Raw genomic sequence first — 72,089 nt, forward strand, 5'->3', positions numbered from 1 at the left:
ACCCAGTAGAAGGGTAATTCTTTCTAATAATTACTAATCCATTCCCTTGGCTTTTGGCTTTCTTAGCAAGGCCATTTCCATCCCAGATTCACCATGAAGTGAGAACCCTGAGCTTGTGGAACTGCCTGAGAGATGCCCTGTTCCTCTGCAGGGACACTCAGGCTGAAACAGGAGCCTGAGGCCTGTGTGGGGAAGCCTCCTCGGGGCTGGAATTTGTGCCGTGCTGGGAGAGGAGGAGCAGGGGGAGAAGGCTGGGCGCTGTGTGGCAGGAGCAGGAGGTTTGGGCTCAGGACATTCCGCCTGCGCCGCTGCCCCGCAATGGGCGGCCGTGCCCGGGGCTCTGGGCCTGGCCCCGCGTGCGCTGAGCTCCCGACACTGCGGGAGCTGCCCGGGCTGGGCTCAGGATCCCGCTGGGGCTGGGCAGCAGGCTGGGCTCCCACTGGCATCAGCAGCAGCTGGAAATACCTCTGGGCATCTCCATTTTCTGCTGCTGCTCAGAAGGAATAATGAAGCGAGTTGAGGAGTTCTGGTTTCTCTTTGTCTTGGTGGATTTCTCATTTTATTTGACAGTCCAGAGGCAATTTCTGTGATGGCCTCTGTCAGCTGATTCTATTTCAGCAGCAACAGCAACAGGGCTGTGTTTGAGTGCTGCCAAAGTGTCCTGTGTGGCTTTAATTCTCCTTGACTTTGTGCTCAGGGATTTGTGAACATTTCAAGATCTGCTACTCATGATGACTGCAACAAACGGCCTGAGTTCCCCATCACCAAAGCACTCTGGGTAGTACTGACTGAAAAGGCAATTGCAGTTTTACAGATAAAATTCAAGTGGCAAACAGAAGAGGGGCAAGAGCAGCCATGATCTACAATTCCCAAGGCAAAGGCAACAACAGCCTCCTGCTGTCAGCTCAGGGTGAGTTAAACAGGTCTGAAAGCAGCGCTGGAACCCGATCCTTTCTGTCTCTGCAGGCTGGGTCAGGGCAGCACAGGCGGGCCCTGAGGAATCAGGGCTGGGTGTGGGTGATTGTTGCTGTACTCCAGAATTGCCCTGGACAAAGGCCTTGGAAGCCGAGGCAGGAGCAGGTGGGAAGGGGCCGGCGCTGCTGCTGCTCCTGCCCGGGAGCCCCGGCTGGGCCGGGCCGGCGCCCACTGCGCTGCGGCTGCTGCTGCTGCCAGAGCCGGGCGGGACTCGGGGACAGGGAATGGACACGGGGGGACAGCAAAGGCCCTGGGGGCTGCAGGGATGTTGGTGCTGGGGCAGCGCCAGCACAGAGCTTCAGCCTGCAATGAACCCCGAGGGAAACGCTGGGGAAAGGCTCCATTTCAGCCTTTCTTTACTCATTGCTGTGAAGGGACCAAAATAAAAGGGGAACAAGCAGGGCCCGACCCCTTCTCCTTTGGGAGGGGCCCCATGCCTGGGGCTGTGAGGGCCCACAAGGGACCATGGGGAACTGTGAGGAGCAATGAGGGCCATAAGGGTCTGTGAGGGGCTGTGTGTTGCATTCCTCGGGGATTCTCCCCTTTGAGACAACATTACCAGCTTAAATAAATGATAGCATGGCTGTAAAATAATAAAGGGAGGGGTTCAGTGGTCTGCCAGGATATCCTTTAATCCACGTGGTCCATGAAGCAGTTTCCAAAAGTGATGTTATCTAAGGATAAGCAGGAACCAAAGACAAGGGTCAGGGGATTGGGTTCACAATACACAGGGAATACCTGAGGGCAGAGGTCCAATCCCGAAGGACTTGGCTTTTTATGGCAAAGGTCTCAGACCAACCGAGAATCAGGGCTACAAATTAAATTTACTTTGGAATGTGCTAATTAACATCTCACAGTGCCCGGTTTGCCAGGGTCTCAGGTTTATGTCTCCTATTTCAATTGATTCAATTATTACAGCTATGAGAGGCCAGGCACCTCATGGAACCAAGGGGCCATTGTGGCACAGCAAGGCCTTGTGGAACCAAAGAGACCATGGTGACACTATGGAACCTCATGGTACCACAGATCCATTGTTACACGGCAGCCACAGCAGGGTTGCAGAACCGAGGAGATCATTGTGATGCTACACAACCTCATGGAATCAAGGCATCCATGCTACACTACTGAACCTCATGGAACCAAAAGTCCATTGTGACATTGTGGGACCTCGTGGAACCATGGAGATCATTATGACACTTCAGGATCCACTGGAACCAAGGGGCCGTTGGGACAATGGAGGGCCTTGTATAACCGAGGGGTACAACCACTGTTGCACGGTAGGGCCTCATGGAATCAAGGGGATCATAGTGACACTGTGGGGCACCATAAGGGGCCGTGGGGCACCATAAGGGGACTGTGGGGCTCTGTAAGACTCGGTCCCAAGTTCCCCTCGATTTTGCCTCCCGACCATCACAAGGAGACCTCGAGGACCCCCACCCAGACTGACTCCGAACAATGGTTTCCTGGCCTGGCCAAGGTGGATGCTCGTGACTGTGTGCTGGTGTATTGTGTTCACTGGACTGTGCTGTCATGGCACCAACCAGAGACTGTGTTGTACCAACTGAGGACTGCTTGTCCGTACCTGTCTCCTGCAGCACCACACAATGGTCCATAAATCTTCCCACCTCTTGGCCAGAGGCCACTCGCTTTGGAGAAGGACTATAAAAGAGCGACCCTCTGGGAAAGACCCTTTGAGATCTCTCCACTGATGAAGACCCGTCTACCCCCTGGAGAAGACCCCTGAGATATCCCCACGGACGGAGACTCGTCTATTGGATGACCCGTGAAGACGCCTGTCTCGTCTGTTGGTAGCTATTTTCCCATCCCTTTCTTTCCTTCCCCTCTCCCTATACTTTGTTTCCTATACCTCTCCCCTTTACCGTAACTGAGTTGTTGGCATTTGATGAAATGCATTGCTGTTGTTGAATAAACTGATTTTCTGCTGTTAATAAACTGATTTTGTCCCCTGCACTTTGCCTGTTTGCACCTTTAAGATCAAAAGAACCATCACGACCCCCTCTCTGTATTCATAGTGGATCGTGACAGGCTCCATGAGACCACAGGACCATTCTGACTCTGTGGAACCAAGGATACCATTGTTACACTGTGAGGCATCATGGAACAAAGGAGGCCATTGTGAACCAGCAGGGGAACCCGCTGACACTATTTTTATACTTCAAGGGCCATTGTGGAACTGCTGAGCCTCGTGCAACCAATGAAACCATTGTGACATCACAGAGCCTCATGGAATCATGGGGCTGTTGTGACACTGTGTGGCACCATGGAACCAAGGAGACCATTGTGAAACTACAGGGCTCCATAGAACTAAGAACTCATGTAACAGAGGGGCCCAATGGAATCAAGGGGCCATTCTGTACTTCTGGGCCTCTCCACCCTGTGGGGCATGCTCCTGCAAGCCCAGGAAAAGATACTCCACTCATTTTGTCAGATAAGGAATGGCCCCAGAATGATCTTCTTTTCCTGTACCCTCATTGGTTTAAATTTGACTGTAGTGTTCCCGCCTTAGTTCTTCCCATTAATTGTCCTCCTTGACCCACCCCTTTACAGTCCCCTGCTTTTCTCATAATTTAACCTAAACTCCACCTGTACCCTGGCATATAAAACCCATGACTCTACCCTCATTCTTGTCTTGGTCCCTGGTTCAATAAAGGATCCCGGGTTTTGCTAAACCAAGACCCATCCTGTTTACGTCTTTTCCTGTTGGTCATTAATGGCTGCCTGAGGTCCAAGACTCCAGGGCCCAGGGAAGCTGTTGTGCTCCTCACTGCAGCAGAACACAACACCAAGGGGCAGTTGTGATGTCAGGGCCCCAAGGGTAAAAGAACATGGAACAGGTCTGGTTGGCTGGGCCTCCTGAGGGCTGCCTGACTGGTCCAGCTGACTTGCCATGTTGGGGGCTATTTCTCATCAGCCCCTGAAACACTAGAGTTCAGTGCTTTCCTTCCTGTGGGAAAGAGCTGTCCTTCTCCTCCAGGGGTTCATGGCCAAAATTGGGATACCTCCTCCAAATTTGATTTTATCCAAGGATTATTCCCATATGAAACCTGCCAGGACAGACAGCTCTGGCTGGCCTTGGCCTCTTGGGGGCCACCTCTTATCTGCCTTCAAAACACTGGGGACCTGTGCTTTTCTTCCCATGGAAAAAAACATCTTTCAAGTACAGGCATCCATGGCCAAAATTGGGAATCCACCTCCAAAATTCCAAGGATAGGTCCCAGACAAAAGCTGCCAGGACTGTCTAGGTTCCCTTGGCTTCCTGTGGGCCAGCTCTTGTCTGCCTTTGAAACACCAGGGCTCCCTACAATCCTTCCTAGGGAAAAGAATTGTCCTTCTCATCCAGATGTCCACAGACAAAAGTGGGATTTGGCCTCCCAAATTCTGTCTGTTCAAGGATTCCTCCCTGACAAAAGGTCTGGCTGGCCTTGGCCTCCTTGGGGCTGCGTCTAATCAGTCTTTGAAACACTGGGACTCTACCCTTTCCTTCCTATGGAGAACTGTCTTTCTAGTCCAGGAACCCATGGCTGAAATGGAATCTACCTCCAAAACTCCCCATATATCCAAAGGTTGCTTTCAGACAGAAGCTGTAAGGACAGACAGGTCTGGCTTGCCTTGGCCTCTGGTGAGTGCTTCTCATCTGCCTTCAAAACCCTGGGGTTCTGTGGTTTCCTTCCTATGGAAAAGAGCAATCCCTCTTGTCCAAGGGCTCTTGGGCTCAAGCAATTGACCACTATCTAGGGACAAAGAAGCTCTGTGCTCAGTGGAGTGGAAACTGAGGACAGCAGAAGAGTGCCCTGGGAGGGATTGAACAGTGTTTTCAGAGATGGTGGATCCTTTTGACATAGTGGAAAACAGGCAGAGAAAGAAAGAATTAATGCCAAAGGCAGCTGAGGAGGCCCAGACTGAACACCAGGAGAAATTTCCCTCCTATGTAAGGGCTGTGGTGCAGCACATCCCCCAGAAGGAGTCTGGAGCAGCCCAAGGCTCTGTGTGTCCAGGCAGAGGCAGGCAGGAGGCAGAGCTGTCAGCAAAGGAAGGGGCCAGCGAGGTGGGGCAGCCGGGGGATGACGACAGCCTGCAGGGACAGAGGCGCAGGGCATGGACACCGTAGGACAGCCTGGGCTGCAGAGGCCACAGGGATGGGCAGCAGCTGAAAGGCCCTGACACAGCCAACTCCTGCAGCACTTGGGCCATGCAGGCTGGCCCTGGGCCTGAGGCCAGCAGGGGACAAGTGAGCCTTGCTGTGCTGGGGCCTCATTGCCTCCTTGTCCCTGCTCAGCAGCCTGGCAGGGGCCGCCCCATGGTGCTGCCCTTGGCATTGCACATGCCCAGAGCCCAGTGGCCCGGGAAGAGCCCTGAGCAATGAGGGAGGGACAGGATCTGCCTTGCCAGGGGCTGGGGCTCAGTCCTTGGCCCTTGGCATTCCAGAAACACATCCAGGTTTGCTCAGCATCAGAGACACCTTTCCCTTGTTTGTCACCACCTGTCATCACTGCCTCCAGTGTTCTGCTCTAACTGGAACTTGGGGACATTTTCTGAGTCATATCCCTCTATTAAAACTTCTATAAACTTTGGAGTTTCAATTTAATTTTGAGTTCTTGAGAAGTTTTCCTTCAGCTTCCTCTCAGGGACTGATGTCCAGGGGCTCAGCACTGTTGGAAATTCCCAGCTCTACAGAGATGGGGCAACTAAGAGGGGTTTTAAAAATATTTTATTCCATTATCAGTCTCATTGAAGGGTGAAACATAAGAGAAGTAAAACTCCATGCCATTCTATCCAAAGCCAACTTGTTTCCTGGTTACTATACTTTATAAATATATTTCAGCCTATTAGCTTTTGCCACACAATGGTACTAATAATTCTAACACCAATCACCTTGTATTTTGCTCCATGTAGTCTTGCCACAATGCATCTTTCACAGTTCTAATTCTCCAAAATATCTGATCTTTTAGCAAGGCCATAGTTTGAAACTTGTTTCTAGTTCAATCTCTCTCTCAACAATGCCTTCTCTATTCCATGGCCTTTCTGAGTCAGCACACCTTATCTCAGAGTTTGCATCCAGATGACAAGAATGTGTGAGCTTTCAGTCAGGCTTTGAGAATCCTTTACAAATCCATTTCTCACAAATATCAGTCACAGAATGCTGCAATCACCTCTGCTCTAAAGAAAACAGTAATAAAATACCACCTTGAAAATAGGAATGGATATTTTTAAGAAGCTCTTAGTCATATTTCTCCATAACTGGAGTTGAAAGACTTCCAAATGAACTGGACCAGACCAGAGGGAAATCAAGGCAGAACCGTTGTTTTCTAGGAAACCTCTCAAGAATTCAGTCATATTCGAACTCCAATATTTCTGATGCCGTTCATGGGTCCCACTGAGGGACACGACTGAGAAAGTGTCCCCAGGTTCCAGTGTGAGCAGGAAATTGGAGGCAGAGATGACAGGTGGTGTGGGAAATGCAGGCACAGAGAGCTCTCAGGGCCTTGTGCATACAGGCTCAGAGATTGAGATGGATCCAAGGTTTGACCTAAGACCTTGGAGAAATCTTGGACAATCCGAGCATTAAAAGTAAAATAGATATAAAACAAGAATGTAAGTTTGTACTTGAAGTAGAAATATGTTTTAAGCAAACAGAAATATGTATTATGTAAGAAAAGTAGTATGATAAGTTATATAGCAAAAATCTTAAAGTTTAGCAGTAGAACCTGTTATAAAATTAACTACAATTTTAAGATGCATCAATGTAAGTTTGTGAAGTGTTTTATGATTGGTTGTAAAAATGACACATTGTGACAAAGCCATGAGAAGCAAACGAAGTAATGATTGGTGTAAAAGGATGCTGGCAAACTTCACAGAAGTATTTGATTGGCTAAAAACGAACATAAAGCATTGTAACTAAGAATGAGGCAGGTTCTGGTATTATGGTGTTGGATGTAACACTTTTAATGTCTCACCCTTCTATGAGACTGACACCATGAGGCCATAAACCATCTTTTACAACATCTCTCAGTTGCCTCATCTCTTGTAATGTCAATCTCCCAATGCACATTTTTTTGACATCAGAAATGACTAATGAAATCAATAGGGCCTTATGGACACCAGGTGTATCCCATTAAAGTCAATATGGACGTAGGGACACCTGGTTTATCCATTAAAGTCAATGGGGTTTGAGGAAATTTGGCCTTAATATAGGGAAATTTGAGTAAATTTGGAGGAAATTTTGGGCTGAATTCTGGGAATTTCCACTCCAGGATTGCAGTGCCAATGCTCTGGACGTCCTGGATGAATTCCTGGAGGCCAGTCCTGAATTCCTGATTCTTCACCTGCTGTCCATGCTGGAGCTGAGACATCAGCTCTGCCCACTGAAGTCAAAGGGGATTGAAGGACACCAGGTCTACCCCTGTGAAGTCAATAGGGATTTAGGGACACCAGGTCTACCCATTGAGAGGGCTTGATTGGGAAGAGTTAATGTTTAAACTGGGAGCACTGGGAAGGGCTGAGAGGGGACACTGGGGTTACTAAGACCACTGAAAAAAAGTGGGACAACTGGGAGGGATTTGTAGAGATAAATGGAGATAAAGAGGACTCCAGAGCTAACCCATTGAATTTAGGGCCACCAGGTCTACCCTGTCAAAGCAATGAGGATGTTTGAGACACTAGTTTTCGGGGGGGCTGCAAGGGGTTTTGGTGATCCAGGTGTGCAAGGGGTACCCAGGTGTATCCAGGTGATTTCTGGGGGTACCCAGGTGATTTTTGGGGCACCCAAGTGCCCTGACTCACCATGACAGACCAGGAGAAGATGATGGCCACTGTCCTTCCAGTCGACGTGGACACAGGTGACCCCTGGCAGCTTTGGGGCTGTCAGGGGGCACCCCAACATTCAGGGGTACCCCAAAAGTCCAGGTGAGGACATCGGGGTGGGAGGGAACCCTGAGTTACCTCGGGAGAGGATGCAGCACAGGTACAGCCAGGTGCTTTGTTGCATGGGGTTGGTGAAGATGGTATTCTGCAACAGCTCCAGCTCTGGGGTGGGCAAAGGAGGCACCCCAAAATCTCAGGGGGACGCTGGGGGAAATCCCAATATCTCACTGGGGGCCCCTAGGTATCCAGGAGTTGAGGTCTACCCATTAAATTCAGTGGGGATTTAGGGAAACCAGATCTACTCATTAAAGTCAAAGGGGATTTAGGGAAGCCAGTTCTACCCATTCAACCCAACAGAACCCACCAGCTCCCACTTTAGGCGAGGGAGGGGCTGGAAAATTGTGGGGATCCCAAAAAATTGTGTGAGTTTTTCTGGGGAATCCTTCACCTTCCTTCAGCCTTCCAGGAGCAGTGCCCTTGCCGTAGTTCCTGGTGGGCATCAGCAGCCACAGGCAGTGTTGCCAGGCCGAGAAGTTGGAGAAGCTCTGGCTCAGCAAGACCCTGGTGAAGGCCAGCTCGGCCTTGAGGTCCTGCCTGGCTGCAAGTGCCTACCAGTGTTCCCAGGTGTGGACTGGGAAGGCACCAGTATAAACCAGTAAACACTGGGAGCCACCCCTGAGCCCCTGAGCCCGTAGCGGCAGCTCCCAGTATAAATCAGTAAGGCCAGCATCCCCAGAAGTTGCTTCCAGTGGAGTGCCAAGCATCCCTAAACCCTCTCCCAGGATAACCAAGTACAGTCCAGTTTAACCCAGTAAAATCCAGAATATCCCTGTATAACCCAATATAAACCATTACAACCAGTCACCCCCAGAACCACCTCCCAGTATAAACCAGTATAACCCAGTATAACTCACAGTCGGCCACCAGGTCCTCCCAGCCATCAGGGAGCACTCACACACCCCTGCTCCCTTTCCCAGTATAACCCAGTACAAACCAGTAACACCCCAGCACCCCATCTCAGTACAAACCAGTATAAACCAGTATAAACCAGTACAACTAGTACACACAGTGTTAGGTCCTCCTGGACACTCACACACACTCTCTCAGTATAATCCAGTATAATCCAGTGACCTAAGCCTTGTCCCAGCACCTCCTGAACCCCATCCCTGCACAAACCAGTACAAACCAATACAAACCAGTACAACTCACTCACAGTTGCAGGGGTCGGCCACCAGGAGGTGCTCGCACAGTGCCAGGTCCTCCCGGCCAGCAGGGGGCGCTGCAGCGTGGCCCAGCACCCAGCACTGGTGGTGCCACACCCCATAGGATTTGGGGTTCACCCCCAGGTACTGTCCCATGAATGACAGCTTCGACAGCACCCTGAAACCTGTATAAACCAGTCTGGACCAGTCTGGACCAGTATGGACCAGTATGGACCAGTATAAGTTGTAAAAACCAGTAAAAAACTGCAACCAACTGTGTAATGCAAAACAGTAGTAAGCTGTACAAACCAGTGTGGACCAGAAAACACCAGTATGGATCACTACAAACCAGGAAAACAGGTAAAAACCAGTACAAACCAGTGAAAACCCTTGTCTGTGTCAGGAGCCAAGCTGGCTGGGCCCGGTAACAAACCTGCTGCCCAAAGTCAGTAGAAATGTTACGACCCCTTTCAAACACCTGAACACCCATCCCTTCACCCACCAAATGATTTGTAAAGACATGAACACACATCTTTCCTCTCACATTGATGGTTCCTGTGCTGGTGACAGTCTGTTAAACCCAGCCTTCAGCCTGAGCTCTCTGCTGTTGTAGTTCCATGCACAGAGGTTGTTGTCTCTCAGCCCTTCCATGGGCAGGCCAGTGTTCAGCCATCTCCAGGACAGCAGGGCCCCAGCCCACGTCACTGTGCCCTGGGAAGACAAAAACCATCACTCCAAATGTCCCCTTCTCCTTCTTCCCAGGCATTTAGCCCTGCCAGTGGGGTTTGCTGCTGGGTGCCACAGGAAAAAGGAGACCCCTGTGACACTGTGGGGTTCCATGGAACCAAACATCCACTGTGACACCACAGAACCTCACAGAACCAAGGAAACCCCGGTGACACTGCGGGGCCGCATGGAACCAAGAGTCCATTGTGACACACGGGGCCAGGTGAAACCAAGGAACCATTGTGACACTGGGGAAACTCATGGAACCCAGTCCATGGAACTCATGGACTGTGACATTGTGGCACCCCATGGAACCTGTGAGCCATTGTGACACTGCACAGCCTTGTGGAACCAAGGAGACCATGGTGACACTGTGGGGCCCCGTGGAATCAAGAATTCCATTTTGACACTGAAGAACCTCATGGAACCAAGGGTCCATTGTGACACCCTGGAAATACAGAGATCATTGCTGAGAGTATGGAACCTCGAGGAGCCAAAAGTCCATTGTGACAGATCAAGGCCCATGGAACCCAAAAGAGCATTGTGACACTGTGGGGCCCCATGGACCCAAATCTCCATTGTGACAGTGCAGAACGTCATGGAGCCAAGAGTGCATGGTGACCCAGCAAGGCCTTGTGGAACCAAGGAGTCCAAAGGTCTCAAACATTCCTTGCAGGCTTCTGACTTGGGGAAGGGGAAGATGCTTGGTTCTACCTTGCACTGGCACACACTAAGAGATAGTGTCTGTTTTCAATGAGGAAATTCAGGAGTTTTCAATTGCTTCAAAATAAAAAAAAAAGAGGGGAAAAAAATCTCCTTTTCACCTGAGTGGAGTCAGCTCTCCAAGCAAAGCAGGTCCCAGGTGAGTGAGGACAGACAGGATGGGGTGGGGGAATGTGGAGCAAAGTTGTCCACACTGGGTCAAATCTCAAGGCACAGCTTCTCTGAGCAGGTCAGACCTCCTGAGGAGAGAACCTGGATCAATATCAATCAGGGAATGCTGTAATCACCTCTGCTCTAAAGAGAACATTAATAAAAAACACACTTCAAAATAATAATAAATATCTCTAAGAAGCCGTTTGAATTATTTCTCCATAAGTGTAGTAGGAAAACTTCCTAAAGAATTGCCCCAGACAAGAGGGAAATCAAGGCAGAGCCATGTTTTGTCAGGACTTGCTTGATCCCAATGAGCACCGTGGTGCATTTGGTGCTGAGCCCTTGAACCTCAGGACCTGAGAGGAGATTGCACAAACCTTTCCAGGAGTCCAAGTCAGAAGAAAAACCCAAAGTGTCTCAAAGCATTAATGAGTCCCACTGAGGTCCATCCCCAACACAGGCTCCTCATGGACTCCTTGGAGGAAAGAACTGGATGCCAGGATCGCCCAAAACCCTCTCAGAGACTCAGAGAGGAAAGAAAACCACAAAGTACATTTAAAACCTTGAGTATCTCAAAGTATTAATGAGCCCCACTGAGTGTCAATACAAAGCTCTCAAGGGACTCATAATAGTAGATAATTGGGGCCATGATTGCATAAAGTACTAAAAGAGTTGCTGTCAAAAGAGAAACTCAGAGTACCTTAAAAAAACGGAGTACCTTGAAGCATTAATGAGCCCCACTGAGTGTTGTTACTGACAAAGGCTCTCAAGAGATTAATTAAAGCAGATAATTGGAGGCCATGATTGCACAAAGCTCTCAGAGACTCCAAGGCAAAAGCAAAACCCAAAGTGCTCTGAAAAACCTGCAGTCCCTGGGAGCATGAAGGAGCCCCCAGGGCCATTCCTGACCAAGGCTCCCCAGGGACTCGTCCCAGCACATCCCTGAGGCCACTGGGATGTGGGGGGATGCTGAGGGCAGGACAAGGGGTGACAGTGGCCAGCCTTGCTGGGGCTGTGCCAGGAGGCCCCAGTGGCTCAGGACAAGGTGTCTCCTCCCAGCCCTTGGTGGCACAGACCCTGCTGTGCCCCAGGGCACCGAGACTTGCCTTCTCTTTGTCTTCACTTGTCATCACTGCCTCCAATTTCCTGCTCTGACTGGAACCTGGGGACACTTTCTCAGTTGTGTCCCTCAGAGGGAACCATTAAAACTTTAGGAAACTTTGAAGTTTGATTGTGACTTGGAGTTCTTGAGAGGTTTCTTCAGCTCCCACTCAGGGACTGATGCTCAGAGACTCAGCCCCAATCCCCAAGAGGGTCATTAAAGTCCTTGTGCTGTGTCTGTGCTGATGAGCTGGGCCAGGCTCCTAGATCAGAAGGCAATCCTGGCAACCAAGAAGAGCTTCAAAAACACATTTCTCTTGATGAGCAGCTCCTGTGCACAGCTCAGCAGGGCTGGGGCACTGCCTGCAGCCACCCCGGGCACAGCACAGAGGCACAGAGAGCTTCAATCAGTCAGGGCTGGGAAGATGCTGAGAAGTGCCTGGGGCAGAATCACTCCCAGCCCTTGACACAGGAAGCCTCTGGCTGCAGGACAATGCAGCTGCAGCTCCTGCAGTGATCTCCTAAAGCTGGAACATCCCAATGCCTGCAGACTGTGTGAGTACATTCTCTGATGATCTCTTGTGTAGAGCAGCCAGGGGTGCCCGGGGCTGTGGTGCAGAGCAGGGTCCTGCAGCCCAGGGCGCTGTGCTGGGGCAGGGACTCTGCTGCCTGCCAGGGACAGCTCTCAGCCAGCCCTGGGAGCTGCTCCCAGCACTGGGGGACAAGGTCTGGGTGGAAGGAGACAGCTGGTAAAGCTTGGAAGTGTTCTTGTGTTGTGAGGATGCTGTATTATTCAGGGCTGCTCCCAGCATAACATTTAACTCCAGACCACTTCCAAGGAGATTATATAGGGAGCACTGCAATTCAGGGGCTACATAAAAAGGAAAATGCTGTTTTTTTTTAGTTTACTGCTCTGGGTTGCCTAGATGGGAAATTGCATACAGATATTTATCTCTCAGTTCATGTACGGAGAAATAAGAAATTTATTTCTGAGATCCTAATAAAGCAGTCAGTCACAGAAATCAGCACAAGGTCCCTCACAGGGAGCATCAGTGTTGCTTTTCCAGCCTCCTCAGGCTGCTGTAACGATGCCAACACAGACTGCAGAGGCAGAGCTGGTCCTGGGCAGTGCCCTGTGCTGGGAGGGGTCTGCAGGGCAGAGCTGAGCCCCCAGGGCTGGGCTGGGCTCTGGCAGCACTGGCAGGGCCCAGCCCTGGGCACAGGGAAGCAGCTGCTGGCAGGGACAGCTCCAGGCAGCAGAGCCCTGGGCAGGCAGTGGGGGGAAAGTGCCACCAAGCTGGGCTGGGATATTTAAAATCCTCTCCAAATTGAACTATTACATCTTTATTTTTCTTACAGATCCCCATGCCAAGACATGGCAAATGTCCAACAGCAGCTCCATCAGCCACTTCCTCCTGCTGCCATTGGCAGACACGCGGCAGCTGCAGCTCCTGCACTTCTGCCTCTTCCTGGCCATCTCCCTGGCTGCCCTCCTGGCCAACGGCCTCATCATCAGCGCCGTAGCCTGCGGCCACCACCTGCACACCCCCATGTTCTTCTTCCTGCTCAACCTGGCCCTCACTGACCTGGGCTCCATCTGCGCCACTGTCCCCAAAGCCATGCACAATTCCCTCTGGGACACCAGACACATCTCCTACTCAGGATGTGCTGCACAAGTTTTTCTGATTTTCCTCTTTTTCGGAACAGAGATTTCCCTGCTGACCATCATGTGCTACGACCGCTACGTGTCCATCTGCAAACCCCTGCACTACGGGACCCTCCTGGGCAGCAGAGCTTGTGCCCACATGGCAGCAGCTGCCTGGGCCAGTGCCTTTCTCAATGCTCTGCTGCACACGGCCAATACATTTTCCCTGCCCCTGTGCCATGGCAATGCCCTGGGCCAGTTCTTCTGTGAAATCCCACACATTCTCATGCTCTCCTGCTCCAAATCCTACCTCAGGGAACTTGGGATCATTGCTGTTAGTGTCTGTATAGTACTCGGGTGTTTTGTGTTCATTGTTTTCTCCTATGTGCAGATCTTCAGGGCTGTGCTGAGGATCCCCTCTGAGCAGGGACGGCACAAAGCCTTTTCCACCTGCCTCCCTCACCTGGCTGTGGTCTCTCTGTTCCTCAGCACTGCAGTGTTTGCCTACCTAAAGCCCCCCTCCATCTCCTCCCCATCTCTGGATCTGGCACTGTCTGTTCTGTACTCAGTGGTGCCTCCAACCCTGAACCCTCTCATTTACAGCCTGAGGAATCAGGAGCTCAAGGCTGCAGTGTGGAGACTGAACACTAGATGGTTTCAGAAACAATAAACTGCTGGCCAATTTCTGAAAAACACTTGTAATAAAAGTCACATTTGATTCTTCTTGTTGGTTTGCTTGTTGGTTTGTTCTTTCCTTTCCTTTGTTTTAGCTTTTCAATATTGTCCACAAAGAAATGTCATTATTTGTGCTGTATTTCCTTTTGATTTTCTCCATGTTTTCTGTGACCCAGAGACTGTGTCAATGAGGAGCTGCGCTCTTGGTAACTTTAAATAAAATAAAATAAAGATTCTCCCAGCAAAGATTTCTCCAGAGATGCCCCTTCTGTTCCCTTCTCCGGAGCTGCAGCAGCAATGTCTGTGTGCAGAGCTGGGGCAGATCAGTGCTGGCACAGCAGCTGTGCCCAGCAGCAGCAGCAGCACTTGGTGTTGCCAGTGCTGCTCCCGTGCCACTGCCCCGCTGCCCTCCTGGCCCTCGTGTTGCTGCAGGGCCTGAGTGCTCTCGGGGCCGGGCACAGCCCTGGGGGTGGCAGTGCCGGGGCTGCAGCAGGGACAGGCCATGGGCACTGCTGGGGCAGCGCTGACGCCTCAGGCCAGGGCCTGGGGGCTCCAGGCTCCTTGGCCACGCTCTCTCCACAACACTTGGCCAGCCCAATGCTGAGCACAGAAAAGCCCCGGGAGCAGCCCCAGGCTGGCTGTGGGCAGGCTGGGGGCAAACAGCATGGCTGGTGCTCTGCATGCTCCCTGCAAGGGGGACACCCTGGCAAGGAGCAGCAGAGCAGGGGCTGATCCATCCCCACTGCGCTGGACACCCCAGGGCAGCGTCCCAGAGCGTCCTCATGCACCTGCCAACAACATCCCCCCTCTGCAGCCCTGGCCTCTCCCCCAGCTCACACAGGAGCCGCATCCTTGCAGGCACACACACGGCAGCACTGGCTCAGGAGCCCCTGTTTGCATTGCACACAGCAGGCTCAGCACCCCCATGGTGCTGCTGTGGGGACATGGAGCTGAGTGAGCACAAATGCCATCAGCCCCTGGGGCCAGCAAGGGCTGGGGGATGGCAGGGAAACCGCTCAGCTTTGTCGTGGCCTCTGAAGTCAGCCAGAAAGTTTGTTCCCATGAGCTGTGAGTTTCCTGTCCCACTGCAGATGTTGTTGCTCAGAGCCAGGGCTGCCTGGCAGCCACCCCCAAACTGCCCTGAGCATTTCCTTGGTTTCACCTTTCTTTACTCTTTCCTGATCCAGATTTCTTCCTCTTGCCCAGTTCTCTCCCCTCTCCTGCAAACAGCCCATCCCTGTTTGCGACTTCCTCTCTGGCCCCACTCCCCATTTTTGTTCCCAAATTGCAACCATGGGAACGTCCCTTGGGGAGCAGGATCATCCTCCAAGTGCTTCAAGAATTGTCTGCAGGGTCCTGCAGTGCCTCGTGCTGTTCCCTTGCCAGAGGCACCATAGGCCAGGGGGGCACATCTGGGCTGCTGTGTCTGGGTGTGGGGCTCCCTGTTGTGGGCAATGAGGAGGGGCTGGAGAGGCTCTGCAGGACTGACAGGATGGGCTTTGGGGCCAGTGTGGAGAAGCTGAGGGACCTGGGCTGCTGGACCTTGTGAAGAGGAGGCCCAGGGCTCATCCTGCAACTACTCCAGGGGTATCACAGAGAATCACAGGGTATCCAGAGAATCACAGAATCAGTAAGGCTGGAAAAGACCCTGGAGATCATCAAGTCCAATCTGTGCCCTGACATCACCTTGTCTTCCTGAGCCTCCTCTTCTCCAGGATAAACATCCCCAGCTCCCTCAGCCACACCTCACAGGACTTGTGTTCCACACCCCTCACCAGCCTTCTTGCCCTTCTCTGGACACGCTCCAGACCCTCCATGTCCTTCCTAAATTGAGGACCCAGAACTGGACACAGCACTCGAGGTGCTGCCCAACCAGTGCTGAGCACAGTGGCAGAATCACTGCCCTGCTCCTGCTGGGCACACCATTCCTGATCCAGAAAAGGAGTCATTGGCCTTCTTGGCCACCTGGGCACAGTGCTGGCTCATGTCCAGCCTGCTGTCCATCAGTGCCCCCAGGTCCCTTTCTGCCTGGCTGCTGTCCAGCCACTCTGTCCCCAGCCTGGAGCTCTGCAGGGGTTGTTTTGCCCAAGTGCAGGACCCGGTACTTGGTCTTGTTAAACCTCACCTTGTTGGATTTGGGCCCTGGATCCAGCCTGTCCAGGTCCCTCTGCAGAGCCCTCCTACCCTCCAGCACATCCACACTCACACCCACCTTGGTGCCATCTGCACATTTGCTGATGCTGCACTCAATGCCCTCATCCAGATCATCAATGCAGATATTGAAATCCACGCTGGCTGGCTCTGATCCCTCAGCCATCCTGTAGGTGCCCTGTGATGGCGCTCAAGGTGATTTGTTCCATCACCTCACCAGGCACCCAGGTCAGGCTGACAGGCCTGCACTTCCCCACATCCTCCTTCCAGCCCTTCTTGGTGATGGGCTCCCATTGGCACCTCCAGTCCTCTGGCACCTCCCTGCTGAGCCAGCACTGATGAGAAATGATGGAGAGCAGCTTGGGCAGCTCATCCAGCAGCTCCCTCATCCCCCTAGGATGGATCCCATCTGGTCCCAGAGACACCTGGAAGTGTCTGAGTGGCTCAGCAGGTCCCCAGCTGCTTCCTCCTGGATTACAGGGGTCTGTTCTGTTCCCTATCCCCATCTCCCAGCTTAGGAGAGCACTTGTCCTGAGGACAACTTGTCCTATTGCTGAAAACTGAGGCAATGAATGGGTTAAGTGTCTCAGCCTTTTCCTCATCTTTGGTAACCATATCCCCCCTAATAAACAATAGAGGTTCTTCTTCTCCCTTCTTTTGCCTTTAATGTATTTCTAAAATCATTTTTATTATCCTTCACAGAAGCAGCCAGGTTAAATCCTAATAGAGCTTTCACCTCTCTAGTTTTCTTTCTGCATGACTTAGCGACATTCTGAAATACTTCTTGAGTTGCCTGTCCCCCTCTGTCCAAAGGTGATTCACCTTCTTTTAACCCTGAGTTTCAGCAAAAGCTCCATGCCCTACTAGGCCAGTCATTTTCCTTTCTATCTGATTTTTTGGCACAGAGGGACAGGCAGCTCCTACAAGATTTCTTTTTGAATTGTCTCCATCTTTCCTGGGAAGCTTTGCTTTTTAAAGGCTGTTTACCTTAAAAGAAATCAGTAACTGATTTGGTACTCTCCAAAACTGCATGCTGAATAGGCCAAATTCTATTCTCTCATAGTCCAATGTGGAAGTTTTGTAGATGCCTCTCCTTCTTCCAGAGAATATTTAAAATCTCCAAAATTTCATGGTCACTGTACCCCAAACAGCCTGTCAACAACACATCTCCCACCAGCCATTCTCTCTTTGTGAACAGCAGGACACAGAGCTTTCCTTGCAAGAAGGAAGAGAAGGAAACCTCCCCAAAGTGCAGCCTGGAAGGTTCAGCCTGGAGGTGAGGAGACAGAAAAGTCCCTCCCAGGGCAGAATGTTGGTGCCCGAGGTGTCCCAGCGTGAGGCTGGGCCAGGCCATGGCTCTGTGTGCCAGGAGCCGGCAGCGCTGGGTGCAGGGAGCCCAGGGAGGGCACAGCAATGCTGGGCTGAGAAATGCTGGGGGGGACAGCGAGATGGGCGTGTGCAGCCGGCCAGGGCACAGGAGCAGCACGCACAGGGGGCACAGCCTGCAGGAGAGATGGCCAAGGGCTGGGCAGGGCTGGCAGGGCCAGAGGCACCCAGGCCTTTGTGCCCTGGGCTCGGGCAGGGCCTCTGCAGCCCCACAGAAGGAACTTTCCTGGCAGGGGCTGCACTTTGCTTCTGCCTCGGCCCTCCCTCAGGAGGCTGGCAGGGCTTGCAGCTTGATGACATTTGTCCTTGCTGCCCCTGCCATCCCACTGCCCCAGCAACAGCCCCGAGCCACCCGTGAGGGACAGGCCCTGCTGGGCCAGGCCTGGGCTCAGGCCTTGGCCTTTCTGCTTCCTCCAGCCAGCCCAGGCCTTGCTCAGCATTGCAGTTCCCTGCTCACAGCCTCGGGCTCCTGCAATCCTGCCCTCAAGGATCTGCTCTCACCACTCCCTGGGGAGCCTTTGGCCAGTGGGGCCACTGATGCTCCAAGGGACTTGGAGTTTTGCTTCTGACTCCTTGAGCAGGTTCTTCAACCTTCTCTCAATGCCTGAGGTTCCTGGACTCAGCCCTAAATCCACTGTGGAGATCATAAAAATACACAAAGTCCTCAGGAGCACCTTGTCTTCTTCCAGTTGTCTTCAAGTTATCAGGGGTTGTGCAGCTGCTTGGAGTCCGTTTGGAGTTTTGTTAAGGAGGAACGATTTCCAAGTGCACCTTGTAACTTTTTTTTCTTTAATAAAGTGAGTATTTTTTAAATTTTTAATTTCAGAAAAGAGAGGATAGAAGCATTCCCTAGGTGATGTTGATACTGAATATCTCCTTAAGAGGTCTGGGCACACAGAAGAATGAGCCCCTTGCAGGCTGACCCTGTTTGGACAACCTGCTCCTCACCCCCAGCCTCACCATGTTTGACATCGCCCACCTGGGACTGACATCCCTGTGCCCTGCAGCAGAACCTTGTCCCCTGAGCTCTGCAGCTGGATGTCCCAGCCCATTGCACCATGTCCCACCTGCTCTCCTCAGGGCTCTGCCTGCACACAGGCCCAGGAGAAATTTTCCTGTTTGTGAGGAAAGAATGGAAAAGCCTGAGCAGGTTTCCTAAACAACAAACCCCACTGAGGAACCACATGCTCAGTATAGGCTGCCTGGAATGATGTCACCCTCCTACAAGGCACAGTGTGACCAGAAATGATCTCTGTAAACAGAATTCTCTGAATATTTCAGCTGAATTCTCTGTTCTTTCCCTGGATCTCTGTTGCACATGGAAGCTGCTGGTGCCACCCTCACCTTTAACCCCTCTTTTGAATGCAGACAGATGTTCCCAGTTGTGTTAAGCAGATGTTGCTCAATGTTTATACAAAGCTTTTGTATCCTCATGGAACCAAGGAGAGCCTTGTGACACAGCAGGGGTTCATGGAAGCAAGGAGACAATTGTGACAGTTCAGAGCCTCACAGAAACAAGGCTCCATTGTGACACTGAGGGGAATCGTGGAACCCAGCAGACCATGATGACACATCAATATCACATGGAACCAATGGTCCATTGTGACAATGCAGATCCAAGGAGACCATGGTGACACTGTGGGACCTCATGGATCCAAGGGGCCACTGTGACACTGAAGAGCTCCGTGGAACCCAGGGTCCAGTGTGACATTGCAGCCCCTCATTGGAACAAAGGCACCGTTGTTGACAGCACAGAAACTCATGGAACCAAGGGGCCCTGGTGACACAGCAGGGCTTCAGGGAACGAAGGAAATCTGTGACATTTAGGAACCTAAATGGAACCGAGGGTCCACCATGGCACTGCAGAAACAAGGAGACCATTGTGACACTATGGAAGCTCATGGAACCAAGCAGCCATTGTGACACTCCAAAGCCTCCTTGAGCCAGGGAGACCATTGTGACACTCCAGAACCTCGTGGCACTGAGGGTTTATTGTGACACACCAGGGTCCTATGGAATCAATTGTCCATTGTGACAATGCAGATGCCAGGAGACCATGGTGACACCATGGAAGCTCATGGAACGTGGGTCCATTGTGAGACAGCAAGGCCTTGTGGAACCAAGGAAAGCATTGTGACATCATGGAACCTCATGGAACCAAGGGTCCATTGTTACAGTCCAGAAACAAAGAGACCGTTGTGACAGTACAGAATCTCATGGGACCAAGATTCCATTGTTATACAGTGGGGCTTCATGGAACCAAGGAGCCACTGTGACACAGCAGGGCCCCATGGAACCAATGCTCCATAGTGATACTGCAGATCCAGGGAGACCATGGTGATACCAGAGAACCTCATGGAACCAAGGGACCAGTGTGACACTGTGGGGCCTCACTGTAGCAAAGGACATGGTTGATGGGACAGAAGCTCATGGAAATTATGGGACACTGTGACACTGCAGAGCCTCATGGAACCAAGGAGACCACTGTGACACTGAGGAACCTTCTGGAACCAAGCAGCAATTTTCACATGACAGAACCAAGGAGAGCACTGTTGACAGTACAAAACCTCATGGAACTGAGGGGCCATTGTTATACAGTGAGACCTCGTGGAACCAAGGGGCCGTGGTGACACTGTGGGGACCCATGGAACCAAATATTCATTGTGACACTGCAGGGCTGCTTTAACCAATTGTCCATTGTGATACTGCAGATCCAAGGGACTGTGGTGACACTATGGCAGTTCATGGAACCAAGGGGCTGTTGTGACACACCAAGGCCTTGTGGAACCAAGGAGAGCCATTGTGGCAGTGCAGAACCAAGGAGGCCATTTTGACAGCACAGACCCTAATGGAACCAAAGGTCCACTGTTATATAGCAGGGCCTCATGGAACCAAGGGGCAATTGTGAAACTGTGCAAGAATTATAATGGAGTCAAGGACAGCACTGATGTTGAAATCCACAGGATAGAAACTTTTGAACACAATTTTGACTATTTGAAAACAGGTATTCTTTATTACAGCATAGTGGTCACTTGGGCTATCCTTGCTCCATCTTAGTGCCCAGAGCATCGAATGAACATTGAATGAACAGTTTTTATCAGACACATTGATTATGTGATTTATTAGCTATCCCACTTCCTTGGACTTTATTTGACATAGTTGCACCCCTTATTGAAAGTCTTTATATGGCTCTTTGGGGTCTGTCTTCAATATCCTTCAGTGTCCTTTTTAGGTGGCTGTTCCTTTATCCCCACTTTTGAGTAAGGGCAATATTCTTGTTTTGTATAACTTCTGTTTTGTCAGCCTTGCAGAGCTGAGCTGGCATCCTCCTTGCATTTTGTGTGACTTCTGTTTGCCTCAGCTATATCCTTTATCCATTTCTCCAAGGCTGTTCTGTTCTGTTCTACTGTCCTTGACAAGAGTAAATGTTGTTCTGTTCTCCTGTCCTTGTCACAGTGCTCGCCCCACATGAGGCGAGTCTGCAAGCCCCTCCAACCCATGGGCTTGGGGAGGTCAAGTGTTCCTGAGGGAACAGGGATGGGACAGCTGGGCTGGACTGACCCAAGGGATGTTCCATTCCATGTTATACCACGATCAGCAATAAACTGAGAGTAGTGGGGGCAAGGGGAGTAGGGAATTGATGCATTTTTAAGACATTTTTATTCAAAACAGCACCTACACATACAGAATCCACTCCTGACACAGCATGGTTAAATATTTTCTGCTGCTAGGAGATTTCCTGTGGGTTTGCTTTTCTTCTGTGTATGGCCTTTGCTTTTTGTGGTTGCTTGGTTCATGGGGGCTTTTTCTGTTGTGGCTGGGTCTTGCTTTGTTTTTATTTTTTGGTTGGGTTTGATTTTTCCTTATTGAACTGCCTTTTAATTGATACATAAGTTCTACCTTTTCTTGTTACTTGATTGGCCCCTGATGGCAAGAGAAATTTACCCAACTTAGTCATTTTGCCCAATTACATTTTGCAGTCACCATTAACTAGATGAGTTTGGTCACAGACTCCCTGCAATTTGGCAGCATCTACAAAGGAATTGAAAGTGCATTTCATGCCCTTATAGCGATAATAGAAATGTTCCACACTGGTGGTCAAGGGCTGGTCACTGAGGGAGGTCACCAGGGAGTGGCTGCCAAGAGGACTCTGTGTCATGGATGACATTTGACCCTGATTGTTCAGCCAAATTCCCACCCATCCCATGTTCCTCTCCTGCAGCCCAGCTCTCTCCAATCTGGCTCTGAGGAGAGCACAGCAGACCATGTCCCAGGCCTGGCTAAAGTCTGGGCACACAACATCCCCTTCTTTTCCTTCCCACGGGTGTTCTGCAATCCCTGCCTTGTGCTGCCAGTGCCTGGAATGGCTGCAGGAGGATTTGCCAGGCTGTGCTCAGAACAAAGACACAGCCCAGGCCCTGCCCTGCTGCTCCCTCAGGTCCATCCCAGGAGCTCTGGCTGTGCCAGGACACTGCTGTGTGCCCCCTGCACACTGCCCCTCTGCCCCAGGCACTGGGCTTTGCTTGGCCAGGGCATTCCTGGAGCACATTGCTGACAGCAGATCTGGAGGAGAGCAAAGCCTTCCTGCCCTGTCCTCAGGAGATGCCCTTTGCTGATGGAGCTGCTGTGCTGGAGCCCAGCTGTGTCCCAGCAGTGCCCATGGCTTGTCCCTGCCTGTGGGCACAGCACGGATGCACAGCAGGACAGTGACCAAGCTGCCAGAGCACTGCGGCCTCACAGCCACAGAAGGGCTGGCAAGGAGAGGGTGGAGTTGGGAAGAGCAGATGTGGGAAGAGCCAGGGCCGTTGTCCCTGGCTGTGCTGCTGTGCTGGGAGTCTCTTCTGTCCACCTCTGCCCACAGGCACTGCCCTTCAGAGACAGAGAAGGGCTGAGGAAGGATCCTGGACACACAGGGCAGGGCAGGCACTTGTTTTATTTAAATGCACAGGAGAAAGACCTCTTGCATGTCTTTGTGTTTCAAAAGAAAGGTAGATATTCATGAAGAAATGCAAAGAGTAACACTTCAGTATTTTGTAAGAAATATTACAACAAGAGAAAAAGATACCATAGAAAAAACGGACAAATATGGAAAAAAAAATGTGAGCTTTTAGAGAGTTCTGAATTCTAAAGATTATGCAGCAGAAAAGTTTAATGCTTCAGAAAATACAGAGTCATGAATTTTCTCAGGGCATCCTTGAGCTCCTGGTTCCTCAGGCTGTAGATGAGAGGGTTCAGGGCTGGAGGCACCACTGAGTACAGAACAGACAGGGCCAGATCCAGAGATGGGGAGGAGATGGAGGGGGGTTTCAAGTAGGCAAACACTGTAGTGCTGACAAATAGAGAGACCACAGCCAGGTGAGGGAGGCAGGTGGAAAAGGCTTTGTGCCGTCCCTGCTCAGAGGGGATCCTCAGCACAGCCCTGAAGATCTGCACATAGGAGAAAACAATGAACACAAAACATCCAGAAGCTAAACAGGCACTAACAGCAATGATCCCAAGTTCCCTGAGGTAGGATTTGGAGCAGGAGAGTTTGAGGATCTGGGGTACCTCACAGAAGAACTGGCCCAGGGCATTGCCCTTGCACAGGGGCAGGGAAAATGTATTGGCGGTGTGCAGCAGAGCATTGAGAAAGGCACTGGCCCAGGCAGCTGCTGCCATGTGGGCACAAGCTCTGCTGCCCAGGAGGGTCCCGTAGTGCAGGGGTTTGCAGATGGACACGTAGCGGTCGTAGCACATGATGGTCAGCAGGGAAAACTCTGTTCCAAAAAAGAAGAAAATCAGAAAAACTTGTGCAGCACATCCAGCATAGGAGATGTGTCTGGTGTCCCAGAGGGAATTGTGCATGGCTTTGGGGACAGTGGTGCAGATAGAGCCCAGGTCGCTGAGGGCCAGGTTGAGCAGGAAGAAGAACATGGGGGTGTGCAGGTGGTGGCCGCAGGCTACGGCGCTGATGATGAGGCCGTTGGCCAGGAGGGCAGCCAGGGAGATGGCCAGGAAGAGGCAGAAGTGCAGGAGCTGCAGCTGCCACGTGTCTGCCAATGGCAGCAGGAGGAAGTGGCTGATGGAGCTGCTGTTGGACATTTCCTGTGTCTTGGCATGGGGATCTGTAAGAAAAGTAATCATGGTATAGTTCAGTTTGGAGAGGACTTGAAATATCCCAGCCCAGCTTGGTGGCACTTTCCCCCCACTGCGTGCCCAGGGCTCTGCTGCCTGGAGCTGTCCCTGCCAGCAGCTGCTTCCCTGTGCCCAGGGCTGGGCTTTGCCAGTGCTGCCAGAGCCCAGCCCAGCCCTGGGGGCTCAGCTCTGTCCTGCAGACCCCTCCCAGCACAGAGCACTGCCCAGGGTCAGCTCTGTCTCTGCAGGCTCTGATGGCAATGTCAGAGCAACCCTGAGGAGGCTGACACTGATGCTGCCTGTATGGGGCCCTGTCCTGATTTATTTCTTTGCTTGGTTTACTCAGATACAAGAGAATTTTTAAAAATTTTTCTCAACCTAAACTGAGAGATGAATATCAATGTGCAATCTCCCAACAATGCAACCCAGTCAAGCAGATTAAAAAAGCAGGACTTTCCCTTTTATGCAGCCCCTGCCTCACTGTGCTCCTTGTTTAATCTCCTTGGAAATGTTCTGCAGTTAAATGTCATGCTGAGAGCAGCCCTGCACTATCCTCATCACACAAGGAGAACATTTCCAAGCCTTACCAGCTGTCTCCTTCTACCCAGACCTTGTCCCCCAGTGCTGGGAGCAGCTCCCAGGGCTGGCTGAGAGCTGTCCCTGGCAGGCAGCAGAGTCCCTGCCCCAGCACAGCGCCCTGGGCTGCAGGACCCTGCTCTGCACCACAGCCCTGGGCACCCCTGGCTGCTCTACACAAGAGATCATCAGAGAATGTACTCACACAGTCTGCAGGCATTAGGATGTTGCAGCTTTAGGAGATCACTGCAGGAGCTGCAGCTGCATTGTCCTGCAGCCAGAGGCTTCCTGTGTCAAGGGCTGGGAGTGATTCTGCCCCAGGCACTTCTCAGCATCTTCCCAGCCCTGACTGATTGAAGCTCTCTGTGCCTCTGTGCTGTGCCCGGGGTGGCTGCAGGCAGTGCCCCAGCCCTGCTGAGCTGTGCACAGGAGCTGCTCATCAAGAGAAATGTGTTTTTGAAGCTCTTCTTGGTTGCCAGGATTGCCTTCTGATCTAGGAGCCTGGCCCAGCTCATCAGCACAGACACAGCACAAGGACTTTAATGACCCTCTTGGGGATTGGGGCTGAGTCTCTGAGCATCAGTCCCTGAGAGGGAGCTGAAGAAACCTCTCAAGAACTCCAAGTCACAATCAAACTCCAAAGTTTCCTAAAGTTTTAATGGTTCCCTCTGAGGGACACAACTGAGAAAGTGTCCCCAGGTTCCAGTCAGAGCAGGAAATTGGAGGCAGTGATGACAAGTGAAGACAAAGAGAAGGCAAGTCTCGGTGCCCTGGGGCACAGCAGGGTCTGTGCCACCAAGGGCTGGGAGGAGACACCTTGTCCTGAGCCACTGGGGCCTCCTGGCACAGCCCCAGCAAGGCTGGCCACTGTCACCCCTTGTCCTGCCCTCAGCATCCCCCCACATCCCAGTGGCCTCAGGGATCTGTTGGGACGAGTCCCTGGGGAGCCTTGGTCAGGAATGGCCCTGGGGGGCTCCTTCATGCTCCCAGGGACTGCAGGTTTTTCAGAGGACTTTGGGTTTTGCTTTTGCCTTGGAGTCTCTGAGAGCTTTGTGCAATCATGGCCTCCAATTATCTGCTTTAATTAGTCCCTTGAGAGCCTCTGTCAGTAACAACACTAAGTGGGGCTGATTAATGTTTCAAGGTACTTCAGTTTTTTTAAGGTATTTGGAGGTTCTCTTTTGACACCAACTCTTCTAGTAGTTTATGCAATCATGGCCCCAATTATCTACTTTAATTAGTCCCTTGAGAGCTTTATAGTGACACTCAGTGGGTCTCAATAATACATTGAGATACTCAAGGTTTTCAAAGGTAGTTTGGATTTTCCTTTCCTCTCTGACTCTCTGAGAGGGTTTTGGGCCATCCTGGCATCCAGTTCTTTCCTCCAAGGAGTCCATAAGGAGCCTGTGTTGGGGATGGACTTCAGTGAGACCCATTAATGCTTTGAGACACTTTGGGTTTTTCTTCTGCCTTGGACTCCTGGAAAGGTTTGTGCAATCTCCTCTCAGGCCCTGAGGTTCAAGGGCTTAGCACCAAATGCACCACGGGGCTGACTGGGATCAAGCAAATCCTGACAAACCATGGCTCTGCCTTGATTTCCCTCTGGTGAAGTTCATTCATTAGGAAGATTTTCAAATCCAGTTATGGAGAAATATTTCCCAGAGATTCTAAGAAATACACATTCCTACTTTGAAGAGTGTATTTCATTGCTATTCTCCTTAGAGCAGAGGTGATTCCAGCATTCTGTGATTGATATTGATGCAGGGTCTCTCCTAACGTCTGGCCTGCTCACAGAAGCTGTGCCTTGAGGTCTGACCCTGTGTGGACAACCTTGCTACACATTCCCCAACTCCATCCTGTCTGTCATCACTCACTTGGGACCTGCTTTACTTGGAGATCTGGCTGCACACAGGCCAAAAGGAGTGTTCCCCCCCTCCTTTTTTTTTTTTGTTTTGAAGCAATCTACAACTCCGTAATGTCCCCATTGAAAACAGACACCTTCTATTAGTGTGTGCTAAAGCCAAGGTGCCACAAAGCAGCTTCCCCTTCCCCAAGGCAGAACCCTGCAAGAAATGTTTGAGTCCTTTGGACTCCTTGGTTCCCTGAGGCCTTGCAGTGTCACAAAGGCCCCTTGGTTCTGCACTGTCACAATGGAGATTTGGGTCCATGGTGTCCCACAGTGTCACAATGCTCTTTTTGGTTCCATGAGGCCATGTTCTATCACAATGGACTTTTGGCTCCTCGAGGTTCCATACTCTCACCAATGGTCTCTGTAGTTCCAGAGTGTCACAATGGACTCTTGGTTCCAGGTGGCCCCACAGTGTCACCGTGGTCTCCTTGGTTCCACAAGGCCGTGCAGTGTCACAATGGCTCACAGGTTCCATGAGGCCCCACAATGTCACAGTGGACCCTTGGTCCCATGAGTTTCCCCAGTGTCACAATGGTTCCTTGGCTCCACGTGGCCCAGGTGTCTCACAATGGACTCTTGGTTCCGTGGGGCCCCGCAGTGTCACAGGGGTTTCCTTGGTTCTGTCGGGTCACAATGGACACTGCAGCGCCCCCTGCTGGCCGGGAGGACCTGGCACTGTGCGAGCACCTCCTGTTGGCCGACTCCTGCAACTGTGAGTGGCTTGTACTGGTTTGTACTGGTTTGTGCTGGGATGGGGTCCAGGGGTTGCTGGGACAAGGCTGGGGTCACTGGGTAGTACTGGGTTATACTGAGAGAGGCTGTGTGAGTGTCCAGGAGGACCTAACACTGTGTGTACTGGTTGTACTGGGTTATACTGGTTTGTACTGGAATGGGGTTCTGTGGTGTTACTGGTTTGTACTGGGTTCCACTGGGAAAGGGAGCAGGGTTGTATGAGTGCCCCCTGCTGGCTGGGAGGACCTAGTGGCCGACTGTGTGTTACACTGGGTTATACTGGTTTGTACTTGGATGGGGTGCAGGGGGTAACTGGGTTGTAGTGATTGATACTGGGTTATACAGGGATATTCTGGATTTTACTGGGTCAGACTGGGGTGTACTGGGTTATACTGGGAGGGGTCTTGGGGACGCCTGGCACTCCACTGGGAGTGACTTCAGGTTGTGCTGGCCTTACTGGTTTATGCTGGGAGCTGCCACCATGGGCTCAGGGGCTCAGGGGTGGCTCCAAATGCTTACTGGTTTATACTGGTGCCTTCCCAATATAAACTTGGGAGCCACAGGATCACACTAGGAGCCCTTGACTACACTGGGAATGGATTTGGGTACATGAGGCCATACTGGTTTATACTGGGAACTGCTGCCATGAGCCTCAGGAGATCAGGAGTGCTTACTGGTTTATACTGGTGCCTTCCCAGTCCACACCTGGGAACACTGGTAGGCACGTGTGGCCGGGCAGGACCTCAAGGCCGAGCTGACCTTCACCAGGGCCTTGCTGATCCTCAGCTTCTCCAACTTCTCGGCCTGGCAACACTGCCTGGGGCTGCTGATGCCCACCAGGAACTACGGCAAGGGCACTGCCCCCTGGAAGGCTGAAGGAAGGCGAGGGATTCCACAAAAAACTCCCCCAATTTTGCGAGACCCCCAAAATTTTCCAGCCCATCCCTCGCCTAAAGTATGAGCTGCTGGGTTCTGTTGGGTTGAATGGGTAGGCCTGGTGTTCCTAAATCCCTATTGTCTTCAATGAGTAGATCTGGTTTCCCTAAATCCCCACTGACTTTAATGGGTAGACCCGAACTCCTGGATACCTGGGTGCCCCCATCGAGATATTGGGATTTCCCCCGGTGTCCCCTAGAGATTTTGGGGTGCCTCTTTTGCCCATCCCAGAGCTGGAGCTGCTGCAGAATACCATCTTCACCAACCCCATGCACCAAAGCACCTGGCTGTACCTGCCCTGCATCCTCTCCCGAGGTAACTCAGGGCTCCCTCCCACCCCTGATGTCCTCACCTGGAGTTTTGGGTACCCCCTGAATGTTGGGGTGTCCCCCAACAGCCCCACAGCTGCCAAGGGTCACCTGTGTCCACATCGACTGGGAGGATGGTGGCCATCATCTTCTCCCGGCCTGTCAGGCTGAGTCAGGGCACTTGGGTGCCCCAAAAATCACCTGGGTACCCCTTGCACACCTGGATCACCAAAACCCCCTTTGGCCCTCTGAAAACTAGTTTCTCCAGCATCCTCCTTGCTTTGACTGGGTAGACCTGGTGCCCCTAAACTTTATTGCCTTTAAAGAGTAGACCTGCTGTCCCTAAATTCAATGGGTTAGCACTGGAGTCCTCTTTATCCCCGTTATCTCTATAAATCCCTCCCAGTTGTCCCACTTTTTTCAGTGCTCTTAGTAACCCCAGTGTCCCTCCTTAGCCCTTCCCAGTGCTCCCAGTTTGAACAGTAACTCTTCCCAATCAAGCCCTATCAATGGATGGACCTGGTGTCCCTAAATCCCTATTGACTTCACTGGGGTAGACCTGGTGTCCTTCAATCCCCTTTGACTTCAGTGGGCAGAGCTGATGTCCCAAAATTTTGGCGCCAAAAATCCCAATTTTGAGCTTGGAATTCTCAGATTTCAGGCTGAAAAGGGACATTTTTGGGTTTACCTGGGGGCACAGCTCCAACATGGACAGCAGGTGAAGGATCAGGGATTTGGGATTGGCCTCCAGGAATTCATCCAGGACATCCAGAGCATTGGCACTGCAATCCTGGAGTGGAAATTCCCAGAATTCAGCCCAAGATTTCCTCCAAATTTACTCAAATCTCCCTATATTAGGGCCAAATTTTCTCAAATTCCCATTGATTTTAATGGATAGACCAGGTGTCCCTAAATCCATATTGACATTAATGGGATAGACCTGGTATCCATAAGGCCCTATTGATTTCATTAGTCATGTCTGATGTCAAAAAAATCTGTATTGGGAGATTGATATTACAAGAGATGGGGCAACTGAGAGATGTTGTAAAAGATGGTTTATGGCCTCATGGTGTCAGTCTCATAGAAGGGTGAGACATTCAAGGTGTTACATCCAACACCAAACTATCAGAAGCTGCCTCATTCTTAGTTACAATGCCTTATGTTAGTTTTTTAGCCAATCAAATATTTCTGCGAAGTTTGCCAGCATTCTTTTACACCAATCATTAATTGCTTTCCTTCCCATGGCTTTGCCACAATGCATCATTTTTCAACCAATCCTAAAACACTTCATAAACCTACGTTGATATATCGTAAACTTCTAATTAACTTTATAACAGGTTCTATTGCTGAGCTTTAAAATCTTTTACTATCTTACTTAACATACTGCTTTGCTTACATAATGCATATTTCTGTTTGCTTAAAACATACTTCTACTTAAACTAAAAACTTATATTCTTGTTTTATATCAATTTTCCTTTTAATGCTCTGATTCCCCAAGCCTTCTCCAAGGTCTTAGGTCAAACCTTGGATCCATCTCAGTCTCTGAGCCTGTATGCACAAGGCCCTGAGAGCTCTCTGTGCCTGCATTTCCCACACCACCTGTCATCTCTGCCTCCAATTTCCTGCTCACAATGGAACCTGGGGACACTTTCTCTGTCGTGTCCCTCAGTGGGACCTATGAGCAGTATCAGACACTTTGGAGTTTGATTATGACTGAATTCTTCAGAGGTTTCCTAGAAAATCACAGTTCTGCCTTGATTTCCCTCTGGTCTGGTGCAGTTCATTCGGAAGCTTTTCAACTCCGGTTATGGAGAAATATGACAAAGACCTTCTTAGAAATATCCATTCCAATTTTCAAGGCTGTAGTTTATTACTGGCCCCTTTAGAGCAGAGGTGATTGTAGCATTCTGTGATTGATATTTGTGAGAAATGGATTTGTAAAGGATTCTCAAAGCCTGACTGAAAGCTCACACACTCTTGTACATCTGGATGCAAACTCTGAGATAAGGTGTGCTGACTCAGAATGGCCCTGGAATAGAGAAGACATTGCTGAGAGAGAGATTGAACTAGAAACAAGTTTCAAACAATGGCCTTGCAAAAAGATCAGATATTTTGGAGAGCTAGAACTGTGAAAGATACATTGTGGCAAGAACATGTGTTGTAAAATAATAGGATATTGTTGTTAGAATTATTAGCACTATTGTGAGAAAACCTAATAGGCTGAAAAACATTTCTAAGGTTTTATAACGAAGAAGTAAGTTGGCTTCAGATAGAATGGCATTGAGTTTTACATCTCTGATGTTTCACCCTTCAAGGAGACTGATAACGGAAGAAAATAATTTAAAAGCCTCTCAGTTGCCCTGTCTCTGTAGAGCTGGGATTTCCCAACAGTGCTGAGTCCCTGAACGTCAGTCCCTGAGAGGAAGCTGAAGGAAAACTTCTCAAGAATTCAGAGGCAGATTCAAACTCCAAAATTTATTGAAGTTTTAATGGATTCCACTGAGGGATATGACTGAGAAAGTGTCCCCAGGTTCCAGTTAGAACAGAACACTGGAGGCAGTGATGACGGGGGGGACAAACAAGGGAAAGGTGTCTCTGATGCTGAGCACACCTGGATGTGTTTCAGGAATGCAAAGGGCCAAGGGCTGAGCCCCAGCCCCTGGCAAGGCAGATCCTGTCCCTCCCTCATTGCTCAGGGCTCTTCCCGGGCCACTGGGCTCTGGGCATGTGCAATGCCAAGGGCAGCACCATGGGGCGGCCCCTGCCAGGCTGCTGAGCAGGGACAAGGAGGCAATGAGGCCCCAGCACAGCAAGGCTCACTTGTCCCCTGCTGGCCTCAGGCCCAGGGCCAGCCTGCATGGCCCAAGTGCTGCAGGAGTTGGCTGTGTCAGGGCCTTTCAGCTGCTGCCCATCCCTGTGGCCTCTGCAGCCCAGGCTGTCCTACGGTGTCCATGCCCTGCGCCTCTGTCCCTGCAGGCTGTCGTCATCCCCCGGCTGCCCCACCTCGCTGGCCCCTTCCTTTGCTGACAGCTCTGCCTCCTGCCTGCCTCTGCCTGGACACACAAAGCCTTGGCCTTGATACCAAAAGGGTTCATTCAATTTTTACTGTGCCTGTGAACTTTCAGCAGAGAAACATGGCATGCAGGAGCTGCTTTCCCAGCAGAGACTGTCAGAAGAGAAGAGAAACACATCTGGCTCAAGGCTGCAGTGACAGAAAATACAAGGACACAACCTGGTAACTTGTGGTGGCTTTTATAGAAATGGTAAATTGCAATATGCATGTAGTGACTAAATATAAGCAACACACTTGTAGAATCACGTGTCCACATAAGTTTAGGAGTTATTCCACATTGGACCTGAAGCCTGAAAAAAGGGATGTCCTCTTGAACACGAAATCAATGTTAAGGAGTCTTATTCTGATATTTTGGAGATTTAGTGACAGTGGGTCCTCACAGAACCAAGGAGTCAGCTGTGACACTGTGGAACCTGAAGGTGCACTGTGGAACCTCCTGCAACCATGGGTGCATTGTGACACTGCAGGGCCTCACAGAACCAAGGTGACCATGTTATAGCACAGAACCTCGTGGAACAAAGGGTCCATGGTGACACTGCAGAACTGCTGCTGAGAGTATGAAAGCTCATGGAACCAGAAGTCAATTCTGACCAAGCGGCCATTGGGACACTGCAGATCCAAGGAGACCATTGTGACACTGAGAAATCTCATGGAACCAAGGGTCCATTGTTACACAGTGAGGCCTCATTAATCCAAAGGTCCATTGTGACATTGCAGGGCCTCATGGAACAACGGAGACTATTATGAAACAGAATCATGGAGGTAATGAGTTTGGAAAAGATCATGAAGTCCAACCTATCACTTAACTTCACCTCATCAACTAAATCATGGCTCTGAGTGCCACGTCCATTCTTTTTTTAAATGCCACCAGGGGTGGTGACTCCACCACCTCCCTGGGCAGAAGATTCCAGTGCCCAATCACTCTCTCAGTGAAGAAATTTTTCCTGATGTCAAACCTATACTACCCCTGGCTCATCTTCAGACTGTGTTCTCTCATTCTGTCAGTGGTTGCCTGGGAGAAGAGACCGACCCCCACCTGACTACAGCCTCTGTTCAGGTGGTTGTAGAGAGTCTCACTGGAGACCATTGTAGCCATTGGGGCCATTGCAGCACGGCAGGGCCTCATGGAATCAAGGGGACCACAGTGACAGCGTGGGGCTCCATGGGACAAAGGGGCCATTCTGACACTGTGGAACCAAGGAGATCATTGTTATACTACAGGGCATCATGGAACCAAGGAGGCCATGAGGACACTTTGAGGCCACTTGGAGGAACCAAAGGACCATTGTGGCACTGCAGGGCCTCATGGAAACAAGGGCACAAGAGTGACCCTGTGAGCTCCAAGGGACCGAGGGGGCATTGTCACACTGCAGAACCAAGGAGACCATTGTGACACTATGGGGCATCATGGAGCTGAGGGTGCACTGTGACACAGCACAGCCTCATGAAACCATGGAGGCCAAGGTCTGTTGTGGCATTTCAGGGCCTTTTGGAACCAAGGGGACCCCATTGACACCGTAGGACTCAGTGGAGCCAAGGGGCCATTGTGACACTGTGGTGTTTAAGGGAACCAATGGTCTGCTTTGATATTGCAGGGTCTTATGGAATCATGGAGACTATTGTGACACTACAGGTGATGTCTTGGAGTGGCTACATAGAACAAAGGCTAGACAAGGTTAAGGGAATAAAGTGGGTGTTTATTAAAGGCCTTCAATAGATTCACCTTGGGCAGTCAAAAGCCTCCCAGAAGTTACACCCAAGGTGGACGGTGGTGATGAGTTTTCAGACAGATATAAGTTTAGTCTGTTTGCATATCAGGCAATTCCATGAAGCTCCAGTTACAGCTTCATGTAATGAAGTCATATTCCCCCAGTTCACTCCCCCCACAATTCACTTTTGCTTATAGGTTTTGGAGCCTGAGGTTGTAGAACGTCCTTGAGTTTCAGAGGAATTGTTTTGTCTGAGCAAAATTTTAAGACATTTAACTAACACTTCATATAGAGTTTAGAGTTATGCCCAAATGCAGTACAGGAATTCAAAAATATAAAGTCTAAAATCTTAATGCATCACAGGCCTCACTGAACCAAGGAGTCCATTGTGACACTGCAAGGCCTCCTGGAAGCAAGGAACCATTGTGACACTGTGGAGACTTGTTGGGCCAAGGGGTGATGGTGTCACAGTGTGCCACCATTGAACCAAGGAGTCCATTGTGACACTGCAGGGCCTCATGGAATCATGGAGTCCATTGTGACACTGCAAGACCTCACTGAAGCAAGGAATCGTTGTGACACTATGGAGTCCTGGCAGGCCAAGGGACAATTGTCACAATGTGTGGCACCATTGAACCAAGGAGTCCATTGTGACACTACAGGGCCCCATGGAACTGAGGATTCATGGAACAGTGCTGGACCCCATGGAAACAAAGGTGCATTGTGACACTGTGGGGCCTCATGGAATCCTGGAGGCCATGATGACACTTTGAGGCCTCGTTGAATCAAGGGGCTCTGCAGGACCTTGTGGAACCAAGGAGACCCTTCTGCCATTGTGAGTCCCCATGGAACCAAGGGTCCTTTGGGATACTGCAGTGTGGGAAATGCAGGCACAGAGAGCTCTCAGGGCCTTGGGCATACAGGCTCAGAGATAGAAATAGATACAAGGTTTGACCTAAACCTTGGAGAAGGCTTAGAGAATTAGAGCATTAAAGTGAAACAGACATGAAACAAGAATATACGTTTGTAGTTTAAGTCAAAATATGTTTCAAGAAAACAGAAATAGGGATTATGTAAGCAAAGCAGTATGTTAAGTAAGTAAAAGATTTTCAAGTTTAGCAAAAATAACTTGTTATAAAGTTAATTAGATGTTAAGATGTATCAATGTAGGTTTGTGCAGTGTTATATGATATACTGAAAAATGATGCATTGCACTGAAGCCATGGGAAGCAATTAATTTATTAAATTAATTAATTAAAAAGACATTAGCAAAGTTCATAGAAGTTTTTGATTGGCTAAAAAACTAACATAAGGCATTTGTAACTAAGAATGAGGAAGCTTCTGATATTATGGCCCTGGATGTAACACCTTGAATGTCTCACCCTTCTATGAGACTGATGAAATAAAGCAATAAACCATCTTTGACAATGTCTCTCAGTTGTTCCATCTCTTGTAATATTCATCTCCCAATAGAGAGCTTATGGACATCAGGTCTACCCTTTGAAATCTAAGGCAATGTAGGAATAGCAGGTCGACCTATTTTAAAAAATCAAAGGGGATTTAGGAACATCAGGTCTACCTTTTGAAATCAATAGGGATTTAGGGAAACCAGGTTTACACATTAAAGTCAATGGGGATTTTGCAGAAATTTGGTGTTAAAATGGGGAATTTCGGGGAAATTTGGGGGAAATATTGGGCTGAATTCTGGGAATATCCATTTCAGGATCATGGTGCTGACACTCTGGAAGTCCTGGCATAATTCCTGGGAGCTAATCACAAATTCTTGATCCCACACCTTCAGCCTATTCTGGAGCTGTGCCTCCACTTAATCCAAAATCTTCATTTTCAGCCCCAAATCTGGGAATTCCGAGCCCAAAGGTGGGACTTTTGGCACCAAAAATTTTCAGACATTGGGTCTACCCATTGAAGTCAAAGGGGATTGAGGGATACCAGGACTACCCATTAACAGGGCTTGATTGGGAAGGGTTAGTGGTTCAACTGGGAGCACTGGGAAGGGCTAAGGGGGGGGACACTGGGGTTACTGGGAGCACTGGGGCATAAGTGGGACCACTGGGAGAGATTTATAGAGATACATGGGTATAAACAGAACTCAACATGTACCCTTTAAAGTCGATGGGGATTCAGGGACACCAGGTCCACCCAGTCAAAGCAAGGACAATTTTTGGGACACCAGTTTTGGGGGCCCTCAGGGGATTTGGGGGATTTAGGTGTTCCAGAGGTACCCAGGTGCATCCAGGTGATTTTTGAGGTAATCCAGATGATTTGGGGGAGTACACAGATGTACCCAGATAATTTTTGGGGATCTCCAGGTTATTTTTGGGGCACCCAAGTGTCCTGACTCACCTTGATGGGCCAGGAGAAGATGATGGCCACTGTCCTCCCAGTCGACGTGGACACAGATGACCCTTGGCAGCCGAGAGGCTGTTGGGGGGCACCCCAACTTTCAGGGAGTACCCCAAAACTCCAGGTGAGGGCCTCAAGGGTGGGAGGGAGCCCTCAGTTACCTCAGGAGAGGATGCAGTGCAGGTACACCCAGGTGCTTTGGTCCGTGGAGTTGCTGAAGGCAGTGTTCTGCACCAGCTCTAGCTCTGGGGAGGGGCAAAGGGGGCACCCCAAAATCTCAAGGGAGTAGCAGGGGAAACCCCAATATCTGAATACTCAAGTGTACCAGAGTTCAGGTGTACCCATTAAAGTCAAAGGGGATTTAGAGACACCAGTTCTACTCATTCAACACAACAGAACGCTTCACCTCCCACTTTAGGTGAGGGAGGGGCTGGAAAATTTTGGGGATCCTGTGAAATTGTGGGAATTTTACTGGGGAATTGCTCACATTCCTACAGCCTTTCGTGGGGCAGTGCCCCAGCCTCGCCCTTTCTGGAGTCCCTGGCAGCTGCAGACAGTGGTGCCAGGCTGAAAAGTTGGAGAAGTCACGGCTCAGCAGTGCCCCAGCAAAGGATAGTTTGGCCTCAAGGTCCTGCCTGCCCGCCAGCACCCACTGGTGTTCCTAGGCATAGACTGAGACGGCACCAGTAAAAACCAATAAGCACTGGGAGCCACTCATGAGCCCCTGAGACCTGTGGCAGCAGCTCCCAGTATAAACCAGTAACGGTTGATGCACCCAAACCTGCTCCCAGTGTGGTCTAGAGGCTCCCAGGGTGATCTAGTGAGATGGGGAACAAAAATGGTTTTGAAAATTCAGAACTTTAGAAGTCTATGATATGCTTAAGCAGGTAGAGGGGAAATTGAACACATAGCAGAAACGGTATGTAACAAACCACATAGGAAGTTATTTGCCAGGAAAAAGCTTTAAGATCACAAATATTGCAAAAACTCAGCAAAGCAAGACCTGGCTATTGTACAAACCCAACAAAGCAGAAACCAGCCAGGACCAGCCAGGTGGTTTTGAGTGGGACAAGCTGACCTGAGGGAGAGCCAAACCTCCACTGCGCCTGCCCAAAAGCAGAGCTCAAACAGCGATTACTGAGGAAGACATACAGCCTTCATCACAAAAACCACGAAACACAACCACCAGGAAGGGTGGCAGCTATTTATAATACAAAGGGAGAGAAGGTGGAGATGGGCGGGCAGGGAGGTGTGGGCTTGTGGGATCAATGTGTATTTATACCTGGAACCTGTCTTGACCAGGTACACGTGGTTTGGAGGAAATATCCCCCCATGTGCCCCCATGTGCTGCCAATGAAACACTCTCTACAATTGCAGTGTCAAGTCCTGATTCTCAAAATCAGTTGTTGAGCCAGCCAGAAGGTCTTCGTCTGTCTGCTGGAGCACAGGGGACATCGCAATCCCAGTGCACCCCAGACTTTTTCTGGAGCTGACCTCTGCTCCCCGGTCACTCTCTGTGGGGACGAGCAACCAACCTCCTATATGGCCTAGAGGAACGTTTGACCAAAATGTTTTGGGGGAGGCCCAAGGTAAGGTGAGCCTGTAAGACACTAGGGATGCCTGCACATGGCTAACAGTGTGTCAGTGACATCCGACACACAGAGCTGACAGGTTTGGGGAAGGTATTTGGAAGCTGGCAAAGGGGTTTCTGTTGACCACTTAGGGTGGCCACTAGCAAGTTTGGGGGTAACTTGAGCAGGAACTACAGTGTTATCAATATTATTAACAGCATAACTCACTGCTGTAACACTAACTGCCATAAATTGTGCTTGTTGTTTGTTGTAGGGTGGTGGAAGGAAGTATTTTATATGGTGGTTGGTGTTTTGTGTTTGAATGATTCTAATTTTGGTGGTGGAGAGTTTGGATTTTGGGGAATGTCTTCTCTGTTTTCTGTAGTGGACCTGTGCAATATCTGGTGTAACACTGCCCTCTTGTGTTATTAACTGTCATTGCAACAAGTTAAGATTTCTGTTCTTTTCTGAGGCGTGAGATTCTATTGTTTCTGATGTAATGCTGCCCTCTTGTGTCTGCAACTGTCAATGACAGGTCAGTGATTTTTTTTGGAAACTGTCAGCGTTAAAAAGGTGGTGGAAGCTGGGAGTGAGTGCGGAGGGCTCGACCAAGCAAGGAGGAAGCCCTTTCTAGGTGGCTCCAGATTGAGCCCCCGGATTTCTTGAGGGATCAAGGGAAACTTGTACGGTTGGTACGGGAGGACGGGCGAGTAGAGCAGGTACACTTGGGAGGAATATTCTCAGATGCCATAGATAGTTATCTGGGTTTGATTGGGAGCAACATCTAATCGAAAGGGAACCTAGAAGGGTTAGACCAATTCCTTGCTTTGTGTGTGGACCAGCAATTTGGACACCAAGGTGGCATCCAGCCTGGGACCTCCTACAGTGTCATTGGTGCAAAAGGAAGTGGCACTGCAGATCTAGGAGGTGGACGCCTACATGCCCCAGGTGTACCCCGGACCCATGGCATCATATTCAGGAATTAATACAGGTTGAGTGTGAGACTGTGAATTTGATCTGTGCAAAGAGTCTTTCAGTTCCCAAGGATTGGCTCGTTTTCGATGACCACTGGGAAGAAGTGAAAGAATATTGCCAGCAGAGGTTTGGGAGAGGAGATAAGAGAAATAAGGAGAGAAATCATGGGGACCCAGCAAAATAAAGAGGTGCCTAGGAGGAGCCCTTTAGGATGTATACTAACCCACTGGAAGGAAGTTGTGGGGACAGGAGAAACGGAGAGCAAAAGGGTTTTCATCAAATACTCGAATCAATGGTGGCCTCTGTATAAACCAGAAGATGGGGCAAAGTGGCCATTAAATGGAACATGGGACTGTAACACCATGTTGAAGTTAATGTTGTTTTTAAGGTGGGAAGGAAAATGGGATGAGGCACCATATGCAGATGTTTTTCACCTTACAGAAACACCCAGAATGGTTAAAGTATTGTGGTATTAACCCTCCACAAGACCCACTGATCCTACCAATGGAAAGAAAAAACAGAAGGGTCTCACATATATTAAAATGATGCTGCTCAGCCTGTAGTCTTGGTCAGAAGTGCACTAAAAATGACAAGGTATATAAGGAAGAAGACTCTGATCTGGATGATCTCCCCTCCTCCATCACTAGAGTTGGGTGGGAGCCCAGGAAGGGCACCAGATCAAACTCCAACACCCCTGGGAAGTCCAGCATCCTCCCATACAAGGGCAAAGCTAGGGAACAACCAGCACCTTTGCAGGCACCTCTTAGAGAAGAAGTGGGACCAGATGGAACAATGATGCTACTAAAGGTTCCCTTCAATACCAATGATTTGGAAATTTGGAAAAGGAATGTAAAGGATTACAGAAAGGACCCTCTAAGTAGAGCTGAACACTTTTGGTCAATAGTGAAATCACATAACCCGGATTGGAATGCTATACAGTTACTGTTCCATGCAATGACAGAACCAGAGAAACAGCTGATCCCAAAGGTACCCTGGCATTTGGCCCAGGAGCACTGTAAGACATGGGAGAGGATGTAAAGGAATTCTTTCCCCTCCAGGACCCAAAGTGGGATGTGAATAGAATGGCAGGAAGACAGAAAGTACAAGAATATCAGGAGTGGATTGCAAAGGGAATAGAGAAAGCCATCCCCAAATCTATGAACTGCTCAGCTTTATATGCTATTAAACAAGGTCCCTTTGAGTCACCACCTGAGTTCTTAGACAGGCTGAGACACAATGCGTCGTAGCACACCTTTGGACCCAGATCAGATATCGGGATACAGCAGTTAGTGTCATTATTTTTAGGTCAATCCAGCGGTGATATAAGATGCAAACTTCAGAAATTCAGACCCACTGAAGGAAGAAACTTAGAAATATTATTGGATGAAGCCTGGAGGGTGTTTAGCAATCGAGAAGAAGGGAATAAGGGGAATCAAGGAAGGGTGATGGCAGTAGTTAAAAAGGAAGATGAAAAATTTAACAAGGGGCTTCCCCCTCTGCATCTAGGAATAAAAGAATGTGCTTGTCCTAGGGTGATGTCCTATGGTGTTTGTATCTCCAATCGTGTGTCCTGATTATGTTTGATATTATGTCCTGTGCTTCCAGGACTGACTCTGAGAGTGAAGCTTTGTTTTGTCTTGTTATCAGCCGGCTCACCTCCCCCATGGTCTATGTTTAGGAGAGGTTTTAGCTCGGTTTGCTTGCTTGCTTGCCTGCTTGCTCGCTTCTGCCTCTTTTTCTTTCCTTCGCTTTGCCCTTGCTTTTTTCTTATTAGTTGGTTCAGCTAGGCAGTCAACTTTTTCCCTGGACTGTTTTCTCTTCCACCCCGTCCCCTCCCTCTCCTGGATACCATCTGAACCTGTTCCGGACGGGGACCTGGGAAACCCCAAGAAACACCGGGAGTCTGCATTCTGTCACCTGCAGCAGTCATCCCCAGCGCCAGAGACTGATAACTGAGCGACCACTCGCCAGAGAGACTGAGTTTGTCATCCCTTCAGAACGGTGAAAGAGGTTTTTTTTGTCAGCTGGTGTTGTCTTTTTTCCCTGTGCTGGGGAGTGTCTTGCTTGTTAAATAAACAGGTTTTTTCTCCCACTTTTCTCCGAGGAAATTCTTCCCGAACCCGGTGGGGTGGGGGGGGAGGAGTCGTGGGGTTTGCTGTCTGGGGGCTCCTTCTGGAGGTTTTCCCCCAAATTTGCCCAAAACCAGGACAAATATATTGGCGCCCAGCTCGAGGCTCGAGAAAGTGGGAAAAAACCCTGTTCTAATAATAATAATTTGGTTCAAATTCTTTTGTGTTGGTATAGAGCAGTTATTGGCTATGTTGTTGGAATTCATGTCTTTTGGGGTGGAGGCCTGCATGGGTTTTTGGTCCCTAGGGTTTTTTGAGGTCTTAATACCTCTGTGGTCCCTGGGTTTATTTGCTTATCCAGAAATAGCTCCGGTATTGTCCCTAATGCATAGTTTCTGTAGCAGAGGGGCATTGACCAAAATATCCATCGGGCTGGGCTTGGTTTTAATGGCCTGCAGGAGATTTATAAAGGTGCTGGAGTCTGTTCCAGGAATGTATGGTTCTTGGTTGTGGTTGTGTACTCAGTTTATTAGAGGAGAAGCAGGGGATGAGGCTTTTCAGCCTTTGTTCTCCTTCTTCTCCTCTGAATTTGTTACATCCTTATTAGAGAATGTTCAGTTCCCCCTGAGTGTTAAAGAGACCATCTTTTTGGTGTTTAATATGGTAAGCTTTCTCTATACAGTTTGCAGTTTCTCTAGAATGAGAGCTGAGATTTCTAGAGGGGCTGAGACCCCTGACCCCAGAGTAGAGCCAGGCGTGAGGAATCCTGAATGGTGTGGGAAATGGGAGGATATGGGCCAAATCTTAAAGGAATTTTCTGACCCTACACCCTGGGATTTTCCATGTGAACAAATTCAGAACCCAGCTGAGGTGGCAAAGTACCTGAAAGAGAAGTGCCATGGTAATTCTAAGGAGAAGAAGATCATTGCAGTGAGCTGGGCCCTGGCATATGCTTACCGTACCCTGCTAGATACTGTAGGGCAGCAGACAGAGGAAGGGGGACAGGCAGATAAATCAGCCACTATCCCAGTCACTCAGGCTGCAGCCAACACCCCAGGCTCGAGGCCAACAACTACACCAGACAGTGAGCCTAAGCCAGCAGCTAAACCTGTCAGTAAGCCTCAACCAATGGCTGTTGCTACCAGCACGAGAAGTGGAAAGTGCACAGACAAGACTGATCGACCAGTGGATGACGATGATGATGATGATGATACAGGAGAAGGACCCTCAACGCCTCCTGACATAAAACCAGGAGTCAAAGGAACTGGTACAAGATCAGAGGCCAATATTGAGTCCTTTTCCCTAAAGGACCTCTGTGGCCTAAGAAAGGATTACACCCGACGACCTGATGAGTCTATAATTAGTTGGTTGGTCCGTCTTTGGGATGCTGCAGGCGAGGCTACAATTCTGGATGGCACTGAAGCCAGGCATTTGGGATCCCTGTCACATGATCCTGTCATCGACCAAGGAATGATGAGAGGGCCTAACCCTCACAGCCTCTGGGCACGGGTCCTGGACAGTGTAGCACAAAGATACCTGTGTGCAGACGATCTTTATATGCAGCAGACCCAGTGGAAGACGATAGAACAAGGGATCCAACGCCTGAGAGAAATGGCAGTGGCAGAGATTATCTTCTCAGATGACATAACAACTAGGAATCCGGACTTGGTACCGTGTACATCTGTGATGTGGCGAAAACTTGTACGACTTGGGCCCCATGAATACGCTTCTGCTTTAGCAATAATGAAGCGGGACGAGAGGGATGAGACCGTGCTTGATATGGCAAAGAAGCTCCGAGCATATGCAGATGCTGTGCATGGCCCAACACATGCCAGAATAGCAGCTGTGGAAACACGTCTGCAGAAATTAGAAGACAAGATAGAGGAGAATCATAAAAGACTCAGGGAGGAGATTAAAGAGGACCTTCTCCAAATCTCAGCAGTACAAATTAGAGGCCCTGGTATCCAACGCAGACGTTCCCCTGATGGGGAGAGGAGGTACACCCCACGAGCTGAGCTGTGGTTCTTCCTACGTGATTGCGGAGAAAACATGAGGAGATGGGATGGAAAATCTACTGCTGCTCTGGCACAATGGGTGCATGAATTGAAGGAAGGCAAGACCCAAAGAGGAAGTTCCACCAAAAGGAGAGCAGCTCCAGTTGCCCGTAGCCAAGCTGCCAAGTATGATGATGATGATATGTCTGATCCCCTTGAAGGAACCTCTAAGACATATGCCCAAGGAAAGAAGGATAAACAGGCTTAGAGGGGCCCTGCCTCTAGCCAGGGAGAGGCGAGGGAAAATCGTGTCTTCTGGACTGTGTGGATTCGTTGGCCTGGCACATCGGAACCACAAAAGTATAAAGCTTTGGTTGATACTGGTGCCCAATGCACATTAGTCCCATCAAGATATGTGGGGGCAGAATCTGTTTCTATTGCTGGTGTGACAGGTGGATCACAGGACTTTACCTTGGTGGAAGCTGATGTGAGCTTGACTGGACATGAATGGAAAAAACATCCTATTGTGACTGGCCCAGAGGCACCATGCATTTTGGGCATAGATTACCTCCGAAGGGGGTATTTTAAAGATCCAAAAGGATTCAGGTGGGCATTTGGGATAGCAGCTGTGGTGACAGAGGGCATCCAGCAATTGAACACCTTGTCTGGACTGTCTGAGAATCCAAGTACTGTAGGACTTCTGAAAGGAGAAGAGCAAAAGGTACCAATTGCCACTTCCATAGTGCATCGCCGACAATACAGAACAACTCGAGATGCTGTGGTTCCCATCCATAAAATGATCCGTGAGCTGGAGAGCCAAGGGGTGGTCAGCAAAACCCACTCACCCTTCAACAGCCCCATCTGGCCTGTACGTAAATCTGAAGGAGAGTGGAGACTGACCGTAGACTATCGTGCATTGAATGAGGTGACTCCACCACTGAGCGCTGCCGTGCCGGACATGCTGGAACTGCAGTACGAGCTGGAGTCCAAGGCAGCAAAGTGGTACGCCACTATCGATATCGCCAATGCATTTTTCTCCATTCCTCTGGCAGCAGAGTGCAGGCCTCAGTTCGCTTTCACATGGAGGGGAGTGCAGTACACCTGGAATCGACTGCCCCAGGGGTGGAAGCACAGTCCTACTATCTGCCATGGACTGATCCAGACTACACTAGAAAAAGGTGAGGCTCCAGAACATTTACAATATATTGATGATATCATTGTGTGGGGGAACACAGCAGCAGAAGTGTTCAAGAAAGGAGAGAGAATCATCCAAATCCTCCTGGAAGCCGGCTTCGCCATCAAGAAGAGTAAAGTTAAGGGACCTGCTCGAGAGATCCAGTTCCTGGGAGTGAAGTGGCAAGATGGACGGCGTCAGATTCCTACTGATGTCATCAACAAAATCACAGCTATGTCCCCACCAACCAACAAGAAGGAGACACAAGCTTTCTTAGGCGCCATAGGTTTTTGGAGGATGCACATTCCTGAGTACAGTCAGATTGTGAGCCCTCTTTACCTGGTCACCCGCAAGAAGAACGATTTCCATTGGGGCCCTGAGCAGCAACAAGCTTTTGCCCAGATAAAGCAGGAAATTGCTCATGCAGTAGCCCTTGGCCCAGTCAGGACGGGACCAGATGTGAAGAACGTGCTCTACTCTGCAGCCGGGAACCATGGTCTGTCCTGGAGCCTGTGGCAGAAGGTGCCTGGTGAGACTCGAGGCCGACCATTAGGATTTTGGAGTCGGAGCTACAGAGGGTCTGAAGCTAACTACACCCCAACAGAGAAGGAGATCTTGGCTGCCTACGAAGGGGTCCAAGCAGCCTCAGAGGTGGTTGGCACAGAAGCACAACTCCTTCTGGCACCCCGACTGCCAGTGCTGGGGTGGATGTTCAGAGGAAAGGTTCCCTCAACCCACCATGCCACCAGTGCTACATGGAGCAAGTGAGATGGAAGAAAATGTGTCCGAATAAGTGAAAGATGGAAATTTCTACTTGCTGAAGTTTTTACATGCTGTTTAGTATGTTCACGATATGGAGATAAGGGGTGGAATGTCCTAGGGTGATGTTATGGTGTTTCTATCTCCAATCGTGTGTCCTGATTATGTTTGGTATTATGTCCTGTGCTTCCAGGACTGAGTCTGAGAGTGAAGCTTTGTTTTGTCTTGTTATCAGCCGGCTCACCTCCCCCATGGTCTATGTTTAGGAGAGGTTTTAGCTCGGCTTGCTTGCTTGCCTGCTTGCTTGCCTGCTTGCTCGCTTCTGCCTTTTTCTTTCCTTCGCTTTGCCCTTGCTTTCTGCTTATTAGTTAGTTCAGCTAGGCAGTCCAACTTTTTCCCTGGACTGTTTTTTTCCCCACCCCGTCCCCCCTCCCTCTCCTGGAAACCATCTGAACCTGTTCTGGACGGGGACCTGGGAAGCACCAAGAAACACTGGGAGTCTACACTCTGTCACCTGCAGCAGTCATTCCCCAACGCTGGAGACTGATAAGTGGGCGACCACTCGCCAAAGAGACTCTCTGAGTTTGTCATCCCTTCAGAATGGTGAAAGAGTTATTTTGTCAGCTGGTGTTGTTTTTTTTTTTTTCCCTGTGCTGGGGAGTGTCTTGCTTGTTAAATAAACAGGTTTTTTTTCCCACTCTTCTCTGAGGAAATTCTTCCCGAACCCGGTGGTGGGGGGGAGGAGTTGTGGGGTTTGCTGTCTGGGGGCTCCTTCTGGAGGTTTTCCCCCAAATTTGCCCAAAACCAGGACAGTATTCTATACTTTGATTGTATTAATTTCAAATACTTTGATTGTAGAAATTTATAAAAATTACTATCAAAAATTTGCTACTAAATTTAAACTTGTTGTTTGATAAATTGGATAAATAGAATAACATTCATTACCCTTCCTTCCTTCCTTCCTTCCTTCCTTCCTTCCTTCCTTCCTTCCTTCCTTCCTTCCTTCCTTCCTTCCTTCCTTCCTTCCTTCCTTCCTTCCTTCCTTCCTTCCACCCTTCCACCCTTCCACCCTTCCTTCCACCCTTATTTCCTTCCCCCTACCAAATGATCCTCTATCACTGACCAGGATCCCCAAAAAATGCTCCCAGCTGCAAGGCTGGCACAGCTCCAGAAGCCTTTGGACACCTCTCCCAGGGATGCACAGCCTCCCCTTGTTGGGCTGTCTGTGCAGGGCCGGGCCCTGGACTCCATGATCCCACCGGGTCCCTCCCAGCTCAGCCGCTCCCGCAATTCTCACCCTTTGGCTCAGCCTTTGTGTCCTTGAGAGGAGCTGGCAGAGCTGTTGGGGCCGGGCCAGGAGCAGGGCACCCCAACATTCCCCTCTCTGGGACACGGCAGCTGTGGCAGCCCCAGCGTTCCCCTGTCTGTGACACCACAGCCCTGGCAGCCCCAACCTTCCATCCCTGGAGACGCTCCATGGCAGCTTCCAGTCAACGCAAGGCACCGGCCACGGAGCACCCCCAGCCTGGCCTGATGGGGATTCCTCTGCACACAGCTCGGGCAAGGCCCCCCTGGACACCTTCACTGTGCCACACACAAGTGTCACACACAGCTACAGAGCTCTGCCCACAGCTGCCAGGAGGAGATGATTAAAAAATAAAACAAAATTTAAAATTATAAACCGCAATAATCAAACCCATCCAAAAAACCAAACATATCCAACAAGAACAACAAAAAGAAAACCAAAAACCACTAGAGAAGGAGAACATTCCCCCCCAGTAGACCCGTTCCATCCTTCACTCAGTACACCTGCACGCACACAGGGGCTGAGACTGCAAAAAAAGAGAATTCCTTGAGTACATTTGCAGGAAAAGCAGGTTTAGGACAGGCTCTCAGTTCCGACTGTTCTCAGCAGATTGAAAACGGCCCCTTTGGCACCTGCAGGGCCCTTGCCAATGGCAAGTGCCACACCCTCAGCCCATGGGGGAGAAAAGGGCTCTGAATTGCCCGCCCTGGCATGGAAACCCTGTTCCCAGGCTGCTTCACACACAGGATTCTTCTGGATGAATCCAGAAAGCTGAGGGTCTGCTCTGGCTCCTCCATGTCCTAAAGCTGCCTGACAGAAGAAATTGAGGGTGGGCTCCAGCAGCACAATCCCTGCTGGCCCAGGGCACAGTGCCAGGAAGGTCTCTGCGTGCCCAGCCTTTGCTCCAGCCAAGAAAAGCTCCCGGCACAGGCTCACCTTTCCTGCTCAGCCACAACCCCCGAGTGCCCCAGCAGCAGGAAACTGACGGCTCTGGGCGGCACCGATGCTGGCAAACGCCAGACCTGGGCACTGCCAGCGTCAACAATCTGCTGGATCTGCAGTGCTGGCACCCACAAATCACCAGATCTGAGCAGTGCTGGTGCTGGAACCGGGGAATTGCCGAGTTTTGGCTTTATGTGCATGCAAATTGCTGGACTTGGGATGTGCCAGGGTTGGGATGGATAATGATTTGACAGGAAAGTCTCACAGATGTGTATGTATGTGATAAATGTGATTCGTGCTAACTAAATTGTAACTATATTAGCAAAATTGTACTCACGTCAATAGAAAATAATTATTACAAAGAAAAATAAAAGGAAATGAGTGCAACAAATCTCCAGATGTTGGAAGGGAATAGTAGAAGGACGTAGGCCTGATAAGCAGCATCTAGAAATAGAAAGACTCGACCTTGGAATGGACCAAAATGGGATGATTCCAGGCATGGCATTTAATCAGAGTCTTATTATGGAAAACATCTGCTCAGTCACACAGGGCACCTGTGCTACCTGCAGGTCACACCTCAGGCAGTGAGGAAGATGATGAGCCTTCATCGGGAATAGACCCTCAAAAGGATGAGAGACCCCCTAACCCATTAGTAGAGCATGTCCCATACACATAGTGATGTAGATTTTAGGAATAGAAACTAGGAGGAGTTTTTTAGAAACTTCTCTATTAATATGTATTAGCATATAGTATATAAGTGGGAATTTTGGCTTGATTGTTCAGTACGTGAGGAAGGGCGAGCCCCTCCCCGTAGCCCCAGCTGGTTTTGCTTATGCTTTATAGGAGCCTCAATTATACTAAATTACTAACTGCCAAATTTTGTATATATTCAGATATACGTATCCAATATATTTGATTCTATTTCATTTATATACAATTGTTGCTGTTAAAAAAATTACTGTCTGATAAATTGTACAAATAGAACGACATTCATGACACATAGAAGCATTTCCAGAGTGATCTTGGTGCTGAATGTCTCCTCAGGAGCTCTGGGCACAGAGAAGAATGAGCCCCTTTGCTGGCTGGCCCTGTTTGGACAACCTGCTCCTCACCCCCATCATAACTGTGTCATGATATCACCCATCTTTGACTGACAACCCAAATTAGAAAATAAAATTAAATTTATCTTTAAATTAAAAATGTTCTTAAATATTAAAATAGAATTATATTTTTCTTATTTATAATAGCACTATACTATATTTTTATAACCAAAATTTTATATTTATAATAAAACTCTATACATAATTAGCAACCAAAAAATTACTGGCCAATGGTTCTAAGTAACACAATTCCCTTCATTAATGAAATAACGTCTCCTGGTTATTTATTTCTCCCTCTTTACGATAATTTGTAATATTTGATAATTTGTGATATCTGTAGTCATTTGGTCACCTTTATTAACATCTTTTTCTTCAGCAGGGTCCAGGGAGGCACTTTGGGTCTAGGGAGACATTTCTGGGGCACATTCACGGCAATTTTGGGTCTGGGGAAAGAATTTAAAAGGAAGTTGAGGACGGGAGGACACTTGGGAGCGTCGAGTGGGCACTAACAGAGAACTTAGAGATGCTGAGGGAAAGTCTGGGCTTCGGATGTTACCTGGCTGTTTCAGGGAGGCCCTTGGCGGTCAGGGAGGGGAATCTGGGGCCATTCGGGGTCCGGACGGGCACTCGGGGGCTCTAACGGGGCTCTGCGGGGCGCGGGGGGTGATGGGAGTTGTAGGCGCGGGTATAATGAGATTTAATGGAGCCGTGGAGCATCAAGGGAGTTGTAGGCGCAGCTTCAGTGTCTCTCAGTGGGGTGCAGGGCACTATGGGAGATGAAGTCATGGTTAGAATGGTGTTTAACTGGAACAGCGGAGCATGATGGGAGCTGTAGTCCCGGAAGTGGTTCTTACGGACAGTTTGGGGGTCTAGAAAGGCACTTAGGGGACAGTTTTCCCTCTGAGTGGCGGCTTCAGGTCCTCAGCGGGGAACATATACAGGTCAAGAGAACTTGGGGGGAGCCTGGGGAGCTCTAACCGGGCTCCTTACGGCGCGGGTCAGGACAGGAGTTTTCGGTGCAGGACTGGGTTATGAGGTGCTCTGAGCTCACGGGAGAGGACAGGAGATGAATTCCCAGAAATAGCTGTAAGGGGAGCATTCAGGGGATCTGGGGACGTTTTTGGGGGGGTCTCGAATGTGCCCTGAGGGGGCAATTACGGATCCTCCAGGGTCCGGGGGCACGGATGGGGCAGATGGGGAGCGGATACTGGGGGTTTTGTGGAGCACGGGGCATGATGGGCGTTGTAGTCCCGGCTCCAATGGGGCTCTATGGGGCCGCGGGGCATGACGGGAGTTAGAGGCAGAAAGGAAAGATGGCGCCGACTGCAGGCACCGCCCCCAAAGCATCGATCCCCGGAGCTGAACCTCCTTGGTGCCACCCTGGGCTTTGCACACACCTGAGGAGTGTGTCTGCAGTGGGGAAAATTAGGAGTTTTAGATTGCTTTGAGAAAAAAAGAATAAAACTCCTCTTTGCCTGAGTGCAGTCAGTTCTCCAAGCAAAGCAGGTCCCAGGTGAGTGAGGACAGACAGGATGGGGCTGGGGAATGTGCAGCAAGGTTGTCCACACTGGGTCAGACCTCAAGGCACAGCTTCTGTGAGCAGGCCAGACCTCCTGAGGAGAGACCATGGATCAATATCAATCACAAAATGCTGCAATCATCTCTGCTCTAAAGAGAACACTTATGAAATGCGCTCTTTAAAATAGCAATATGTATTTCTAAGAGTCTCTTTAAAATATTTCTCCATAACTGGAGAAGGAGAACTTCCTAATGAGCTAATCTAGAGCAGAGGGAAATCAAGGCAGAGCCATGTTTTGTTAGGAAACCTCTCAAGAGTTCAGTCAGAATTGAACTCCAAAGTTTCCTAAAGTTTTAATGGTTCCCTCTGAGGGACACAACTGAGAAGGTGTCCCCAGGTTCCAGTCAGAGCAGGAAATTGGAGGCAGTGATGACAGGTGGGGACAAAGAGAAGGCAAGTCTTGGTGCCCTGGAGCACAGCAGGGTCTGTGCCACCAAGGGCTGTGAGGAGACACCTTGTCCTGAGCCACTGGGGCCTCCTGGCACAGCCCCAGCAAGGCTGGCCACTGTCACCCCTTGTCCTGCCCTCAGCATCCCCCCACATCCCAGTGGCCTCAGGGATGTGCTGGGACGAGTCCCTGGGGAGCCTTGGTCAGGAATGGCCCTGGGGGCTCCTTCATGCTCCCAGGGACTGCAGGTTTTTCAGAGGACTTTGGGTTTTCCTTTTGCCTTGGAGTCTCTGAGAGCTTTGTGCAATCATGGCCTCCAATTATCTGCTTTAATTAGTCTCTTGAGAGCCTTTGTCAGTAACAACACTCAGTGGGGTTCATTAATGCTTCAAGGTTCTTGAGTTTTTTAAAGGTACTTTCCTTTTTCCTTTCTTCTCTGACTACCCCTGAAAGGTTTTTGGGCAATCATGGCCTCCCATTGTCTCCTCCAAGGAGTCCATGAGGACCCTGTGTTGGGGATGGACCCATTAATACCTCAAGACACTTTGGGCTTCTCTTTTGACTTTGATTCATGGAAGGGTTTGTGCAATCTCCCTTCAGGCCCTGAGGTTCGAAGGCTCAGCCTCAAATGCACCACGGGGCTCATTGGGATCAAGCAAGTCCTGACAAACCAGGGCTCTGCCTTGATTTCCCTCTGGTCTGGTGCAGTTCAGGAGAAGGTTTTCAACTCCAATCATGGAGAATTATGTCAAAGAGCTTCTTAGAAATATCCGTTCCTCTTTCAATGGATGCATTTTATTTCAGTTCTCTTTAGAGCAGAGGTGATTACAGCATTCTGTGGCTGATATTGATGCAGGGTCTCTCCTCAGGATGTCTGGCCTGCTCACAGAAGCTGTGCCTTGAGATCTGACCCAGCATGGACAACCTTGCTGCACATTCCCCAACCCCATCCTGTCTGTCCTCACTCACCTGGCACCTGCTTTGTCCCAGTTTGGAGAACTGGCTCCACTCAAGCAAAAATGAGGTTTTTTCCCTTTTTTGTTTTTCTTGCCTTTTTTTTTTTTTTTTTGAACCATCTAAAGCTCCCAGATTTCCTCATTGCAAACAGACACCTTCCATTAGTGTGTGCCAGCCCAAGGTCCCACCATGGAGGTTTCCCTTCCCCAAAGCAGAGATATGTAAGGAAAAATGTCAGGGGGACACAGCAATACAGAGTTCTTTATTTTGTCCACACACTTGTGGACTCCTTGGTTCTACAAGGGCTCACTGGGTCACCATGCACTCTTGGTTCCATGAGGTTCTGTACTGTCACAGTGGAGATTTGGGTCCATGGGACCCCACAGTGTCACAATGCTCTTTTAGGTTCCATGAGATCTTGCTCTGTCACATGGACTTTTGGTTCCTTGGGTTTCCATATTCTCAACAATGGTCTCTGTAGTTCCAGAGTGTCACGATGGACCCTTGGTTCCATGAGGTTCTTCAGTGTCAAAATGGAATTCTTGGTTCCATGGGGCCCCACAGTGTCACCATGGTCTACTTGGTTCCACAAGGTCGGGCAGTGTCACAATAACTCACAGGTTCCATGGGGTGCCACAATGTCACAGTCCATGAGTTCCATGGACTGGGTTCCATGAGTTTCCCCAGTGTCACAATGGTTCCTTGGTTTCACCTGGCCCCGTGTGTCACAATGGACTCTTGGTTCCATGTGCCCCAGAGTGTCACAGGGGTTTCCTTGGTTCTGTGAGGTTCTGTGGTGTCACAATGGACTCTTGGTTCCATGGAACCCCACAGTGTCACAGGGGTCTCCTTTTTCCTGTATCACGCAGCAGCAAACCCCACTGGCAGGGCCAAATGCCTGGGAAGAAAGAGGAGGGGACATTTGGAGTGATGGTTTTTGTCTTCCCAGGGCACAGTGACGTGGGCTGGGGCCCTGCTGTCCTGGACATGGCTGAACACCGGCCTGCCCATGGCAGGGCTGAGAGACAACAACCTCTGTGCATGGAACTGCAACAGCAGAGAGCTCAGGCTGAAGGCTGGGTTTAACAGACTGTCACCAGCACAGAAACCATCACTGTGAGAGGAAAGATGTGTGCTCATGTCTTTACAAATCATTTGGTGGGTGAAGGGATGGGTGTTAAGGTGTTTGAAATGGGTCGTAACATTTCTACTGACTTTGGGCAGCAGGTTTGTTACTGGGCCCAGCCAGCTTGGCTCCTGAAACAGACAAGGGTTTTCACTGGTTTGTACTGGTTTTTACCTATTTTCCTGGTTTGTACTGGTCCATACTGGTGTTTTCTGGTCCATACTGGTTTGTACAGGTTACTAGCAGTTTGCATTACACTGTTGTTTACTTTTTTATACTGGTTTTTACCACTTATACTGGCCCATACTGGTCTATACTGGTCCATACAGGTCCATACTGGTTTATACAGATTTCAGGGTGCCATCGAAGCTATCGTTTATGGGGCAGTGGCTGGGGGTGAACCCCAAATCCTACAGGGTGTGGCACCACCAGGGCTGGGTGCTGGGCAGCTCTGCAGCGCCCCCTGCTGGCCAGGGAGGACCTGGCACTGTGCAAGCACCTTCTGGTGGCCAACCCCTGCAACTGTGAGTGGCTTGTACTGGTTTGTACTGGCTTGTGCTGGGATAGGATCCAGGGCGTACTGGGATGGGGCTGGGGTTACTGGATTGTACTGGGTTATCCTGGGAAAGGGAGCAGGGGTGTGTGAGTGCCCCCTGCTAGCTTGGAGGACCTACTGGCCAGCTGCAAGTTGTACTGGTTTATACTGATTTATATTGGGATGGGGTGCTGGGGTTCACTGGGTTATACTGGGATGTGGTCCTGGCAGTAACTGGATTGTAGTGGTTTATATTGGGTTATACAGGGATATTCTGCATTTTACTGGGTTAAACAGGGATCTACTGGGTTATACTGGGAGGGGTCTTAGGAATGCTTGGCACTCCACTGGGAGCAGCTTCTGGGGATGCTGGCCTTACTGATTTATACTGGGATGGAGCTTGGGACCTACTGGGAGTGACTTCAGGTTGTGCTTACTGGTTTCTACAAGGAGCTGCTGCTATGGGCTCAGGGGCTCAGGCGTGGCTCCCAATGCTTACTGGGTTATACTGGTGCCCTCCCAGTATAAACCTGGGAGCCCCAGAACCACACTGGGAATGGGTTTGGGTGCATGAGACCTTACTGGTTTATATTGGGATATGCTGCCACAGGCCTCAGGAGCTCAGGAGTGGCTCAAAGTGCTTACTGGTTTATACTGGTGCCTTCCCAGTCCACACCTGGGAACACTGGTAGGCACTTGTGGCCAGGCAGGACCTTAAGGCCAAGCTGGCCTTCACCAGGGCCTTGCTGAGCCACAGCTTCTCCAACTTCTCAGCCTGGCAACACTGCCTGTGGCTGCTGATGCCCACCAGGAACTACGGCAAGGGCACTGCCCCTGGAAGGCTGAAGGAAGGTGAGGGATTCCCCAAAACAACTCCCACAATTTTGCGAGATCCCCAAAATTTTCCAGCCCCTCCCTCGCCTAAAGTGGGAGCTGGTGGGTTCTGTTGCATTGAATGGGTAGACCTGGTGTTCCTAAATCCCCACCGAATTTAATGGGTAGACCTCAACTCCTGGATACCTGGGTGCCCTCATCAAGATATTGGGATTTCCCCCTCTGTCCCCCTGAGATTTTGAGGTGCCTCCTTTGCCCACCCCAGAGCTGGAGCTGCTGCAGAATACCATCTTCACCAACCCCATGCACCAAAGCACCTGGGTGTACCTGATCTGCTTCCTCTCCTGCGATAACTCAGGGTTCCCTCCCACCCCTGATGTCCTCACCTGGAATTTTGGGGTACCCCCTGAATGTTGGAGTGCCCTGTGAGAGCCCTGCAGCTGCCAAGGGTCACCTGTGTCCACATCGACTGGGAGGACGGTGGCCATCATCTTCTCCTAACCTGTCAGGCTGAGTCAGGGCACTTGGGTGCCCCAAAAATCACCTGGATATCCCCAAAAATTATCTGGGTACACCTGGATACTGCCCAAAATCACCTGGATCCCCCCCAGCAATCACCGGGGTACACCTGGCTGTCCCCAAAAATCACCTGAGTACCCCTAAAAATCACCTGGATACACCTGGGTACCCCTTGGACACCTGTATCACAAAAAACCCCTGGGGCCCCACAAAAGGAGTGTCTCAAACATCCTCATTGCTTTGACTGGGTAGACCTGGTGCCCCTAAACCTTATTGCTTTTAAAGGCTAGACCTGCTGTCCCTTAATTCCTATTCATTCCTATTTCAATGAGTTAGCTCTGGAATCCTGTTTATCTCCATTTATCTCTACAAATCCCTCCCAGTGGTCCCACTTTTCCTTCAGTGCTCCCAGTCACCCCAGTGTCCCTCCTTAGCCCTTCCCAGTGCTCCCAGTTTAAACAGTAACTCTTCCCAATCAAGCCCTATCAATGGGTAGACCTGGTGTCCCTAAATCCCTATTGACTTCACAGGGGTAGACCTGGTGTCCTTCAATTCCTGTTGGCTACAGTGGGCAGAGCTGATATCCCAGTATTTTTGGTGCTAAAACCACCAATTTAGGGCTCAAAATTCCCAGATTTCAGCTGAAAATGGAAATTTTTGGGCTTACCTGGAGGCACAGCTCTAGCATGGACGCAGGTGTGGGATCAGGGATTTGGGATTGGCCTCCAGGAAATCATCCAGGACGTCCAGAGCATTGGCACTGCAATCCTGGAGTGGAAATTCCCAGAATTCAGCCTAAGATTTTCCCAAAATTGACCCAAATTTCCCCATTTAAGGACCAAATTTCAGAAAAATCCCCACTGACATTAATGGATAAACTAGCTGTTCCTAAATCCATATTGACTTTAATGGGATACACCTGGTGTCCATAAGTTCCTATTGATTTCATTAATCATGTCTGATGTCAACAAAATGTGTATTGGGAGACTGATATTTCAAGAGATGAGGCAACTGAGAGACGTTGTAAAAGATGGTTTATGGCCTCATGGTGTCAGTCTCACAGAAGGGTGAGACATTAAAGGTGTTACATCCAACACCATAATATCAGAACCTGCCTCATTCTTAGTTACAATGCTTTATGTTCGTTTTTTAGCCAATCAAATACTTCTGTGAAGTTTGCCAGCATCCTTTTACACCAATCATTAATTGCTTTCCTTCTCATGGCTTTGCCACAATGCATCATTTTTCAACCAATCCTAGAACACTTCACAAACCTACACTGATAAACCTTAAACTTCTAATCAACTTTATAACAGGTTTTATTGCTTAGCTTTACAATCTTTTACTATCTTACTTAACATACTGCTTTGCTTACATAATGCATATTTCTGTTTGCTTAAAACATATTTCTACTTCAAGTACAAACTTACATTCTTGTTTTATATCTATTTTACCTTTAATGCTCTGATTGTCCAAGCCTTCTCCAAGGTCTTAGGTCAAACCTTGGATCCATCTCAATCTCTGAGCCTGTTTGCACAAGGCCCTGAGAGCTCTCTGTGCCTGCATTTCCCACACCACCTGTCATCTCTGCCTCCAATTTCCTGCTCACACTGGAACCTGGGGACACTTTCTCAGTCGTGTCCCTCAGTGAGACCCATGAGCAGTATCAGACACTTTGGAGTTCGATTCTGTCCAAATTCTTCAGAGGTTTCCTAGAAAACAACGGTTCTGCCTCGATTTCCTTCTGGTCTGGTGCCATTCATTCAGAAGTTTTTCAACTCCAGTTATGGAGAAATATGACAAAGAGCTTCTTAGAAATATCCATTCCACTTTTCAAGGCTGTATTTTATTACTGTTGTCTTTAGAGTAGAAGTGATCGCAGCATTCTGTGATTGATATTTGTGAGAAATGGATTTGTAAAGGATTCTCAAAGCCTGACTGAAAGCTCACACAGTCTTGTACATCTGGATGCAAACTCTGAGATAAGGTGTGCTGACTTAGAAAGGCCATGGAATAGAGAAGACATTGCTGAGAGAGAGATTGAACTAGAAACAAGTTTCAAACACTGGCCTTGTAAAAAGAACATATATTTAGGAGAATTAGAACTGTGAAAGATGCATTTTGGCAAGACTACGTGGAGTAAAATACAAGGTGATTGTTGTTAGAATTATTAGCACCATTGTGTGGCAAAAGCTAATAGGCTGAAAAACATTTGTAAAATATTGAAACCAGGAAATAACTTGGCTTTTGATAGAATGGCATTGAGTTTTACATCTCTTAGGTTGTACCTTTCAAGGAGTCTAATAATGGAATAAAATATTTTTAAAACTCATCTTAATTACCCCATTTCAGTAGAGCTGGGATTTTCCAACAGTTCTGAGTCCCTGGACATCAGTTCCTGAGAGAAAGCTGAAGGAAAATTTCTCAAGAACTCAAAGTCATGTTCAAGCTCCAAAGTTTCTTGAAGTTTTAATGGTTCCCACTGAGGGATATGACTCAGAAAGTGTCCCCAGGTTCCAGTGAGAGCAGAACACTGGTGGCAGTGATGACAGGTGGGGACAAACAAGGGAAAGGTGTCTCTGATGCTGAGCACACCTGGATGTGTTTCAGGAATGCAAAGGGCCAAGGGCTGAGCCCCAGCCCCTGGCAAGGCAGATCCTGTCCCTCCCTCATTGCTCAGGGCTCTTCTCGGGCCACTGGGCTCTGGGCTTGTGCAATGCCAAGGGCAGCACCATGGGGCGGCCCCTGCCAGGCTGCTGAGCAGGGACAAGGAGGCAATGAGGCCCCAGCACAGCAAGGCTCACTTGTCCCCTGCTGGCCTCAGGCCCAGGGCCAGCCTGCATGGCCCAAGTGCTGCACGAGTTGGCTGTGTCAGGGCCTTTCAGCTGCTGCCCATCCCTGTGGCCTCTGCAGCCCAGGCTGTCCTACGGTGTCCATGCCCTGCGCCTCTGTCCCTGCAGGCTGTCGTCATCCCCCGGCTGCCCCACCTCGCTGGCCCCTTCCTTTGCTGACAGCTCTGCCTCCTGCCTGCCTCTGCCTGCACACACAGAGCCTTGGGCTCGATTCCAAAAGGGTTCATTCAATTTTTACTGTGGCTGTGAACTTTCAGCAGAGAAACATGGCATGCAGGAGCTGCTTTCCCAGCAGAGACTGTCAGAAGAGAAGAGAAACACATCTGTCTCAAAGGTACAGTGATAGAAAAAACAAGGACACAACCTGGTAACTTGTGGTGGGTTTTATAGAAATGGTAAATTGAAATACACATGTAGTGACTTAATATAAGCAAGACACTTGTAGAATCACGTATCCACATAAGTTTAGGAGTCATCCCACATTGGACCTGAAGCCTGAAAAAAAGGATGTCCTCTTTAACACGAAATTAGTGTTAAGGAGTCATATTCTGATATTTTGGAGATTTGGTGACAGAGGGTCCTCACAGAACCAAGGAGTCAGCTGTGACACTGTGGAACCTCCTGCAACCATGGGTGCATTGTGACTCTGCAGGGCCTCACAGAACCAAGGTGACCATGTTATAGCACAGAACCTCGTGGAACAAAGGGTCCATGGTGACACTGCAGAACTGCTGCTGAGAGTCTGAAGTTCATGGAACCTGAAGTTCATTGTGACCAAGGGGCCATTGGGACACTGTGGATCCAAGGAGACCATTGTGACACTGAGGAACCTCATGGAACCAAAGGTCCATTGTGACATTGCAGGGCCTCATGGAACAATGGAGACTATTATGAAACAGAATCACAGAGGTAATGAGGTTGGAAAAGACCTTTGAGATCATGAAGTCCACCCTATCACCTAATATCACTTCATCAACTAAACTATGGCTCTGAGTGCCACGTCCAGTCTTTTTTTAAATGCCATCAGGGGTGGTGACTCCACCACCTCCCTGGGAAGAAAATTCCAGTACCCAATCACTCTTTCAGTGAAGAATTTTTTCCTGATGTGAAACCTATACTACCCCTGGCTCATCTGCAGACTGTGTCCTCTCATTCTGTCAGGTGCTGCCTGGGAGAAGAGACCGACCCCCACCTGACTACAGCCTCTGTTCAGGTGGTTGTAGAGAGTCTCACTGGAGACCATTGTAGCCGTTGGGGCCATTGTAGCATGGCAGGGCCTCATGGAATCAAGGGGACCACAGTGACAGTGTGGGGCTCCATGGGACAAAGGGGCCATTCTGACACTATGGAACCAAGGAGATCATTGTTACACTACAGGGCCTCATGGAACCAAGGAGGCCATGAGGACACTTTGAGGCCACGTGGAACCAAAGGGCCATTGTGGCACTGCAGGGCCTCATGGAAACAAGGGCACAAGAGTGACACTGTGGGCTCCAAGGGACCGAGGGGGCATTCTGACACTGCAGAACCAAGGAGACCATTGTGACACTATGGGGCATCATGGAGCCGAGAGTCCTTTGTGACACAGCAGGGCCTCATGGAATCATGGAGTCCATTGTGACACTACAAGACCTCATGGAAGCAAGGAATCGTTGTGACACTATGGAGTCCTGGCAGGCCAACGGGCAATTGCCACAATGTGTGGCAACATGGAACCAAGGAAGCCATTATGACACTACAGGGCGCCATGGAACTGAGGATTCATGGAACAGTGCTGGACCCCATGGAAACAAAGGCCCATTGTGACACTGTGGGGCCTCATGGAATCCTGGAGGCCATGATGACACTTTGAGGCCTCGTTGAATCAAGGGGCTCTGCAGGACCTTGTGCAACCAAGGAGACCCTTCTGCCACTGTGAGTCCCCACGGAACCAAGGGTCCATTGGGATACTGCAGTGTGGGAAATGCAGGCACAGAGAGCTCTCAGGGCCTTGGGCATAAAGGCTCAGAGATAGAGATGGATACAGGGTTTGACCTGAGACCATGGAAAAGGCTTAGAGAATTAAAGCATTAAAGTGAAACAGACACAAAGCAAGAATATAAGTTTGTAGTTTAAGTAAAAATATGTTTCAAGAAAACAGAAATATGGATTATGTAAGCAAAGCAGTATGTTAAGTAATATACTAAAAGATTTTAAAGTTTAGCAAAAATAACTTGTTATAATTAGATGTTAAGATGTATCAATGTAGGTTTCTGCAGTGTTATATGATATACTGAAAAATGATGCATTGCACTGAGGCCATGGGAAGAAAAGCAATTAATGACTGGTGTAAAAAGACACCAGCAAAGTTCATAGAAATTTTTGATTGGCTAAAAGACTAACATAAGGCATTTGTAACTAAGAATGAGGAAGCTTCTGATATAATGGCACTGGATGTAACACCTTGAATGTCTCACCCTTCTATGAGACTGATGAAATAAAGCAATAAACCATCTTTGACAATGTCTCTCAGTTGTTCCATCTCTTGAAATATTCATCTCCCAATAGAGATCTTATGGACATCAGGTCTACCCTTTGAAATCAATGGCAATGTAGCAATAGCAAGTCGACCTATTTTAAAAAATCAAAGGGGATTTAGGAACATCAGGTCTACCTTTTGAAATCAATAGGGATTTAGGGAAACCAGGTCTGCCCATTAAAGTCAATGGGGATTTTGCAGAAATTTGGTGCTAAAATGGGGAAATTTGGGGAAATTTGGGGGAAATACTGGGCTGAATTCTGGGAATTTCCATTTCAGGATCATGGCACTGACACACTGGAAGTCCTGGCATAATTCCTGGGAGCTAATCACAAGTTCTTGATCCCACACCTTCAGCCTGTGCTGGAGCTGTGCCTCCACTTAAGCCCAAAATCTTTGTTTTCAGTCCCAAATCTGAGAATTCCGAGCACAAAGTTGGGATTTTTGGCAGCAAAAATTTTCAGACATTGGGTCTACCCATTGAAGTCAAAGGGGATTGAAGGATACCAGGACTACCCATTAATAGGGCTTGATTGGGAAGGGTTAGTGGTTCAACTGGGAGCACTGGGAAAGGCTAAGGGGGGACACTGGGGTTACTGGGAGCACTGGGGCATAAGTGGGACCACTGGGAGGGATTTATAGAGATAAATGGGTATAAACAGGACTCAACATGTACCGTTTAAAGTCAATGGGGATTCAGGGACACCAGGTCCACTCAGTCAAAGCAATGAAGATTTTTGTGACACCAGTTTTGGGGGCCCTCAGGGGTTTTGGGTGATCTAGGTGTTCAAGGGGTACCCAGGTGTATCCAGGTGATTATTAGGGTAATCCAGGTGATTTTCAGGGGTACTGAAGTGCACTGCAGTGATTTTTGGGGATACCCTGGTGTACCCAGGTGATTTTTGGGGAGATCCAGGCGATTTGGGGGAGTACACAGGCGTACCCAGATAATATTGGGGGCTCTCCAGGTTATTTTTGGGGCACCCAAGTGTCCAGACACACCTTGATGGGCCAGGAGGAGACGATGGCTACTGTCCTCCCAGTCAACGTGGACACAGATGACCCTTGGCAGCCGAGGGGCTGTTGGGGGGCACCCCAACATTCAGGGGGTACCCCAAAACTTCAGGTGAGGGCCTCAAGGGTGGGAGGGAGCCCTGAGTTACCTCAGGAGAGGATGCAGTCCAGGTACACCCAGGTGCTTTGATCCGTGGAGTTGCTGAAGACAGTGTTCTGCACCAGCTCTGGGAGGGGGCAATGGGGGAACCCCAAAATCTCTAGGGGGCCGTGAGGGACACCCCAATATCTGACTATTCAAGTGTACCAGAGTTCAGGTGTACCCATTAAAGTCAAAGGGGATTTAGAGACACCAGTTCTACTCATTCAACCCAACAGAACGCATCACCTCCCACTTTAGGTTAGGGAGGGGCTGGAAAATTTTGGGGATCCTCTGAAATTGTGGGAATTTATCTGGGGAATTGCTCACATTCCTACAGCCTTTTGTGGGGCAGTGCCTCAGCCTCGCCCTTTCTGGAGTCCCTGGCAGCTGCAGGCAGTGGTGCCAGGCTGAGAAGTTGGAGAAGTCGCAGCTCAGCAGTGCCCCAGCAAAGGATAGCTTGGCCTCAAGGTCCTGCCTGCCCGCCAGCACCCACTGGTGTTCCTAGGCATAGACTGAGAGGGCACCAGTATAAACCAGTAAGCACTGGAAGCCACCCCCGAGCTTCTGAGGCCCATGACGGCAGCTCCCAGTAGAAACCAGTAAGGCCTCATGCACCCAAACCCATCCTCAGTGTAGTCTAAGGGCTCCCAGGTTTATACTGGGAGGGCACCAGTATAAGCCAGTAAGCACTGGGAGCCACTCCTGAGCCCCTGAGACCTGTGGCAGCAGCTCCCAGTATAAACCAATAAGGGTTGATGTGCCCAAACCCACTCTCAGCGTGGTCTAGAGGCTCCCAGTGTGGTCTAGTGAGATGGGGAACATAAATGGTTTGAAAATTCAGAATTTTGCAAGCCTATGATATGCTTAAGCAGGTAGAAAGGAAATAGATCACATAGCAGAAGCGGTATAAAATAAACCATATATGAACTTACTTGCCAGGAAAAAGCTTTAAGATAACATATATTACAAAAACTCAGCAAAGCAAGACTTAGCTATGGTACAATCCCAACAAAACAGAAACCTGTGGCTCCAGAAACCAGCCAGGACCAGCCAGGTGGTTTTGAGTGGGACAAGCTGACCTGAGGGAGAGCCAAACCTCCACTGTGCCTGCCCAAAAGCAGCGATTACTGAGGAAGACACACAGCCTTCATCCCAAAAACCACCAAACACAACCACCAGGAGGGGTGGCAGCTAATTATAATACAAAGGGAGAGAAGGTGGAGATGGATGGGCAGGGAGGTGTGGGCTTGTGGGATCAATGTGTATTTATACCTGGAACCTGTCTTGACCAAGTACACGTGGTTTGGAAGAAATATCCCCCCATGTGTCCCCCATGTGCTGCCAATGAAACACTCTCTACAATTGCAGTGTCTGTCAAGTGCAGATTCTCGAAATCAGTTGTTGAGCCAGCCAGAAGGTCTTCGTCTGTCTGCTGGAGCACAGGGGACGTTGACATCCCAGTGCACCCTGGACTTTTTCTGGAGCTGACCTCTGCTCCCCGGTCACTCTCTGTGGGGACGAGCAACCAACCTCCTATATGGCCTAGAGGAACGTTTGACCAAAATGTTTTGGGGGAGGCCCAAGGTAAGGTGAGCCTGTAAGACACGAGGGATGCCTGCACATGGCTAACAGTGTGTCAGAGACATCCGACACACAGAGCTGACAGGTTTGGGGAAGGTATTTGGAAGCTGGTAAAGGGGTTTCTGTTGACCACTTAGGGTGGCCACTAGCACGTTTGGGGGTAACTTGAGCATGAACCAAGGTGTTCTCAGTATTATGAACAGCATAACTCACTGCTAAAACACTAACGGCCATAAATTGTGCTTGTGTTTGTTGTAGGGTGGTGGAAGGAAGTATTTTATATGGTGGTTGGTGTTTTGTGTTTGCATCACTCTCATTTTGGTGGTGGAGAGTTTGGATTTTGGGGAATGTCTGCTCTGTTTTCTGTAGTGGACCTGTGCAATATCTGGTGTAACACTGCCCTCTTGTGTTATTAACTGTCATTGCAACAAGTTAAGATTTCTGTTCTTTTCTGGGGGCGTGAGATTCTATTGTTTCTGATGTAATGCTGCCCTCTTGTGTCTGTAACTGTCAGTGACAGGTCAGTGATTTTTTTGGAAACTGTCAGAGTTAAAAAGGTGGTGGAAGCTGGGAGTGAGTGCGGAGGGCTCGACCAAGCAAGGAGGAAGCCCTTTCTAGGTGGCTCCAGATTGAGCCCAAGGATTTCTTCAGGGATCAAGGGAAACTTGTACCGTTGGTACGGGAGGACGGGGGAGTAGAGCAGGTACACTTGGGAGGAATATGCTCAGATTCCATAGATAGTTATCTGGGTTTGGATTGGGAGCAACCTCTAATCGAAAGGGAACCTAGAAGGGTTAGACCAATTCCTTGCTTTGCGTGTGGACCAGCAATTTGGACACCAAGGTGGCATCCAGCCTGGGACCTCCTACAGTGACATTGGTGCAAAAGGAACCGGCACTGCAGATCTAGGAGGTGGACGCCTACATGCCCCAGGTGTACCCCGGACCCATGGCATCATATTCAGGAATTAATACAGGTTGAGTGTGAGATTGTGAATTTGATCTGTGCAAAGAGTCTTTCAGTTCCCAAGGACTGGTACATTTTCGATGACCACTGGGAGGAAGTGAAAGAATCTTGCCAGCAGAGGTTTGGGAGAGGAGATAAGAGAAATAAGGAGAGAAATCATGGGGACCCAGGAAAATAAAGAGGTGCCTAGGAGGAGCCCTTTAGGATGTGTACTAACCCACTGGAAGGAAGTTGTGGGAACAGGAGAAACGGAGAGCAAAAGGATTTTCATCAAATACTCGAATCAATGGTGGCCTCTCTATAAATCAGAAGATGGGGCAAAGTGGCCATTAAATGGAACATGGGACTATAACACCATGTTGAAGTTAATGTTGTTTTTAAGGCGGGAAGGAAAATGGGATGAGGCACCATATGCAGATGTTTTTCACTTCACAGAACCACCCAGAATGGCAAAGGGATTGTGGTATTAACCCTCCACAAGACCCACTGATCCTAACAATGGAAAGAGAAAACAGAAGGGTCTCACATATATTAAAATGATGCTGCTCAGCCTGTAGTCTTGGCCAGAAGTGCACTAAAAATGACAAGGTATATAAGGAAGAAGACTCTGATCTGGATGATCTCCCTTCCTCCATCACTAGAGTTGGGTGGGAGCCCAGGAAGGGCACCAGATCAAACTCCAACACCCCTGGGAAGTCCAGCATCCTCCCATACAAGGGCAAAGCTAGGGAACAACCAGCACCTTTGCAGGCACCTCTTAGAGAAGAAGTGGGACCAGATGGAACAATGATGCTACTAAAGGTTCCCTTCAATACCAATGATTTGGAAATTTGGAAAAGGAATGTAAAGGATTACAGAAAGGACTCTCTAAGTATAGCTGAATGCTTTTGGTTAATACTGAAATCACATAACCCGGATTGGAATGCTATACAGTTACTGTTCCATGCAATGACAGAACCAGAGAAACAGCTGATCCCAAAGGTACCCTGGGATTTGGCCCAAGAGCACTGTAAGACATGGGAGAGGATGTAAAGGAATTCTTTCCCCCCAGGATTCAAAGTGGGATGTGAATAGAATGGCAGGAAGACAGAAGGTACAAGAATATCAGGAGTGGATTGCTGTCCTAGGGTGATGTTATGGTGTTTGTATCTCCAATTGTGTGTTCTGATTATGTTTGATATTATGTCCTGTGCTTCCAGGACTGACTCTGAAAGTGAAGCTTTGTTTTGTCTTGTTATCAGCCGGCTCACCTCCCCCATGGTCTATGTTTAGGAGAGGTTTTAGCTCGGCTTGCTTGCTTGCTTGCTTGCCTGCTTGCTCACTTCTGCCTCTTTTTCTTTCCTTCGCTTTGCCCTTGCTTTTTGCTTATTAGTTAGTTCAGCTAGGCAGTCCAACTTTTTCCCTGGACTGTTTTCTTTTCCACCCCGTCCCCTCCCTCTCCTGGATACCATCTGAACCTGTTCTGGACGGGGACCTGGGAAACCCCAAAAAACACCGGGAGTCTACACTTTGTCACCTGCAGCAGTCATTCCCCAGGGCCAGAGACTGAGAACTGGGCGACCACTGGCCGAAGAGACTGAGTTTGTCATCCCTTCAGAACGGTGAGTTATTTTGTCAGCTGGTGTTGTTTTTTTCCTGTGCTGGGGAGTGTTTTTCTTGTTAAATAAACAGATTTTTTTTTCTCACTCGTCTCTGAGGAAATTCTTCTCGAACCCGGTGGGGGGGAGGGGGGAGGAGTTGTGGGCTTTGCTGTCTGGAGGCTCCTTCTGGAGGTTTTCCCCCAAATTTGCCCTAAACCAGGACAACATCCCTACTCAACATAAGGAACTCAAACCACTGGCCTATCCATAAGACTACACAAAAAGAAGGCAATAAATATGTTTTGCTTTCCACTTCAGACAAATCTCGGATTTTTGATTTTTCATTCTATTTGAAGATTTTTCATTCTATTTGAAGTTTGAAGAAACTTGTAAGTTTTTTATTATCTCTAGGCTCTGAACTGGGAGTTGTCATTGTTGTGAAACCAAGATTAATCAGGATTAATACAGAAATAGATGTTCTAATCTATCCTTACACTTCTGTGGCAGAAGCTGCTGGTCCCTAGGAAGGCTAGCTGGTGATTTCTGCCTGTGTTCAAATATTTAAAGCAACAACATTTAGTCCCACACTTTATATTTCAGAAAAACAATTTAATGGCATCTTAACATTGCTTTCATATCTTATAACATGCATATTTTACTCTTCATGAAGATGAAATATCTTTTAATGCAAGTAACTCTATTGAAACTTCCATTTTAGAAATTCTAAAACCGTTTTAACATAGTGAAAACAAAACAGTCTAAAAAGACAGGTCTACCAGCCAGTGAAATGGGAAAAACCAGAAGACTTCAGGCAAAAGTGCATACATTTAACACCTACATTTCTTTCACTGTGCTATCTATTCAGAGAAACAGTAAATTTAAAAGAACAGAAGTTCTTTAAAACCAGAATTTCTAATGACAGAAGCAGCTTTGAAACAACTTTCTATGTAGTTCTATTTTTTTGAAAATTTTAAATTGGCTAATTTGTGTCCCAACATTTTGAAGCACAAGGGAGGAAAGGTGGAAAATGCTCTGCAGGGGGATGCAGTTATAGATCTATGAAGTTTTTATGTGTAAAGGAAATGAAAATAATATTAAACACACTGAGCACGACAGAAAAATGCAACAAAGTACTAACTCAGAGAATAACAACGCTGTGGAGGCACCAGGAAGCAATGCCAGGGCACTGGGCATTTCTGCATTTTAAGCAAAGAGCTTTACAGCTTCTGGAATTTTTCTTTTCCTGTCCATTTTGGAAACCGCCGCCCACCCCGCCTGGCGCATTCTCCTCATGGTTTGGAGTTTCAGTGCAGAGCCTGGAGATTTCCCATGGCATGGAGCTGGTGTCTAGGAAGGGAAATAAAGCCATCCATCAGTTTCTGTAAACAATCTCATTAACTGCTTGGTTTAATCTTATGAAAGGATAACATACCTTTTTTGGTGCTGTGGAATGTAATTGTGAAGCTTGTGGATAATCTTTGTACAATTGTTTAAACATTTCCTCTTCCGAGACTATGCTCTAATAAATTAAAAAGTTGTTTAGTTACACTATATTAAAAAATGCTTTTTCTATCCCTCTCAGGATATTAAACTATTAAAAAAAAAGTTAAGATGTTGTTATGAGGCATAACAGTTCAATAAAAAGAATGCAAATTATGTACATATAACCACAATTCCAGAAAGAGCCAATCAAGTAAAAATATACACATAAATACTGGCTTGAATGTAGAAGCCCAAACCCTTTATCTTCACTCTTAGACACAGCAGTGAGCACAAAGAACTGTTCAGCACAGGATTTGTTCTCTGGCTCTTACCAGGAGGTCAGTGTGCTCAGAGCTGTCTGACTGAGAATCCAGCTGGACAAGCACTTTTTGCTTTTTCCTTCTGCTCTGCTCTGAGGGCAGGTTTGTGCTTCTTCCACTTTGCAGTTTATCTGTTGGAGGAGTCTTTATAATATATGTCTGGGAAAGAAAATGTTTGTAGTTTTAAATTCTCTTTTATGGGGTAAATATAGAGTCTAAACCCAATCTCATGACCCACTTTACAGCCTGAGTGTCCAAGAAGACACCTGAGAGACGTGGTGGAATTATTTTCTTTCCATCCAAACATGAAGCAAAGACCCAAACAGAGTGGGGTGGGGTAGAAATATCCTTTTTTTGGTTGCCAAACTAGGAGAATGAACAGGAAGCTGTGGAAGAGTTGAGTTTCATGGCACATTGTTCTTTATGTTTATCTGCAGAAATTCTGGTTATTCTCAATTGCAGCCACTACACGTGGACTGTATCAAACATCTCAGAAAATGGAAACTAACAAAACTGCAGGAAGAGGCTTTCAGAGAAAGATTGACAGCAATATCAAGATTGGTGTTACTTGAAACAGCCCCTTCACTAGAAGTTAAACTGAGAAACATTGCAATAGTCCAGTGCAGTCCTTTTTTAGAAAGGTAACACCAAAATGATAGTGGATTCTGTTGTTCCAAGATGAAAACCACAAGCAAACTCCTGACAGGGAAGAAGGGCAAGTTCTGCAGTATTCAGTATTCAGGAATACTTTGATACTTCAATAATTTTTACAGCTATATAAACTTTTTTCCCTTCCATAGAGAAAAAAGTGCTTTTATAAATGGACACTTTTGAAGACTAAGTAAAACAATTCCAGAGATATAAAGCAACAACTGAGAAACAAAAATGACACACTGGGAGCCTTTCCATAAACTGCTGTCTAATGTCTCCATGGAATGGGATCACCCTTTAAAATCCCTGCTTATCTCAGGAAAAAAAAAATTAAGCATCTACAGAGAAGTAAGAAATACAGAGAAGTAAGAACACAAAATGTGTTTTGCTGAACACAAATAATTTATCATGGCACTTCAATTGATTCTACACATATAAATACTTCCAAACTCTAAAACCAATTAAAAAGTTAAAGTTACCTTGTGTTTCTTTTCACTTTCAGGAATCATATTTCCAGAGTGCTCTTTTACAAGATTCTCCTAAAACAGAGTTATGTGATAGGAAGGAAATATTTATTTGAATTCAGTTGTTAAGAATCTTCTTGGGGTAATTACAGAACACAGTTTATAATCACAGACTGTTACAAACTTCACACAAATATATGACCAGACATTGTTTTTCTATTCAATTCCATTCCTTACACAACTTCTAGAGCACAAGCCCAGGCCACACCTCACCCACACTGCTCAGTTAGTGAAAAATTCCACCTTTTCTTCAATTTCTGCTTTCAGCTGTTCCTTAAGGGATGACAGTTCACGTTTCAAACATGACAGCTCATTTTCCTAAAAACAATTAAATAAAGGCTAGGGTTAACTATGCCCAATCCAGAAAAAAGAAAACAATCCAAAATAATTAATAGGGATATTCATTAGATACAAAAGATAATTCTATTTGTTTTTCAACCCTATACTTGAAGCTTTGCTTTACCTTGTTTAAAATTAAAGACTGAAGTACTATAGGAAACAGGTAGTTGATCATAAGTGTTCAAGGTAAGACCTTAAAACACTTGGGAGAAGGGGGTGAGAGGGCAGAATCGAACTATTTAAAACAAAAATTTCCTATTCAAACTGTGAAGTCAGAACAGGACACACTGGCTGGAAGAGTAGACACAAACACACTGCTACTCCCATTTAATTTTAGAAGCATTTGGAGTTTTTAGTGCCCAGAATAAGATCTGTAAGACAATAAAAGGAAATAAATTAGTGGTCTGATTTTTACTGTTCAGTCCCACTAAAGCAGATAGTTAACCCCTCCCCAAATATTCAATAGGAAGAAGTAAAACATGACATTTATAATTCTATTACACTCAAGGTGTGTGGGTTTAACACAGCTTGGCTCTCAGTGGGGGTGGAGTGTTATAAGAACATATTCTATTATTGGCTTTTCACAAATATTAAAATTAATGCTGTATGTACAATGTTGGAAAACTCTGCTGTATGAATATAGTTTCTTTTAGTTCTGCTATTAACAAAACTTAGAAATAGTAGTGTGATAAATACATATATTTTTCTTGGAGTATAAAATGATGATGTAAAAAGGTTCTGTTCATGTATGAGAACGATAAAAATGAGAGAATAGTAAAAAAGATAATCAGGAAATTGTTCACATTCTTGGATTATTGGACACCAGAACCCCAGGGAAGAAGAAAAAAATTGATTTACAGGTTGGGGGGGGGATGATTTTGAATAATGCTTGAAGATCTATGAATATACAACATGTTGATGCATTTAAAGAAGTGTTTTCTGAGTTAGTGGGTGGTCTTGGCTGAATGTCAAGCACCAAGCCTTTATAAACTTTTGCTTTATTTTTTGTCTCATTGTTTTTTCTTCAACCTTTTAAATTTTACCAGGAAAAGGAACCTCGTTTTTCACAGGAGGAAGCCACAGAAGTGGCTTCTGAGAGAGAAAGCTTCTTCTGTGTCCAGCAGAGCCAATTTCTGAAGGTGCTGATGATGGACACATTGCTGGCCCGATTGAAAAAGTTGGTAATGCCTCTGTGATGACAGATTTAAGGAAGAAAAAAATTGTGTGCACTTCTTCTTCTTCTTCTGAGGGGTGGAAATGTGCGGCAGTAACGGCGCTCCAGTGTGTTCTCATCCCTCATGGTTAGAGGGAGACGTTGCAGTGTGTTCTCATCCCCCATGGTTTGAGGGAGATGTTGCAGTGTGTTCTCATCCCCCATGGTTTGAGGGAGATGTTGCAGTGTGTTCTCATCCCCCATGGTTTGAGGGAGATGTTGCAGTGTGTTCTCATCCCTCATGGTTTGAGGGAGATGTTGCAGTGTGTTCTCATCCCTCATGGTTTCAGGGAGATGTTGCAGTGTGTTCTTATCCCCTGTGGTTTCAGGGAGATGTTGTGGTGTGTTCTCTTCTCAATAATTTGTTCCATTCCCCCCTGCATTGTTAAACTGTACCTTCCCACCTAGTTGTCCATCTTGCCCTAAACCTGCCCCTTGATCCAGAATGTTCCCTGTTCCTCCTCCCATTAAGTTGTCAATCCCACTTTTTACCTACCCTTTAGTTTGGAAACTTCCCTGTCAGTTCCCTGTTCTTTGAAGCCCCATTGATCTGTTTCAATTGTTCCCTCCCCCTGTTTCCTTGGGTTATGTATTGTAAACCTCACCTTGTGCTCCTCCCCAGCCTTCCCCTATTGGTAAAGAATTTGTGCCCTCCCCGAGAACCTCCCCTGTATAAATGTCCCTGCACACCCAGTTTCTTGGTCTGTCATCCCTGGAAAACTGAGATCAACTTTCAGAGCTGCAAAACCCTGTAAGAACTTTACAATTGATTTTTACAAGTGACAAACTGACTAGAGATCACGTTTTGTCTCCCTGTGCTGTTGGTGGGCAACAGGGAGGGACTGGGATAAAAGGTGTTCTAAAGGTTTATTTTAATTCTCATTACCCACTTTTAAATCTATTTATAATACATTTTCTCGATATTGTTTAAGTTCGAACTTGTTTTACCCCTAAAGTGTTTTTCTCCTAATCCTTATCTCAATTCATAAACCCTTCAATTTTTCTTTCCCCTCCTCTACTCAACTACAGAGGAGGAAAATGAGTGAATGGTTTTTTTGTGCGTGCCTGAAGCTTAGCCAGTATCAAACCACTACACAAGAACATCAGCCCCTCCACTGAATTATTTAACATTGGAAAGTACTCCTTACCAGTGCTCTTGCTGATGATAACTGCTTTTGCTGTTTAATTTTATATACTCTTAATTCTGCATCTTTTTCTTCAACCATTTTATCATATTCGTTCTGTGTTAAAAAAACCAAACCAACAACAAACTCAAAACATGTGATTTGTAACATGGAAATGTTACAATTATAGATCTATCCAGTCTTAAAACATCATTTTTTCAAACAGGCTCCTCAGAAGATTCAGAAAGCACCATGAACAAACACTGATGCTTCTGCAGAAACTGCAGAAATCAAATGCTCAGTGCAGTATTATTTTGTGGACTGGCAGAGAGTGCTTTATTTCTATGCAATATGTGTTCAGCAGCTAAGAGCCAGCCATGCTATTTTTATTAATGGGATCTGCTAAAGATACTGCAAAAGAGAGTAATAGAAAGGTAAACTAAAATGTGTCAAGATAAACTGCTGACAGGCACTAAGTAATTTCCCCAGAGAAGGAGGCCAAACTGATACTGATAAATACTGCATTCAGAGGGTATTAAAGGAAGCCTAACTTTAAAACAAAAAATTAAATCCTAGAAGTTTAGAGAAATGAAATTTATCTGCCCATAGGCATATTTCCAAAATCTTCAAATGAATTTAATTTTAGGTGATGAAAAGTCAAGCATGTGTTCAGCTTCCTTTTCCCAGACTCAGGCCTCTTTGCGGGTTTGAAGGGTTATTAACACATTACAAATGCCAGCAATCAGTAAAATCTCTTACCTTGTGCTTTTCCATAAGTGCCACCATTTCAGTTATCTTGTGCTGACAGTGGATATCAGTTTCTCTCTGTATCACTGCTGCTTCCTCATAAAGCAACCTCAGCTTTTCTACCTGGGAGCAGTAAATTGCATTTCATTCATAAACATAACAATATATATTTTAAAAATATTACTTTAATTTCTTTTTCTCTCTATGGGTGCAATGTAGTCCCACTTGGACTTTATTTGTTTTTAAGATCCTTTTCAATTCTGACATCTTTTATGCAGATTGTTAAAATGGGCAAGATTAAAGGTACAAGTTCACTTTGAACCCAAAGGCCATTTCAAGCACTCTGCCCTAACATTTCTTAGCATTACCATCAAAAAATGTGTGGGCAAAAAAATACTAATATGGGAGAAGTTATAATCTCATTTAGCTATGCTGACTTTACACCAAGGGTAGAATTTCTTTGAACTATATCTTGAAAGAAAGAACTTTTAACTGGGTTCTTATTTTCAAAGACATATTCAAATATTTCAACTTAAGCACCTGATGTACTAAAGCTTTGCTCACAGGCATACACAAGAAGTTCCATTTCTGTGGATAAGACTGAAATGTAAGAGCTCTGGCCAATAAAGCTTCATAAAAACATTTTAAATAAAAAAAAATTAATTGCAGTAAAAATTAACACCTCTCACCTGTTCGTTAAGTTTCTTTTCATTCACTTTTCTTGTTTCTATCTCTTTTTGATAGATGTCAACTGCTTCCTTATGTTGCTTGTTCATATTTTCCATCTCTAACTGCAATTTATTCACCTTTTGAGAATGCAGAATTGCTGCTGTTATTTGTTTAGGAATTAATATGTTAATAATTTTTTTTAACCTCTTATTTTTGAGCAGAAGCACACTGTTACTTCTCAGGCATATGATTAAAGTGCTTCCTATTTAAATGTTCAGCTTTTTTTTTATAAAGAACTGAACTTTGTCCTGAAGTGAGTTAGAAAATACTCAAAGAAACAATGGCAACAGCACAATGGGAAAGACTACCCTAAATGCTGTGAATTCCTTGGAAAAAACCAAATACAGATGGAGATTTTATTCTCTCTCTTGTAATTCTATGTAAGATTTTCACAGGTTTTATGGGACATTTTCCTCCCAGCTGTGCATTCTGATTACAGTTTTTCCTTTTAAGTTTCTCATATGAATATCCTCCCAAAAGTCCACTTCTTTCTCTAAGTGCAGTACCCAAAGCTGGACACAATATTCCCATCAGAGGGATTTACAGTGCAGAACACATTTAAAGAACAGCCTGAAGTGAGTAATGTATGTAAGTCTTTTAAATGCTTTTCTGTCACAATGGGGTTACTGTTCAGTCCACTGTCAATAAAAGGAAAAAAAAGAAAGGGACTGATTGGAAACATAATTAATTGTGATGTGAAGTCCATCTCTTTTAAATGTCCAATTGTCAGTGCCCAATGATTAAAAATGGAAGCATCTTCTAAAAACTATGAGCTCATTCCTGCAAAATCTGTATCCCAGATCCATAAACCAGCTCACAATGTATTAAACCAGTACTGTCATTAGTTACACTGGGACTTAAAAACATTCACTTCATCTTCTATGTGATATTATTTAAACCTACCTTCCCTTCATGAATACTGGTTTTCTTGCTTTCTGCAGTAATTTTCTTTTTCAGCACCTGATTCTGTTGAAATAAAACAAAACAAGCACTGCACTTTAATAAGTTAACAGAATTATGTAATGGTTTAACTGTGTCAAGAATGTCAGAATCTTCAAAATTCCAGCTTTCATCAAGTTCCTGTTATTGAATGGAGTTCATTCCATAACTTTCTCTTGTGCAGTTCAGGTTCCAGAACA

General features: G+C 48.0%; 1 long non-coding RNA gene across 1 annotated transcript; it reads right to left on the reverse strand.

Annotated features, from left to right (window-relative positions):
- Positions 1 to 70,239: 70,239 nt before the first annotated feature.
- On the reverse strand, positions 70,240 to 71,918 carry LOC148218819 (uncharacterized). The gene is made up of 3 exons (XR_015800075.1): positions 71,854 to 71,918; positions 70,911 to 71,027; positions 70,240 to 70,344 (listed from the first exon to the last, which is right to left on the reverse strand). It is a non-coding gene; the product is annotated as an uncharacterized LOC148218819 (long non-coding RNA).
- Between the last annotated feature and the right edge of the window lie 171 nt (positions 71,919 to 72,089).

This window comes from Sturnus vulgaris, unplaced genomic scaffold (genome assembly GCF_052056855.1).
Source record: "Sturnus vulgaris isolate bStuVul1 unplaced genomic scaffold, bStuVul1.hap1 Scaffold_157, whole genome shotgun sequence".
Classification (NCBI taxonomy): Eukaryota; Metazoa; Chordata; class Aves; order Passeriformes; family Sturnidae; genus Sturnus; species Sturnus vulgaris.